Source organism: Leuresthes tenuis, unplaced genomic scaffold (genome assembly GCF_036924035.1).
Source record: "Leuresthes tenuis unplaced genomic scaffold, fLeuTen1.0.hap1 SCAF_19, whole genome shotgun sequence".
Taxonomy (NCBI): domain Eukaryota; kingdom Metazoa; phylum Chordata; class Actinopteri; order Atheriniformes; family Atherinopsidae; genus Leuresthes; species Leuresthes tenuis.
Genome location: NW_027325373.1, coordinates 15,165,842 through 15,226,098, shown reverse-complemented (window position 1 = coordinate 15,226,098; position 60,257 = coordinate 15,165,842). Strand labels below are relative to the sequence as shown.

Sequence of the window (60,257 nt, the reverse complement as noted above, 5' to 3'; positions counted from 1 at the left end):
CTGCATGCCATCTATTTGTCTTTTTTCTTTTTTTCCTTTAACTTCAGAGCTCTTCTCTGAATGGCCTGAAAGTGCAATATAACATCACCAAATACATTAGTGCTCAGCATTTAAAAGCTATAGCTACTGATCCAGCCGGTGGGGACTGTTCCCAACTTGACCGACTGAAGGAAAGTTTCTATAATCGTCTCATTCGTAAAAGATTTCTTTTAGCTTTTTTTCTGATTAGCTTGTGATTAAACTACAAGGTACCAGGAGCCTCTGCTTCACGGGTGGGTGGTGCAGCGGGATGGGGGGATTGCTCTTCCCTGTTGGGGGCTGCTCGGGTGTACCCATGGGCGCTGGGTCTTGATATGGCTAATGTGTGCTTTGTTGTGGTTTGGAATGTTAGGAAGGTGAATTAGCCCCAAGCTTTGGAGGCCCTTCCGGGAGGCATTTTAATTCAATTCCATTCAAATTTAAATTAAAAAAAATAAAAAAAATTAACAAAAGTGCTGCAAACAAATTAAAATTTTTCTTGTGTGTCACTTTTTTTCAAATATATCTAGTCAAGACATATTAAATTCAGATCAAATATCAAAGAAGTGCCTCACCTCAGATGGCCATGGACATTCCAGGCTATCATACTAAGTACTTTTTTTTAGATGTAGTGCTTTGGGCATAGCTAGACATCAGTAAATCAATATTAGTCTAATATTGACAATGACTGCAGCCAAGTTAATGAACAGAAAAAGGAGTTCAACAATTAATAATTAGGAAACGTGTCACATAAAGAATAAAGTATCAGCATATATATGCTGAAATGCTACCTATGTAGAACTGACTGCTACCACGAGTGACTGAAATCAATTCACACAATTTATTGACGCCGTACAAAAAAGAAGTGCAGCTGGATGTTTCAAGACTTCATCGAAATAAATGTGTTTTTGTTCAAACTTTTTTAGAAAGGTGTCGGTTCAGCTGTGTGGAGTGCAAAAGTCACAACTCCAAGCTATCCATAAATGAGAGTTATTTGTGCTCTGGAGACACTGAATGTCCAAACCAGAATGTGATGATGCTGAACTGACTCAAGATGGATGGGAGACGCACAGTGAGCACACAGGGTGGCTTTTATAGCCTGCTGGTCTCCAAGCCTAGTTTAAAGGATAAACTGCACTGGCAGACAACTCTCCAATTTATCAGCAAGTGTTCCACTTAAGATGCAGAGGACAGTCTGCATTTGCTAGCACATTTTATTTTTCAAATTCACTGAATATAACGTGATATATACACAATGACTACAACAACCAACTGATGTTTTTTACTGTTTTATTCTGTATTAAGATGGAGAATGGTTTGTTACTACTTCTTTCCTTTAACACTTTTTTTTAAGTCACAGAACACTTGTCTGTAATTACATCACTAATGTGACGTAAAAACATTGAATGTATTTTTTCAGAGCCCAAAGATGCCGTATGTTTGTAGGTTTTCTTGTTTGAACGCTTTGCAGTCTTTTCAAACATTGATCATTTTATTTCTATGTAACTATCCCACTACTTTAAAGATAATTACATCACATTTACCAACTAACTACCAACTAACTCTGTAAGAAGGTGATGAAGATAAAGTGGAACACAATGTTAAAGATCAAATCTGGTGCTCCCAATCAGCAGTTAGAGAAAAGAAGATTTGAAAATAGGTGCAAATATTGCATTGTATATAAATATTATCACACTGAGAGACTAGAACCACAGTGTGTGCGTATGTTAAAACATCCATCCAGCTAATAAATGGATTTATGTAGAGCCTCTCTCAGCTGACATTGGGCTGAAAGCAAAGTACACCCTGGACAGGTTGCCAGTCCATCACAAGGCTGCCACAGAGAGACACGCAATTATTCACAAGCACACTCACACCTACCAATATAACGTCACCAATAAGTCAAAGCTGCATGTCTTTGAACTGTGTGAAAGAAAAAAAAAGCTGTACTCTGAGAAAATGATCTGGAAACAAAGCTTTTCTGAGTTTGAGCTTTTGAAAACTGACTCAGAAGCTAAAAATAAAAGCATCTCCCCGCTTGGATTGCAAAAAAAATATAAATTCTCTGTCACACACGAAGTCTCAACACACAGCCTTTCTGTCTGGATGAAACAGTGCATTGAGACTGACGTCATCAGCAGTGACGGCAGAGCTCAGTCTGCAGGAACAGGCAGTAATCATTGTTAGCTGATGGCAGCAGCTGTAGCGTGCATTCAATTAGATGTCACTTTAAACACATTTAGTTCAGAATTCAGTTGTTAGTGTAGGATATAACAGTTTATAAAGAAGACTAATTTAGAATTTCCCTTACGAAGTAGCATTATCAAAAGAGATTTTACCAATTAAATGATGGCAAACATTTTATGTTGAAAACTTGCCACCTGTTTAAATCACACCATTCTATGTATTGACGTAGTTTTACATTATTGCACAATGATGTTTATATGCGGTCACATCATCACTATTTCATTCAACACAACATTTAAATCATTTTAATTACATAAAGTTAGTAAATAAAGTTATTTCCCCCTAAGTTCAAACTACATCACACTGTTGACAAGAAATTGACTTGCCCCACTCAGTGCTAAAATAAGTATTCAAATAATCTACAAAAGTAAAAATGATAATGCATGGAACATATTTGCACTGAAAGTGTTGCTATGGTAACAACATCACATCACAGTAAAAGACACTTTAATCAACAAATTTACTTGAGTACCAAAAGCAGAAACCCGGCTTACAGAATTAAATTACTGATGATTAAACAAATGTGAGGTCAATGGGGTTTTGATTTTATCATATCTTATAAGACAATTATATAATAGCTGACAATTTGCACGTCATTTGCACAGCAACTTTAGCTGTGAGATGTAGGAGAAGGGGGAGCTGAGAAATGCCTCTAAGGAGTATAGTCCTGCTTTAAAATAAAGTTTAAAGTATGCTATAAACAGATTAAAATACTTGTGCAATTCTTAATTTTAAAAAAAGTTGTTTTTTTTAAATGTGATATTTATATTTCTTGTTATGTTCTCATGTAGTGACAGAAAATTACATTTGCATTCATAAATGCACCACATATCATGAAACTGGGTAAGTTATATCATCAGAATACAAAGATAAAGAGCAGCCAGTCGTTTTGGGCTGCTGTTTTTCTACTGCATCAGAGAGCTGCTGGCAACATTTAATAACAACAGCAGAATAGTGGTGGATTACATTTGATCTGAGGAACTGACGTCTGCATCGTTTTTCAGGCATGAATGAACAGAATCTGCTCTGGCAATCCATCACATGTGAAGGGAATGCAAATTTAACCTCATATGCTAATGAAAGGTCACATTCATTTTGATAATCCACTAAGTCAAATATTTGCACCTATGTTGACTTTGACTGGTAAGTCTTGTCTGTTGAATATGTTTTACACCTCTTTCTTGATCCGATACACTACATGTGTTTAATGGCAGGTGTGTTGTAGTGCTCAGAGACCAAAAACTTTATGTGCAACATTCCATGCACGGCTCTCTTGTAATTATAATGGCTGGAAATAGTAAATATTATTTCTAGTTTTGTTCACTATAAGCATAATGAGCTACTTATTGTCATGCAGATAGCAGTGACATTATGTATGCAAAATTATATTCATGACGCCTAATAAGAAAGCGTGAAATGGGGATGTGAGCACTTTGTACCTGCCAGTCATATTTCACACTGGCTACTGTGTGTGAATGACTGTGAGTGAAGGAACACAGTGTTTATGCATTTTGGGCACAAATCCTGGTAATTCAGAGAACTAATCTAGTCTATTGGAGGGCAAAGGGACATTAAAGGTTCCCCTCTGATGTGGAGCCATGTCCCTGTCCATGGACATGTGACACCTAAAGCCTCCTGCCTGACAGTAAATAATCCTCCCGTCGTTAAAGCCAGACAGATTAGAGCAAATCCCTTATGAATTGACTTTTTGCTATAGTTTCCATAACCTAACTAATGGCAATGTTATGACTCTCCCATCATTTTCTCTTTTCTCTTTATTATCAGCACAAGAATGGCAACAGACTGTAATTATGCTGAGGCCACAACATACAGAGCAGAGTCAGGAGTACATAACACTGAGGGGGGGGGGGGGGGGGAGGAGGTGATATTCTGGGTTGAAATCACCGGAAATCTGATAGATTGATGGGGCATGCACAGATGTACAAAATATGTATTTGTAATTTAATGGATTAAGGAGCAGGCGATCTCTGCAGCCTGTTAAATCTAAGCTGCAGAATCCTGAACCGTCTGTTAGACAAAATAAGCTTTTTTTTTACTAAATATAATTTGAAAGGAATTAGTTATCCTGACGTGGTCCTGCTAGGACCACTGTTGATGCATCTGTTTCTTTTTTTAATTTAATTTAAAAAACATTATTATTGATATTTTTTCTACTTTAACATTACTATTTTGGGATGTTTTTGGTTTATGTGAGATCATTCAATAATATCTTCCCATTATCTTCCAGTTGCACTGGAATCTGTAGATTAAAGCAGTGTCAAAAGAAAGATGTGTAAGGATACAGAGATAATGAGTTGCGTATGACGATGTGATGTCACACTGTGAGATTTTATTAAAACTAAAGTAATTTTCCCACACCCGTGTCCTGGAGAGGTCAGACCTCACACTGAGGTCATCACAGAGGGAAAGAAAGAGAGTCAAGAAGCTGTACCATTCTTTTCGGGAGCATGAAGCTTGATTGTCTGTAAATTAAAAAAACAAAAAATACGTAAATAAATAAAGTAATAAAGAGTAAACAGAAACAGTTTCGATTTTCATTTTGAGAAACCCTCGGTATTCACATTCATTATTACATGTCAAAAATGTCTTAAACTGTCATGCTTCACTTCTTAGAGACAGATTACATTTGTCTTCATTCACATATCGCACAGTTTAGTCAGTACCTTGCATGACGGATGTCAGATGAAATCCAAACCTAAACTGGCTTTAGATTTTGAGCAAAATACTTCTTATGTTTCTTTCTTTCTATTGTATGAGGTTAGTGATGTCATTACTGTTTTAAATAATATATTATTGAGGATTATTTCATAAGTAAGCACTAGGTTCTTAGAGGTGCTTTTATTCCTATGTTCCAGGAACTCTCTGAGCCAGACAGCCAAAATTGAAATTTAAAGTCCTACTCCCGCAGTTATTAATTCCCTAAAGAAAAATATGTTTTCCCAGAAATTGTATATTTCAAAGTGCCCCTAAAATAGATGAGACTACATCTCTTTCGTCAATCAGTGGATGGGGATCTATGAATATGTTAATCTGGCACTGTTCACATCTTCACTGAGCTGCAGAACGGTACCAGCAGATGACCCCGTCTCCATTATGATATACAATGGTCAAGACTAATACTGAGGTAATTCAGCTTTTCTTGTTTGAATCGGAGAGCAATTCGTAAGAAGATGAAGCTAAATTATACAAGTTTGCATTCAAGTGAAAGTAGAATGCTAATGTATTCGCTTTCTATTACTTTCTTTCATTTTCAACCATATGTGGATATGAACTCCTTGCCAGTCAGCCACCCCAGAACTGCAGACCCACTTATTTTATTTAATTTCTCTCCTTTATTAGAGGGTATAGGACTTAGCTGTTAAGTCCCATCCAACAAGTGGTGACGGTGGGTCTTGCATTCCTCAACATGGAACATATGAGCTGCCTGACCTCACTTTAAAGAGAACATAGGCGGTACTCTACAGATTCAAAGCTGAAATTTCCAGGTAGTGTCGATGTCTGTTAATAGTAACTGGGCATGTGTATCCCTCCCTTATAAAACAATTGATACATATGTGGATACCTGGGGTAATATGTTTTCACTTCATTTTTTTTTATTTTATTACAAGTCTAGCCCACAATTGTCAGTGAAATACCAGAATTTCACCTACCAATGTATGTGCATCCTTTAATGTTAAATTCAGATTCCAAATCACATCAGTTCACCTTTGCACTCCTTGTATCACATGAAAACATCTTATGGACATGTGGATAGTGTTAAAAACTTGAGTTCTATGGGAGATCTTTAACAGATCTATTGAGTATACTGAATTGTTGACTTTTAATGTATTCGTGATATATTTCAAATGGTGTCTATAACAGAAAATAAATCTCCAAAATAGAAAACAAAGGAAAGAAACATTGTGGTGAAATTTCATGAAAGCTGCACTCGGGAAAGCCTCTAAGCGCAAAATATGGGCATGTCAAAACAATATGTTCATAAAGCCATCTGTGTGACCTGATATCACTCTTGTGTAGCAGGGCTTGCCCTTGTTGCCCTGACAGAAGCTGTGTGATTATTAAATGGTTTACCGTTTCATCATGAAGAAGCATTACATCACAGAATGAATATGTACAGATGTGGTATAAAGTGGCCAACCAGACGCTCATAATCAGCCTGAAGTAATAATGTGGTAGGCACACTTACTGGCCATGTGGCTGTTACGCAGTCCATCAAACCACATCAGCAAAGCCAAGTCATGAATGCAAATTTTAAATACGTATAAGTAGAAGCTCAAAGGTGCTTTAGTTAATACACAAAGCTCATCAGCACTCACTGTGTATTTTCACTATATTTCTATTCTGGGAAATGTCTATATATCTGTTTGCTTCATTTAACCATAAAGATACATTAAAAAATGATGTCTGATAAGACATGTTTGGCACTTGATGTCGTTGTAACTGATGGATCTCCTGATTATTGTCTGCTGTAGCCTGCAGGTCAGAGATTTGCAAATCCAGTAAAGAGCTGCACTGATTTCTATTGGAATCTATTACAGTTAAGGTTTGTGGGTTTTCATGTTCATTGGGTTTTAATTCATGAGTTTTTGGTATTGAAGTTCATTATTTCCCTTTTGGTTTTCCATGTTACGTACCCTTCAGTTAGCTAACTTAAGTGTGGTGATTATCATGCATTTATTACCATAAATAATTATCATCATTGCTTTGGTTTTTGTTCTTTCCTCTGGTTTAGTTATTCTTGGTGCCTTGGTTTAGTCTGTGTTTTGGTTCAGTTCTGGTATTTTGTTTGGGTTTTGTTATTTGTATATCGCTGTAAGTATTCTGTCCCCTGTTTTAGATTGTGTTCTTAGTTTCTGTCATGAGAGTTTATATTCTGTCTGTGTCTTGTTTTGTTTCTTGCTTTTGTCCTTAGTTTAGTTTCATCATGTGTTGGTATTCATGTTCATGTTTTACTTGAGTTTGTATATTATGTTTAGTCTCTAGTTACCTATAGTCCTCGGTTTAGTTTTGATTACTCTTTTCTTGTCATTACTCCTTGATGTGCTCAGTTGTCTTGGTCTCATTCCTTGGGCTGTATTCACACCTGTTTCACCTCAATCGCTCACCTGTTACTTTACTTAACAAACTTGCCAGTATTTATAGCTCTCCGGTTTCCTCTGTCATCTGCCATTCTGTAGTCGTCTCTTCCCTCTGGTTGTATTTGCTTTTTGTTCAGTTTAGGATTTCAACTTAGTTTGTTTAATAAAGTTTTAAACTGTTTTTACTTTGCTTCGCTGAACTCCTTGAACTTTAGCAAAACAGGTATATTTGCGTGAGGCATCTAGGTGGTAAAAGAGCTACATTAAATTCTTGAGTGTACTTTGTTGTTTAGTGATTGTTTGGGGGAAATTAACATATCCTCCCATGCTGATGGATCGAATCAGTTGATATCCAACTGAAGCCAGAGGTGGTTTGTGATGAGTTCATCATTCAAATACCAGGGGATAACCAACAAACAGAAATTCTTAAAAGAAAAAAACTATTGTACATTTATTAGCTGGGATTTTGCTCTGGAGCTTCTGTTGGTTCAAAAGTTTCAGCTCTGACCTCAGCTCAGTGTACCACTATCTAATACACACTCTATACATTATGCATCCAAGCATGCCATGATGAATTATGGACCTGACACATGGTAATCATTGATCAGCTTTGTGCTCAAGGTTGGTGTTTGTGGTAAGACCAATTGAGTCTTGAATTAATTCAAAGTGAGCTCTTTAATCTCTCCTGGTTTGAGTGTCTTGTGTCCATTCTGTTCCCAGAGGTTGCTCCAAAAGGTTTCTCTCAGCATCCAGACATTCAAGGAGGAGATATATTTCATGATCAGTGTTCCACCATCTAATTTCTACCCTGTAGCATCGCAGTGGTTTATAATCCTTCTTTTTACATACAGTAAATCAACTCAAGTAATTCCATTATATTTCAAGTACTTTCTTAACCTATCTATAAATTACATCAAATAAATGTTTTTGTCATATAAAAAAAAGCCTCCACTCTGCTGGTTTTTCACTTTGTCAGCTCTTTGGTCTTGAGAGTTTAATAGTGATTGTTACTCAGCAGTTGTCAGTTGACATTATCCCAGTGACACAGACAGATGTCTGTCTAGTTTTTCTCTGAGCCGACTCTACTGCAAGCTGACCTTTCTGTGGATTCTGCACATTTCGAAATTAAACCCCTCCAGTCATTAACATTGAGACATACGTCTTTGTCTGCTTTAACTCTTTCTCAGTTTCAGATCTTTATCACGAGAAATTCTACATGCAGTAATGCAGCAATCATACAAATTAGATACTCCCTCCACTCCCTTATTTGCCCAGTATATTTGGTTTGCACCACAATTAAATAAATATAACAGTCAGGAAGACATCCATCAGTGAAATGGGTTGTAAAATAGGTTGTAAATGGTATTTGAAGGTCTAAAAGGTTGCTCAATGAGAAAAAAGTAACAAAAGAGATCAACTGTGTAAATATATAACGACAGTGTAGTCTGCATTTTAGGGGTGCATGTTTTAAAACAACTTCGGTGAATAGTTGAACACATGACTTACAATAAGGCTGTGTCTAAAAGGGGGATTTGTAGTATACCAGCCGTACATGGTCAAACTGCAGATTTAGTGTATGAGTTCTCGGGCTATTTAAGGTACACTCTCTGGTACTGTAATAAAGTGCTACAGGGGTTATTGAGTGCTACAGATCTCACCGCAGACCCTGAGGAGGAGAGGGGTGGAATGGAATTGAATGGGTCACTGCATGTCCTAAAATGATTACCGGTAGTTGGAATTGAGGTGTAGGTTAATAGATGAAAAAGAAGCTGCCGTGTCTGTTATTTTGACCAAAGCAGGTCAGAAATGTCAGTAAGATCATAGGAAATTGTGTTAGCTTGTGCATAACATGGGCATAAATTCAGTTTATTTGGCAATCATGTACTTCTTGTCAGAACCTGGCTGTTGCACCACACACAGTGAAACCCAACCAACAACAGTCTGGTGATAGAGTCAGGACGTCATGCTTGAAGTGGGTACTGTTGCCTCCTGAGAAATGCAGAAATGAAGACTAAGCTGCAAAGAGCAGGCAGCTTCTTGAATGTCAAACGTGTGGGATCTTGTGCAGCAAGTCTTCAGAAACAACACTCTTACTGTCCACAAGTCCATTAGATCTATAATGAGACTGTGTAAAATCTTTTGATGACAGTCTTTACAGAAATTATGTTCTTTACTGTCAACATTAAAAATCACTTAACCCAGTGATTTGAACTAAAGCAAGTAAATCTGAATGTATAATTAATCTTACAATGAGTTTTTTTTATCTTGATCATTTTTTTTTTGCACATTGGGTAAAGATAATCGTTTATATTCCACAGATCACAATTTAGAAGATAATGCTGTAAGAGAAACACCCTTGCACCCTTACTCCATCTGTGTCACAAGTCAAACTATAATTGAATTTTGATAAAAGGAATTTTTTTTGCTGACCCACAGAAAGTCCTTCCTGCATTATTCTCCCGGCTACTGATTTACTGCAACTTTCTCTCTACTGCTCTCATACTTGCCCTTTGAACAATATGCTGCATCTAGACTTTGTGAGGTTCAGGATGCAGTATGAAAGTAAATCACCTCTATAGTTTTCTTGGACTAGTCAATATTTGCTGTTGTATTATCTATCCTGTATTAGTTGTGGTTTAGCAAATGCTGTGAAAGACTGAGCAAATCATTTCTCATCCTGTCACCTCCTGGTATGCTCCACTCCCCTCTCTTTCTTCTCTCTGTCTCTTTCCATCACGTTCTGAATTTCAAGTTTGTCACTACCATCCCCTGTCCTTGAGACTGTCTCCCCGTAAATTAAACAAACTGAGTGACAGCAGGTAAGCTACTTCAACCACTTCATATAATTCATATGGTATCAGTCCTGTGGTTGACCAACACTATTTGCTAATCAACTTTTCTGTGTCAGGGCTACTGAAGAGTGCATTCAGAACAAGACAATAGAGTGAGATATTAATCAACTGATCTTATTTCACTTTGTATTGATGCTGTTGTGTAATAAAATGCTGCCTTTGCTAATTAGAGAGGGAAGGAAACCCCTTCCAGAAATCAGTCAGATATATGTTTCAGTTCATAGGTTTTACATATCAGTATATTAAAAAGATAAAAAATAAATATCAGTTCTAAACCAGGTCTTAAAATTAGGTAAATGCAACCTATGAACTGAAACGGTACATAACATTTCACACAACGTCATTATTTATTTGTCAAAAACTATGAGAAAATGCAGAAGCATTTTATGAAAAACTAAGTGCATCCATAGGAATTAGGGGATAGGTAGCAGTCAGGTGCTCCTAATTGAATGCACTTGATTGAGGTGTCCAAAGAAAGTCTGAGTACCTTTATATAAACAGTTGTGGCAGCTTGCTCCACTTGAGGATTCAGGTGTTTGTACAATGCCGAGGAGGGAAAACATCAGCAAGGATCTTAGAGAAGCAATTATTGCTGTCCATCAATCTGAAAAGGGTTACAAGACCAAACCATTTGAAGTCCATCATTCTACAGTGAGAAGGGTTATTCACATGTGGAAGACATTAAAGAAAGTAAGAAAGTCTTCCCAGGAGTGGTCATCCCAGTAAGTTCATTCCAAGGTCAGACAATGCTCAGAAATTGCAAAAGAACCTAGACTATCTCAGACTTTACAGGACTCAGTTAGCATGGAAAATGTTAAAGTTCATGACAGTACAATTTGAAAAAGCATGAGCAAGAGTGGCTTTTTGAAAGGGCTACCAGCAGAAAGACATTTCTCTCTAAAAAGAACACGGCATTTAAAAATAACTGAAAGACATCTGTAACAGTGCCTTATGAGCAGATAAGACTTGAGCAGAGATGTTTGGCCACAATGCACAGCACCACCTGTGGTGAAAACTAAACACAACATATCAGCACAAACACCTCATACCAACTGTCAAGCACGGTGGTGGAGAGGTGATTATTTGCACCTGCAGTTTTGCAGTCACAGGAACTGGGCACCTCCGTTAATTGTGTTGACGATGAACTTCTCTGTATATCTGACAGCCATCGTTTTTTGCATTATGCAGTTCATCACCTGAACAATTACTGTCCAATACAGAACATTATGCCACATAAAAAAGCAGCTCTGAGGGTCACTGTTGCCCTATCAAATGTATGAGAATGTGTGTGTGTGTATATGTGTTTGTGGACAACATATATGTGTGAGAGGGGGGGGTGGCTGGAGAGGGAGAGAAAGAGCAAAGTGGCCACGACTACAGTGATGAGGATGAATAAGACTCATCCATATTTATGAGATATTTACCATCTCTGTCTTCCAGCAGTGACCTGAAAGTTAATGTTTAATGCATCTTTATAAAGGCTTGAGGTCCTCAGGTGCTCTGAACAGTACCAGGAGTGTGAGAAGAGTTTGATATTCAATGTTTCAATTCAGTGGCAGGAAATCCATATTTTACATACATAACACTGGTACTTTTGAGCATTCTCAAACAGCAAAAAGAAAGAAAGTGGGTGTAACACAAAACAAAAAAAAAACATCATGTAATGCATAAAACATCGATGGAGAACCATGTGTGAAGTGTGAAAATAGTTTCACATAGTTGTTTATGAGCATCGAGTAAGCAGCGGGTTAGTTGTGTCATGCTGTGTACCTTTTTCATGATTAAAGTAATGATTAGCTTTGTGGCCTGCAGTAAAATGAGTGCCTTTGTTGTTGGAATGGTAAAAGCCACATGAGATGTAAGTGTTTGCCTATTGCAGAGGAAGAATTGACAAATAATGTGTGTAATCCAGAGGATTTTACGCTGGCAATACACAGATCCAGATTAATTTGCCTCCAACTGATTTTGCTCCAAATTGTTTCTTGTCATTACACCACACACACAAAAAACAAACAAAAAAAACTATTCAATCGCCAGAGGTTTGTCAAAAAGGAAAGCTCATTTGAAAGCTTTTGGACTCTAGTGCTTTAGTCCACCTTTTAAAATGTACATAATGCATGTTAACTTGATGGTTCATTAGGATGAGTTAATGCTCCCTTCATCAGATCTCATCATCTCATCAAAAGCAATGTAATATAAATTAATGATTTAGGTAGGAGTAGGAAAAAGAAAAAGAAGCTGTGTGTCACAACATTTGGAGCTTCTTCAGTACAAAATCCAATTATGTTGTGCCGTCTTCTTCAGCCAAAGGGAAAATCTTGGTATTAAATTGTATAAAGGCTATTATGGCAAACAACAACACTGTGGCTGGAGAATATGGCAAGAGAGAATTGACAAATACATACAGATCATTTTAGTTTTTTTTTATCAAGTCCAATTAATTTCATGGACTGAATAGTCTCTGTGATAACTACTTTCAGACTAATCATTTTTCCTCGTCTGTGTCCTGTTAGATTCAGTGCCATATGTGTAAAACTTGGATGCAAATCAGGACCCAGCACAAAAACATCCTTAACCCATAACGTACTGCACACAGTACGGAAATGCAACAAAGTTTTTGCAGCTGCAATGCACACCTGACAGCTAACGTGTATACATTACATTACATTACATAACTATTCCCTCAGGTGAGGTAACAATCTGTAACAATCACACAACTCTGACTTGACATTAACCACAAACATTTTTTGATTTTCAGTTGCTATAGCAGTGAATTTTGGTCAGTATAGCCTATTAATTTCTATCATTTTCGCATTTGTCTTTCTTTTGAAAAAACAGAGAGCATCTTTGATATCACAACAGAAAATAACATTTCAGTGTCAACATCTTGTCTCCTCAAGGTAATCTTACTTATCTCATGACTTTCCAAAAAAAAAAAAAAAACTTTGAACCAGTACTAAAATATCAGTTTGGTTTGTGGATGAAATGAGGTACAGTTTAGGCTACCTGTAAGTTGCCCTCAAAATTTATCCAAAATCCTACACATAAGTGAGCCCTTTGGCCCCTGGGAAACCATATCAGAGGCAGGCTTCTATGTATTAGGGTAATATAAGGAGAGCAGATCAAACATTTCCATTGGAGCAAATATATCTGGACGCTGATTTGTACATATAGGCCTATATTGATATCACACAGGATACACGTAATTGCATTTGGTAAAAATCTGAGGTTGTGCACTTGAAAGTGGTCCCTACTTCTGATTATGAGCATCTGAAGGCTGTAACACAGCTGGATAGAACCATTCACTGTAAGATCCACAGCAAGTCTGAGCTATGGTCACCACCTACACAGTCAGCAGGACTTTCTGTTTACTGCTCCACCAACTGTTGCCACCATACTGACATTTAAAATTCATGACTAACCAATCAGTGACATTTCTCAAGGCCAAATCAATAAAAACAAGAAAACTGTGAAGGCTTGGGCTGGCTGCGAACTATGATTGACAACTTGGCGGGTGCCCATGAAACACAATCAGCGAACAATCTCTCAGACAGGTCAGCTGAGCAGGGTAATAGTGATCTGCATGAGATGTCGGACTGAGTGGCGAATTATTAGGCTGCTGCCAAATACCTGATAAGGAAAGATGTAATTCAGTAGATGCTGTTAAGTGCAACCCTGTCAAAAGATTTTGCAGGTAATTATATTATCGAGTGTTTGTGAGTGTTATTGATGAAAGCTGTCAGTCACTGTGCTGTAGCTGCCAAGGTTTCCACAAGCTCCAGGCTTTCAGCAGTTCAGTGAGGTCTTTTTCTTTTATGAATGTTTCTCACACAAACATTTGATGACAGAAGAAGAAAGAACCAGCCAAAATAGTTATGTGTTTCATGAGCTAATAGCCTAAAGGGAAAGCTAGAATAGACATGCACTCCCATCAGCGTGCCGTTTGATAGAAGGGAGAGCTTAGCACTTAGAAAATCCAGACTAATGGAAAGTTGCTGTGATAGTTGTTTGACTTGTTTACACCCAAAGGAGTTTGCAAACATGACTTGTGTCCTTACTATTGTACGCTAACAGACTATATTACACCATCCAAAAAGTAGGCAGATAAACTGAAACAATGTAAAAGTAAGACCTGCTGAGACATAGTTATGTTTATCTCATACCATCACAGATAGGATTGCATTAATTCCTAAAGACATTTCTTTCACTCACTCAGATTTAAAATGGTTATGCATTTATTGTGCAAAACAAAGTTTGTTTTGAGGTACTGGGGAGTAAAAAAAAGTGCAATCCCTTTGTGCCCCCAGAGTGCTAAAGACTACAAGCCTGCAAATGAAAAATAAATCTGGGTTTGGAAAAAGTGAGCTTCCTAGACTCTCAAATCAGTAGCTTTGGTTGATGTTAAAGCAAGATTTTGACAAATAAGATGCTTGTAAAAAAATAAAAAAATAAGTTTTATTTTTGACAAAAAATAAACCTGACCGTCAATAATATTATGGACTAAATTAATGGCACACTTGAATGTCAAGTTGATCGTTTCAAATATGTAGAGGGTGAATTTTGAAGCTTTGGTTCTTAGAAATCATTGCCATAAGGGGGCAGCTTTAAGGTGTTTCTGCTCCAATTCAAGATGAATTTCTTCATTTATGAGCTACAACTGGCAACTGCGCCACAACTGGCGCAAAAAGATCTTCTCATAAACACGCCACCGTTCTTCTTTGGTATTTCACTCATTCCAAACAGAGGAGGCATAGCACTGCGTCAAAGTGTGCTGACATGCAGCAAGAGGGCATCGTGGAATCGGTTGAGAAAAGTTCTAGCTACAACATCAATTATAATAATTACAAGACAAGCTTTGGCTTTTTAAGCCTTGATGAAAGTTGCGAGTTCAGCATCAAATTTGAGTCCTGAAGCTGAAAAAATTATTTGCTTCTGAACACGGTTTCTTTGTGGGAGGGATTGGAGGCAAAGGTAATGTTTGCCTGCCTGGATGCCAGCCATTGTTGATTACTGTGTTTTCACTAACTTCTGCTGGTCTCTATGCTGTTTACCACCACAGCATGCTTTTGCTTCATCAGTTATTGCTTCCTCTTCTTATTCTGTCGGTTCTTGGGAGACTAGACACTACGATGACTCATTTCCAGTTTAGTGTTTTCAATGTGATACTACAGTAAAATGCAGTCTATCCTCAAAGGATCTGAACTGTAAATCTAGCTGTGTAGTACATAGATGTGTTTCTATATAACATCATGGGTATTACTTTTTTCCGTTGATATTTGCAGTTGAATTTTTAATATTTCAGACATGTTAAAATTTATGCTAAATAAATATCAACAGGTTTAACCCTCTCACTTTACAAGAAAATGTGTTTGTTTTCAGAACCTTTTCGACAGTGGTATGCTCTAAATGTTCCTGGTAGTTCTTTACAGGCTTCTTGCACCTGTCCCCTGGTAGTGTCCTTTATTATTCCACTGTTATGCATTCAAACTGTTTTTAGTTTGCTGAAAGCTACAAATATTTGCCACGGCAGATTTCAACTCTCTCCTAATGCGGCATTTTCAATGTAATTTAGTTCAGGACTCATTGCCAACAAGTTGAAAACAGCCCATATTTTTCTTTTCAGCTATCGTCTTGTGCAGCTGGACATGTGGGTCAGGTTGTTTTGCCTCAAAGCTAATGGGTATTTCACTCTAACAAATAGGGGCCTTATTTGCTGGGATTGTGGACGACTCTAACAAAAGCTCTCAGCTGACAGACACTTGTTTGACTCCAACAGGAGACTGTTCCTCTCCAAAGGTTTTATTTTTCAACTTGGACATCTCCTTGGTAGCGTTTAATGCCAGCTAAGTTGCTAGCAAACAAGAAATGTCGACAGTGTGCAAATGCCTTTGAAGTGGCAATGCATTTCCCTTGACACTGGTGGGGGGGCAATCATTTCAACAAAGACTCAAGGTGTGCAACACAAATCTAATATCAATTAATCAGTTCCCATTATTATAATCCGATGTGTGATCGTGCACAGTAAACTATTGGCTCAAACTGACTATGCTTGATAATTATGTACACAAATCATCCAAGACTCAAAAAACACATCAACAGCCCAATCATACAATATGCTATGGAAAAGAATTTGCCTGCAAACATAAAGAAAATATGAACATACTAACAATCTCTCCAATAGTGTAGTAAGCAAGAGAATTAATGATTTTCTACAAAATCCCCATCTCCTAAAAACAGCCTCTGCTTTTACTTGACATAGACTGGACAAGACAGAGGGGGAAGTAACCCATCCGGAGGCAACATCCTCACTTTTGTGTTTACAGCTTGCCAAGAATGATCAGTGTGAGAGGTGCACCTCTGCATTGTGTTGATACCAAACTGTACATGCAGGTCAACCTTAAAGCCCCCACACACACACATATTAAAACAGTTCAGGTCGTACAGGAAAAATACCCAGTTTTCTTAAAGGAACATCTGGTGGGGTATTAAAAATCGATGACTGCTACAGCTCTGGAAATTCATATATCCCGAGGCAATGACAAGTAAATTACAGGGGATGTTGATAGCTTCACCGCAAAACAGCATTGCTCTGTGTACTGGTGCATGTTGCCAAAACTGGGCCATAAATTCACTGCAGGGATGATGTCTCATTACAGAACTCATTTAAATGATAAGTCATATTATGAGACCTCTGTTGGTCATGATCACCACAATCCCCAAGAGCTTTTTTGGACATTTATAGCTCATAGACTTTAATGCAGTATTTGTTTTCATAAGCATTTTTTATATTTAGTTTTTTTCTGATTCTTGGGCTAATTAATCAACTTGATTTGTTAATTAATTAAACAATTTTCACTGATTAATCCATCTTCTCCACTGTCTCTATGTACTCACTTTTGAGTGTAAATGTGTTCTTTTCTGATTTTGTGATTTCACTATCTTTTGGCACCTAATTTTCAAATGCAAGTGGCAATGTATCCAATAGGTAGGCTCATTTCACCTTCCAAAGTAAAAGCTCAAGTAGCTCAAGTGGCCCCATTTCCAAAAGAGTTGGGATGCCGAGTTAAATGGAAATTAAAACAGAATGCAATGGTTTGGAAATTTTATTAACCTTTTTTTTTTATTCATAGAAAACACATCAAATGTTCAAAGTGAGACATTTTTTCAATTTTCTTGAATTTGATGGCAGCAACACATCTCAAATTTTGTGACAGCACCATGTTTGCAACTGTGTGGCATCCCTTCTTATATAATCATGAATCATATCTTGTGTTTAATGTTGCGCCAAATTGTTTCAATCAGCAAAAGGCCGGACTGCCGGTAGGCCAGTCAAGACCTTGGACTCTTCTATGATGCCATGACGTGGCCATTACATGGATTCCCAATATAAGATGCAGCAGTAGATGCATTGTCTGGCTTAGGTATGCAAGGTCTTCTCTGAAGAAGACATCATCTGGATGGGAGCATATGTTGCTCTAAATATCTTTGAGCATTGATGGTGCCATTCCAGCCCCAGGCACTACTGCAACTATCAGAGATGCAGACTTTTGAACTGAGCATTCATAATTGCTGGGTGGTCCCTGTCCTCTTTAGTCTGGGCGATGTGACATCAATAATTAAAAAAAAATAAAAAACATTTAATTTGTCTGACCACAGAACAGTTTTCTACTTTGCTTCAGTATATTTTAAAGAGAAGATGGTGGCAATTCTGGATTGTTGTGACTTCTTCGCATGAAAGAGCTTTAAGCTGCATTTGTGGATTTGTAGATAGTGAACCAGGTGAACCATGTTCAGACAATGATTTCTGAATGCCTTTTGGATGCCCATCCAGTATTGATTTTCACTTGTATCCCTTCGACACAGAAATGTCACCAAATTCCTTGAATATTTTTATGATATGATATACTGTGGGTGGTGTAACATTCAAAGTCTTTTTAATTTAATGTAGAGGAACAATATTCTGATATTGCTCTAGAATTTGTAGTTTTTTTACAGATCGCTGCACCTCATTCATCTTTCCTGGTGAGGGACTCTCTAAATGGCTTTCTCATGTTATTGACCTTTTCCCATGTCATCTATTTTTTGCAACGTGTTCTTGCAGCTTTTTCTTTTTAGTAACACTTACATTTCCAGCCTTTTTGCCCCAACTTTTTCATGACGTGTTGCTGCCATCAAATTCAAGATGAAGTCAATGTCTGACATTCACCATCTGCTGTGTTATTTATTTTCTTCTGTGAAGACAGTGTTGGTCAAATGAGATATGCAAATCATTGCATTTAGTTTTTAATTACATTTTACATGGAATCTAAACTTTTTTTAATGAGGGGTGTAAAATGTTTTTTTTATTCAGCCTGTTATATAAGAGATGTTGGGATCAGATGCCTTAGAACAGTATGCATAACAGCACAATTTGCTCAAAATTATTATCTAGTAGAAAAATTCATTTTTTTCTTATTGTTCTAAGTATTGAGTGCGTGCTGAAGAAAACTAATCTTTCTTGTTCTTGTTTTCCTGCATGCGTTGAAACAGTCCGGCCATCTGTTCATCCCTCCACATTTTAGTGCATATTTAAAGCTGCATCTGCCAATAGCCCTGTCAGTATTTCCTTGAAGGTTAAGTAAATCAACTTTACCAGCTTTGCTTATAATTAAAATGATAATTTGAGTTTACTGTTTTTGACATTTCACCTCTCTCTCTCTCTCTCTCTCTCTCTCTCTGTGTCTATTTATCTATCTCTATATCTCACACAAACACACACACATACTAGTTTGTTACAGAGGCATATACGGTGATCTATCTACAAGTGATTGAATCTGATGGGAGGATAAAGATGAAATATTAAAGGATGGATGTGGACTGTACATGTGTTTGTGTGCATGCGTGCCTGAGTGGTAAAATTGAGCCAGGAGAACCAGAGGAGGGGGTGGGGGCCATAATAGCAGGGAGAGTCAGTGAAATGTAGCCATTTCAAGGACACTATACTGAGGTTATATTTACTGATTGCAGCTCCATCTAGGGGACATGTGCAGTGATATGGACTGTGCTTAAAGTAAATCTACTCTTTGTGTAATTGTAAGTTGTTTTTTAGTATGCTTTTGACAGGCTTTAAATCTGTTTATGGCAATCCAGATTTTGATTGTTTTCACAGAGACTCTGTAAGACTGAACACAGCAAATCAAAATATATATATTATGTTTCACTATGAAACTGTGGTTTTGAGGTGTTTTCTATTAAGTTATGCCCTGTTGGCTTAAGATAACAAACCTATTTCTTTTTACATCCATCATGAGACTGCTTTTCCCGAAGTCTCTATCTGGATGTTTGCAGCATCTAAAAACCAAGAATTTCTTGCATAGCATGTCTCTTTCACCTAATGTGACTCACCAGTGAACAGCTGGTGCAAGCAGAGAGCTGAAGTCACAATAACATGTTGAGGGGGAATTGTTCTCATGAGCTGGCAGGATGAAAACCATATAAACCTGCTGCCACAACAGTGGATAGCACAACTATGACCGCTGTGCACCACTGAGCCACTTTGCCTTTGCCTCGCCTCAGGTAACTGCACTTCTCCACACAGGAGCATCCTCCAAAAAGGAGAAAATGCAGGACATAAATGAGAACATATTCTGGTAATAAACAGATGCTTTGTTTCATGAATGACCTCTTTTCATTGTACATATTGCAGATTAGTGACAAATTAAACCAAAAATCCCATGTGGCACTAGAAAGGTTTTAATGTATTATGAATAATGTGAATGATGGATCACCATTCCTCCAAATAATGCTCCATAATTTGTTGGTGAGCGCTGTCCAGCATGTTGGTCCAATATCTCCAATAGGTGTTCCACATGGTTATAATTTAAGAACTCTGAGGGCCATGGCATTAGATTAACATGATCTCTATACTCATCAAATAATTCAGTGATCCCCTATTGCCTTCTGGAAGGAGACATGGACATCAAGAACATGTCCCTTGATATTTTTCATTTCACAGAACAAATTTGTATTGATTTCCAGTAGCATAAGTGGAGGCAAACCATGTCAACAAAATACTCCCCAAAACATACCAGAGCCACTGGATCCTCTCACTGCAAAGTTAAAGGCATGTGCTTTTCCCTTAATTTGTAATTACTTGATTTACCAGGCTGTTTGAATAGTGTATCAGCAAGTTGAATGCCTTTTGTGCAATTTTTTATAAGAGGGACCATGTATTTTCCTGTACCTTTACTTTGTCTTTACTGAAGCATTATACAAGGGGGAAAACTCTTACCACACCAGTTTTGTTTGCAGCACCCTTTTCAACCATGTAAAACATTAGAAAAAGTTCAGAAAAGAAACACTCTCCAGCAGTAGTGCTGATTTTCCAGCTTAACCAAAACAAAAATGCGCCTCCTTCATTTTTACATTTCCATCAGTCAATGTTTTGTCTTTTGGTTAGAGATTGTCCAACTAAATCCCTTTTGTCATCACTGGTCTCAAGTCAATTTCTGTTTCAACCACAGTAAAAAATAAAACTAAATAGACTTTTGCCCCGTGAGAAAAGCAGGAGCAACATGCAACCATCAACATATCCCAAAATGGAAAACGTATAGCCATTACCCATCTGTCTTGTACACTCCATCTGACCTTTTATCCATGTCTGTTACCGTCACGGAACCATTGAATTGATGGGAGGATTTAGAGTTTTATCTTCGTTTTTTGATATTTTAAAGAGTATTACTAAACCATTGTATCCAGTACTGCCTGAGAGGATTTATACTCAGAGAAAACACTTTGTCATAGCAAGCAACATGGTATCCTTTTGTAAAATGTAGCCAAAAAATTGATATTCTCTGTGCAAAGTAGAAAGACAATTATATTAAGAACATGAACTTACATGGAGTGTTAAATACAACTAAAACTATAGTGATGACAAATGAGTAGCTGATATAATGCTGTGTCACCATACCTGACAACGTGTCATTCTGTGCTGAACAGTTTGAGAATGTGAGAGGCAAAGTGACCTTGAGACAACAATCATTCCTCTGAAAAGAGTGTTTTATATAAAAGATGTGTATGTGCATCTGTATCAACAGCTTTTTAGCATTTTCATTTTAATTAAGACATTTGTTCCTAATGCAAAGCCTGTCTGCATGACGACATGAATGTGTCTGTGTGATGCAGGTTGTTAATATTTCTAGTGAGCTCAAACTTGCTGTGGCTCTCCCTCCGTCTCTCTGGGCATGTGCAGAGAAGCACTGCAGTGCTGCACTCTGAAGGCAGAGAAAGACAAGAGAGAGAGGAGTTTTGACAGTGGGGCGCTCATTTCCTGCAACATTCTCATTGTAATCCCATGTGTGCGAAAGCATTTAGGGGATAAAAGACTACATTTGTGTATAGTCCACTGCATGGTGAAAAACCCATTAAGCATGGAGAGGTTCGTGTCAATGTGAGCAACTCACAAGATACTGAATCACTTTTCATGGCACATGTTGGATTACACAGCTTGCCAATGTGTGGTTTTAAGAGTATATTTGGCCAATGAACTGGGTCTATTTGGTGTCATGCAACCCCTGAATGACCACATCTGATGAAATCATTTCTACTTTTTGCCAGTCCAACTCAGCTCTCTTGCAGAGATCTCAGTGGTAGCACCTTAATCAAGAGAAACAAATCAAGTCCACTCAAGGACAGTATTAGTCTTTCCAACAGCCCTGGTTTCTTCCCATTGGAAAACTCTGCCTACAGCATCCTTTCCCTTTAATTGTTTTTCTGTCTTATTTAATTTGGGATCCATTTGCCCTCCAATCGTGTAGATTATTTCCCTTGCAAAGACATTAAAGGACTTTTCCTTTTTTAGCAAGAGAGTAATGGTCCAAACAATCCATTAAGGTCAAGAAACAGCTGACTCAGATCAACAACACCACCCGAATTAGTCTTAAATTGACAACAAGAAATAAATAGTAGGGGCACTGAGTTAGTCCACTAACTGTTAGTCAGTTCATAGGTTGGCAGCCCGATTGACACACAGTCAAATAGAGTTTGGAATCATTAAATAAATTATAACAGCAATGGTAAACAGGTTTTTTTTAAATCAACAACGGGAAACTACAAGGTAAAACACTTGCTCAAAAGCAAGAGTAAACAACAGTAACAATGATAACTTAGAAGTAGTGCAGAGTAAAGGCCTCCTTTGTTGTTCTCTGATGTTTTTGTTTTTTTTTAAACTCATGACATGGCCAATGAGTCACAGATAATTAATTTATTCTCTGAGGTAGAAGATGTAAGTTAGTTTGTTAGCCCTGTGGCTTTGATGCAGTATCAGGCTGCAACATTAATTGGGTACTTGTGCCGTTGCAGGCATGATTTTTCTCTGCCTCTCGGGCTGCTGAGGCATCAAAACAGGTGGAACGTAAATGGCACAGCGTGTGCACCTCAGAGTCGTGACGCACCCTGGTATTTCTAAAAGCTGTCATCCATTTTGTGGGCAATGATGACGATAGTGGCTAAAGGGGGAGGTGGGGGTGAGATCTCTTGACTAAAAGGGCCATCAAGTGGTCAGAAACTGAACTGCACCCTCAAACCAGCACAGGAACAGGTAGAAGAAGTCCTGTCTTAATGAAGGCAGCAGACCGGTGAAACACTGCTTTCCCTTGAACTGAAATGGTCACACTTGAGTAGGCTTTTTGAGGCAGGCTCAAGGTGTCATTTTCTGCTAAATGATACTAGAATAAGTTCAATTCCCAGTCTTCAATAAGAAGGAAAAAGAATCATTGTAATTTGAAATATTCTATTACCTGAATAGACACTCTGGTTAATGTAGTGTCAGTAATGTTCTGAATTAAATCTAATCATACGTCACCAGAGAGAAAAGCGGCCACAGTAGATGTAAGTGATATCACAGTCTTCTAGTTTCATGTGGATATTCTTTCCAGATTCCAGTGCTATCCAACACCTTGTAATGACACACGGGTACCCTGAGAAACCCAAGAACTCTGGAGTTCTGCTGGTGAACACTGCTGGTGTTCTAATCAGACCTGCAGGCCACACTGAGGTCAAGGTAATTCTGAAATAAGGTCAGTAGTATTCTCGTGTAGGGTTTCTCAGCCACTCTCTTAGACCACTTGACCCAAAGAATAGACTAGAAAGGTGAGTTAGCAGAGCATGAAAGCTACAACTTGGCTCCTGCTGATCATTACGTTCCTTGATGCCTTATAATGACCTGTCCAAATGAGTGAGGCTATTCTACCAGGCAGCCCTTAGATAAATGTACTAATGAGCAGTGCTTTAATTCACAAGCTGACCAAATAAGCAGTTACATTTGGACATTTTATAATGAAATGCATGGTGTGCTTCTAGGATTCAGGCTATAAATAGATCATATTTGTCCTGCAGGGCGGATTTTTTTTTCTTAGAAGCTCAGTTAATTCACAAACTCTGCCATTCTGTTTCAGCATGCTGCTTGGCTTTGTTTGTGATGGCTTAGCTGATGAAAATCCCTGGTGGCCTGACACAGTAAATTAAGGCAATAATTAGCTTCATACTTTGAAACATTTCAAAAACCACCTCTATTTAAATGACTGCCTCCTGGTTTCTGCAATTACTGCATCTGATAATGTTGATTGACTATTAGTTTTAGATTTAGTTGATCTAATCAAATACTATCATCTTGTTTCACTAAATAGTCTGCCAGTGTATTCAAAATGCTCTTTTAAGTTTGTTTAGTTGACATAAACCTGATCAGACATCACAAGCTGAATGCAAATGCAAGGAAGATTATTCTGGACTGTTTATGGTTTAAACAAATCACAACAAACATCATTTTCATTACTTAACCTCGAAAGGTTTTTGGAAATCAAATCAGTGCATGAATAATGAATATATACCTAACTTCAAATGTTGTTTCTAAAAACATTCACCGAAAATATCAGATTTCTTTTAAAGAGCCTGAAGATGCGGCTCTACATCTTTTCTTGCACTATCTCTTCCGCCAGTATGTAACATTTAACATGCGGCAATCAAATCTAAAGTGAAGAGGACATTCTTAATGTTCTGACTTACGAAATCTAAGCTGGTCTCTTTTTAATCAAGAGTGTGAGCACGATTTGATTGCATTCAATGGACTGTGGCCCCACAGCATGGGTAAAGTCAAGTGCTGCTGTAGAGCCTCACTCTTCAAAACAATGACAAGAACATGCGCAAAAGATACAAACAGGTTACAAGAACATAAGAAAAAGTTCTGTAAAGTTTAACAAAACCTGTTCACTGATTCTGCAGGCTGTTTATGCTAGATTTCATAAAGTGGGAGGAATTTGAAAATGAACTTGTTAAATGTCCCTTCTTAAAATGAATTAAGTCTAATGCAATAGTTGTGTGGATTATTAAAAAAATCAAAAGGCCCTTGGACAAAAATATCACCATGCCTTATTCAAGACCATTTTGATCTTTTTTTTTTTTGTCCTATTTTGATCTTCTCACATCTAATTCTGTCATCAATTTGCTACATTTTGTGTCTTATCAAGGGTGTTCTGTGTGTCATTGTGGTCATATCCATCTTATTAAGCTTGTTTACTGTGCCTTTATGGCAATGTTGCAACTCAAATAGTAATTGTTTTGTGTCACAATTCGGTCACCTTATGTCTCATGTGGGCTACTGTAGGTCTCTTCATTTCACATCTATTTTACATTTTACATCCCATGGTTGTTTTGTGTCTCTCTGTGGTTCCTTTGCATCTCTTTCTTGTTGCTTTTTGAATTTTGCATCTCACTTTGTGAATTTTTTTTATATCCTTTTTGGATAAAAAACAAAAAAACCCTGGGCTTGTGCTCAAAAAGTCTATTCAGTAAACTGTCCATGAATGGCTGTGTAACAAGTCTCATCTTCAAGGAGGATATAGTGATGATTCACGTTATTGGCCGTTTTGGAGTGCTGCTGATTTGAACAGAGATGTATAGGGAAGTGCTTTAGCTTCTTAAATATAAATTATTACAATTCTAGCTACACCTATTAAATTGCAGTTTATTAGCTTCACAAACAGCAGGTTCTGACTTTTCTCCTTCCTTTAATCTGCATTCTTTTTAGAGTATTTTAGGTAATGTACTTACTGTTAACACATATAGCCTAGGTGTAATTTTATTGAAAGTCGCGCGGCGGCAGCAAAGATTATGACGCTAATGGCGTGTTACCACGACGAGCGCGTTTGTGCACGCGTGCACGTGGTAGTATTTCCTATTAATTTTTAACATCTCACCGAGAATCGATCGTAAAGCTGGATGTTTGTTTGGGTGTTTGCAAACTTTTCACCTCATAAATCCATTTAATGACTGAGGTTGCGGGGGGTTAAAGGCAGTGTAAGTTAATGTTAAGCAACGTTTCATGGTGACAGCACAAGAATGAAGTAACATACGTTGTTTGTCGGTAGTTAGTCACCAGAAGTTGGTGAATGGGAGGGTCTGTCTGTGCGCTTCACCACTTTACGCACTGAGGCTGGAGCAGAGAGGAGGTATTCGCCTCAAGTGTGGACTGTCGACTGGAGCCAGGTGACTGGACCGACGTCATGCTGCTGAAACCCAACAGGAGTCCTCTTCTGCTCACCGTCACCTGCATGTGCTTCTCAGGAGGTTTGCTGTGGTCCTACCAGGAGGAGGATGCCAGTGAAGGGTAAAATTATAACACGTGTGAACACTACTAACAATTGAATTGACCGTTGATCAAATACTGAACATGCTTAAAAAAAATCTGCCTTTCTGCAGTGAGAAGTGCTCTGAAAATAACATTTCCACCACAAAGTACCCCTGCGTGAAGTCGACCGGAGAAGTTACGACGTGTTACAGGTACAGAGTGATTTATGTGCGTAGATGATGTTCAAGTTGTATCTCTGTGAGAGTAAAACGTTTGTAATTTTGTCAAGCGGTGAAGCTGCATTTAGTCAGTTTGCGCATGAAAATAGCACATCATGTCAAGCTGGACCTGTCAGTTTTTCAGTCATTCTTATTGAGAAGTTCCTGGTTTACAAATAAGAAACATTTTACAGAAATGATATGACTTTGTAAACATGGACATAGTTAAACAAATTAATCTAGTCTACATGGCTGGAAATAAATCTTCTAGAAAGTCGAATGTTTTAACTAAAACAAGAGCTACTGCAACATGGCCATTCCTCGCAGTGCTCTTTGATTATATGCCCTTGAGAATAATTTGTCTAATTTTGTTTTGGGCAGCTGATAAACTGTTCTAGAATGCAATGCTTCATTTACAGGAATGCTGTGTTTCATACTGATGTCATGTGCGCTGTAGCTCTGGAAAGTTGAATTGTACAACTTATTTAGTGAACTTATTTCAAACAAGTTGTCAAAGAAAAAGATTTGGTATAAATTAAAATCTCTATGTTGTATTGAGGCTAAAAAAGATATTATTGAGATCTAAATAAATGACAGATTGTTGGAAATCTCCTCTGAGAAGTCTTCCAAGTGTAGACTTTGAAAAGTTTTGTTTTTGCATTGCCTAACAAACTTCTGGCCATGGTTCAGTGACATCCCTTTTGATCTTCAAATCTCAAACACTCTCTTAACATAATGATGTTGGTTTATGGTTTTTGGCTGCTGCCGCAGTCTTTTTTTTTTTTTTTCCCACAATGTTTATTTAAAGAAGAAAAACTGCTTCAGCTAAGAGCCAAGATAATGTGTCCTGGGTGCATTTCAGTTCACCTGCACAGTGTAAGCTGCTGGTGACTTCCCATCAGTCCTGACTGGTCAGCAGAGGCACCAAACACTGTTAAAGATGCCTTGACTTTGATAGTATGATTGTGAATTTTGCACCCTGCACTTTTCTCTTAAAGCACATACCACTGCCATTTTGCCTTGGCATGGTTAAAAAGGGAACCAAGTGTAATTTAAGTTGGCAAGATTCAGCTGCCAGAGCAAAATATAGGCTTATGGCATTCGTTAGTTGCTCTGGGGAATATCAGAGCACATCTTGGAACATGTTGTTGTTACAGTAGTAAACAGATTTTTTTTTTTTTTTTACAAATTGTTCCTGCAACATGATTTAAAAAAAAAAAAGTTGCTCAATGGGCAGTAGTTCACCATAAACATGATGTGAGAAGTTCCTCCAAAGAATGACAACAGGACAAAGGTTTGTTATCAGCTTTTGGTGAAGCAATCAATGAGCAGTTTATTTAATGAGATTATCTCCCAGAATGTTTGTGTTTGGTGGCTTTGGTTTTTACCAGACAGCAAAACGGCCACGTTGTGAGTGTTGTGTTGTGCATCTATGTGCTCAGCTCAATACTCATTCTGGAAGTATTTATCATGTTGTGAAAGGAAGCAGAGGAGGTACAAGAACCCTGGACAGCATTTGTCATATGCCCATATATCTCTCAGTGCCAACACACGCGCTGTCTTCTCTCACTTTCTGTCTGTGTTGTTTTAAGCAGAGACTGTCATGTGTGGTTTCTTCTGTTTTAAAGGCCTGCTGTATCAAGATTCTGCAGGCTTCAGGCTTGTTCCCTATATTTGAAGTTTTATACAGTTAAATGTGCTTGGCTCTTAGGAGGATGTGAAAAACTATGCAATATTTTTTTTCTTCCAAAACTTTTACTTAAATCACAAATGCCTGGGATTGCAACATAATGCTTTGCTTAAACCAGAGACTGGTTTGATTAAAATGATGAGTCGTTGGTCCCTCTTTGGCAATCGCTTCAGTGCTGAGGTTTTTGCAATGATTCGTCTAGAGATCAGGTTATGATCAGTGTTGCTGGTGTTACAGCTTATCTGTGTAAAGATTTTTGATTTTATTTTGGTCTGCTGGTAATTGCTGGCCATGGTAGATATATCCTTTTTCCTTATAGAATATTTTTTTTTCCCAAACCACGCTCCTGCTCCATGAACCTGTCACCTTCTATGTTCAGACCCTTCTCTTATTGGTCTGTGGATTACTGAGCAAGCTGGAAGAATAAGTAAATCTCAGATTTTATGGCCATCTGCACTTAGCTTAGCATTTATCCACTTAACTTGATAACCATTGTTTTTGTAGGAAAAAACCCTTGAGGAAAATATATCTCATACTAGCTGTTGTATGAGAGCAAATCTTTTGTATTTCATGCTCAGTTTTAGGCTGGATCTCAGGTCTCTGAAATTTCCAAGATGAGAGCCAGATCCAATGTGCTAACCATCATAGGATCGAGACACATTAATAATCTTTGTTTATAACTTTTCTTGGGTGAAACGGCGATTACATTTGGCTTGATTTATTGTGTATACTATGTTGCCCTTACCTACCCTGTAAAGGAAATGCATTTCTGGAGAAGAACCAGAACACAGGCAGCGTTGAGTCTTGCCGCACTGCAGCTGTAACAGTTACATATAATTGATGTGTGGCCTGTGTAATTGTTTCTTTGTTATTTTTCCAAACAATTCTGGAGGTACTAAGCATTTTTGTTTTGCCCTCCACTCTCTCTTCTTCTTTGCACTCTTCCACTCAGGGGAAACTGGTTTACACAGTAAACACTTAGGATAACATTTCATTGGCCCCCAGTGAGACGTGATAATCATGACACATGTTCTCTGCTGATCGAACCAGTTTTGTTTGTACCAATCCATTGTAATAAAATGCCATGAAATGTTTTCAGTAGTGTTTCCTACAAGTCTTCTTTTTTACGTTTTCTATTGACATGACGTACTTTAGAAATATTTTACATTTACTGCAGAAATAGTAGTAGATTTATGTTTTAGCTCCCTCATGCATTCAAACAGACAACTTGTTGCTCAGTTCCAGTGAAATGATCACTCCAGTGTGATTTTTCAACTCGTCTATGAGGACTAAAGGCTCCCTTGCTTCTTGTGTTTTCAAATCTGTTTTTCACATTAGATTTAAATTTATTCTGCACCTTCGGAGTAATCCTGTCAGACTTCTGTTTGTTGCCCCAATTCAAATATCTTTCAGCACAAGGAAATACACATGGGAGTTCTTTGTTGCTATTTTGTCATCCCTCCAGTGATCACAACTCCATGAAAGATATATTGTGGTACTTTTTAGGGAGTTGAGCAGACTCCACTTAGATCGTGTTTTTGCTCTTTTGGGCTACTACATCTCTGATGCTACCATAAATGTTCTGGACTGAGAGCTGGAGCGGGTCAGATTTATGGACACCATGTGTGGTACCTTACAGGAGAATTTCTTGTTGGGGAAAGAAATTGCAGTTCATGCCATGACTTGCCCTGTCAGTCCAGTCTCAGTATTCTTGAAATGCAGTAGTGTCGAAATCCAGTGTTAAAAATGGCGATTATGGTAATGGACGCTATGGCATTTGTTTTATGTAGGGCAGCATCAACATCATACGATTCTCGTACGTTTTTGTGTGAGACTCCTATGCCGCGTTATGGACCAATGTAACTCTTTGATATGACGAGATCAGGCTGGCCGTGCACAAAGAATCCACTGTTGTGAGCTAGTTATTCAAAAGGTTGAGTCCTTTAAGTTGATTTCACATTTCTTTCATAATTTTTAATGTTCTCTCTCTATATATATATATATATATGCTTTTATTACTTACAAACTCAGTCATTAAGGAGGGCAAGTTTGTAGACTTGGTCAGTGTACTTGTTAAGTCTTGTCTACATCCACCCCCTCCTCTAAGTAATGGAGCGCTACAACACACTGATGCATGTGCTTGTGCTGCTGTTCGATTGGTTCCACTCGGGATTTCCAAAAGTACAGGCGGTATTTGAAAATAAGCATTTACATTTGTTTAAAACACCATTTGTGTTCAGGAATGACAGCATTATGAACTGTTGCGGTGTAGTATTTGAAAGGCAAGAATGTATCATGATAAAGTAAATAAGTTGTCTGGGGAAAGAGCATGAAATAAGTCCAAGCTGTTTCTCAACAGCCCTTTCGAGTGAAACAGAGTTTACTGGAATTAATCTAATAGATGCAGAATGAGATATCTGCTGAGAACTACGCCATCAAAAATGCCTTAAATCATTTACAACACCTGTTGCAGTTTCCCAGCATTGTGATGGTATTGAGTAAAAAGAGTTGCTGGTGTTAATTGCATAACCATACCAACAACTTTTATGTTAAAATGCAGTAAACTTTTACCTTCCCTGAGTGTGCAGTTCATGTGTTCAGGGAGAGGCACAACTCTATCACCATGGTCAGACATATCTAATAATCACAGACCACATTCATGAAGTGATGCAGTGTCCTGTCAAGAACTGGACATCGACATCTGCTTTCCATCAATTCCATCAGAAAGAGGATATGAAGCCTGTTAACTGAAGTAGAATGTGGCTGCACAGAGCGTGCTGTGGATTCAAGGAGTTGACATGAACATTTGGTTTTGCTCTTCAGTGACAGCTCCCACACAGTTAAACATTAAAAGGATGTAAATGCTGAGAGGCAGAGGTCAACTGCCATGCTAAGCGATCCTAGACCTGTCTGATTTAAATCCTGCTGTGTAGTGGCAAGAATGAAGATGCCCCGTGAAATGCTGTATATTTTTTTTTATATATTTGATTTGGTTTTCTTCTTTGGTTGACTAAATTTGCCATCAACTTTACTTTCGATATTCTGATGCGTTTACCTACTTGTATTTTATTTTGTGATCAGTTCCTCCAAATGGATCATGATGATTGTTTGTCTATGTTGTTTAAGACAGTTTTATCTTTTAAAATGGCTCAGCACAGGCTGGGTTTGTGTGAGTATGTAGAGAGGCATCTTGGTTTGGGTTTAAATGATTACTTTAATTTGTAGTGACAAAGTATCAATTTCAAAGGTCCTTGACTTTAACCACATGGGTTATCAGCTTGGTTAAAGGCAGGGACTGATCATGGTTATAGTTAAAAGAAACCACTGTTGACTCTCAATGGGGAAACTGTGATCAAACTGTTGCTTTCTGTGGCAATCTTACATTTTTTTAACCCCTTCTCACAAGCTTTATCACTCCAACATTCACCGAAAGAACTGATACTGTTGTATTTGTTGAAAGGACAGTCTCCCCAACCTGTGCATTCCTCTCAGTGCACACATAGACTGTATGAGAGCCCAATAACTGACCCTTGTTACCGCCAACTTTATTTCTGTAGCTTCTTCCACAAAGATCAAATGCTCTTGCTATTTTTCTTCTTTGAGTCATTTCATAGAAAACATTCATCTTCCTCTGTGCATGTGATTAAAGAAGAGAGCTTGATGCTTTCACTTTTTGTATATGGGGAATCTTGAACACCTTAAAACAATGTTAAATTTGTTATGTTTATTGTATTTTATCACCTGTATGTGCCACTAATGGTAGATCAGTTGTAGGGAGTTGAGCTATGGATTGGATTTTTGATGCCATTGAATGCTTGTTTTCTTATAACTGTGCCATTTGTCCTCTAAAGAGCAAATAGTAACATTGAGGCCATTAGGTGCTTTGTTCTCTTTTCTGGTTACTTTTGCTCATGATTTCTCTTTTTCTGCCCCTGTGCATGTCTCACTTTTATACATCCACTCGCACAGATGGGATTACTCACACCTGCATGAGCAATTTATACAGGATCCCTTTGAAATGTCTGTACTAAATATGGTCATTATTTGTGTTGTGACTAACAGTTTTTTTTTTTTTTTTAAATATTTAACGAATGATTAAGCAAACAATGAACTTCCTGTTGTGTTTTTGGTCCTAAATGATGCTGCAAAGCTCTTCCAAAGTACTTTAACATGTAAAATGAAAGTTCACAGGCCTCATGAACGCCTGTATTTTTTTATATACCCCAAACACTTGTGGAAAGTAAAAAGGATTTGACTTATTCAATAGAGCAGAATTCATAGCTCATACATCCTGTGCCACAGGTCCAGGAGGTCCTGTCTTTTCTTATCAATATTCTAAAAGTAGTGATGGGAGTATGTTTCCATGGGAGGTGGAGGCTGTTCTCTAGTTTAATTTACACCCATTGTTTTTTTGTTTTTTTCCAAAGGGGGTTATTTTACAAAACTTATTTTTATCTTTATGTACTTGATTGTATTTCCGATTCGATGGGAACAAACTGTTTAGATAGCACTGAGTTAGATAAAGTGGAGTATAAATTATCATGATCAAAGCAGGGGAGGACATGTTAGCATTAAGGAACATTCTTTTGTGACAGATGTGGAGCACAAGTAAACACCCTCTCTCTTCTATTTCCTATCTCTTTGATTCATTGCATTTCATGTATTTAAGTGTTATGCCAGAAACATAGGTGTTAATAAATTTACCAAGTCATATATTTCATTCTTAATGTCTTTAACAACAACATCCATTGAACTCACATAATGGTTCACTAAGTGCTCCCATAAAATGTGGCATGACAAGCTTCTTTTTTTCTTTCCTTGCCATTGTTCTTTCTTTTATTTTTGTTGAATAATTTGAAACATATTTTTCTTTTTTCTCAGACTTCCAGATTCTGATCAGACTGATTTCAGCATCACTACGCAGTGTAATCTGTGTTCTGTTTCCATTTAAAGGAAGGCTGTGATATAAAACATGCCTTCACCACAGACACTATGACCTTAAAAGTTCTCTCTTGCTTTATTTTGTCTCCTAAAACCTGGAGTTGTTCTATTGCTAGGCTGACTTTGACCTGCCTGTTGTAAAATGTACACGTACTTCAACATTATACTGTCCAACATTGGGTTTAAAGCATGTAGAGGACATGTTTAAAATACTCTACATGTTATCCAGCAGCGGAGGCACAAACATCTTCATAGTTTTTGTGCTCTATGTACAGTTTATGAGTGCCAGCTGAATATATTTTTCAGGATATGCCCTCAATTGCTTTTCACACCTATTGCATATATAGTAACATTAGTGAGACAATTTGTCACTGTTTTCATTGACGAATGATCCGCCTTTAATATGTTATAAAAACATGAAATGGTAGTATGTCATACATTAAATGATTTGTCAGATCGGTCTGATCATTTTAAGGCCATATGTGGCCTGTTTCACATTCAACCTAACTGTTTAATGTCACAGGCACTTTTCCTTCTGTAAACCATGACTCAACAAGTTTTTTTTTTGTTTTTTTTTTCTATTCTTTGGTTTCTTGAAAGACCGCTCTTGTTTCTGTTGGCAGATGTTCATTCAGCCATCAAGTTCTTTCCGTGGAGAACTGTTGTGTGGTCACGTTTTGGTCATGCTGTGGTTTTGCAGTGGTTAAGCGATGCAGTGATAAGTGTTCTACAGGCTGTGTTTTTCTCTTTTTCCCCTTCATGCCTCTTCTCAGTTTATCCAAGACTGTGCTCTAGTTACATTGAAGATGTTTTTTATTTGTATCTACCTAGAAAAAAGGTGTATTGACATTAAGAATTAAAGTATAACAATATTTGGGTTAAAACAATATTTCTGCACCCATTTCAGCAAAACAGGAACTTCATGACAAGTTCATTACCTAATCGTTTTTACACTGCTAACGTTGAGCCACTTAAAGCCTTAATTTATTCTCCCATTAGTGAAAATAATTAGCAGCTGATTTATAAGTTCTGAAGGACAGCAGTTATAGCCGAAGGAGAAGTTCTGCCTGCACCACGTACGCTCATTTATATACCAGTTATTAGAAATTGTAAACAGATGTAGCATTCAATGGTCCTAGCACATTGTGGAAGAGGGATTCATGTTTGGTGGTTTTCCTGCCGAGCAGATGTTTCCCCCTCCTTTGAGAATTCTGCTCATTGGCCGCTGAATTTCAATATTTGTGAGTTAAAATTCAGTCTAATGATATTCACCGCTACCATCAGTATGTTAGTCCACCTGTCAAGTCTATTATGTTGTAGTCATGGAGCTACTTTGTGCCAGTCTGCTTAAATCACTCTTGACATATATCTTCACCCTCCTGTCTGCATTCAAGGAAATTTGCACAATCTATTTGTAAGGAAATGTGCAAATTAAGAAGTGTTACTCTAAATTATGAGTTAACTACTGTTGACAAATTTTTATGCGCAGGCCCTATGACACAATATAAGATTTCACTACTGCATTTAAGTAAAACCGCAAAGCCTCAATTGGACAAACATACCGCACAGTTAGATCACTCACTTACACCACATGAGAACATATGAAATATATAAAAGCAGAAACTCTGCATGTAATGGTCGATTGCACTGCCTGAAGACAAAGCATGTATTACATAAACCACATTTAAACCATATTTGATCACTCAGTGACAGTCTGGCATCATTTTGCATAATGAGTAACTAACAAAAGGGACATTGTGTTTCTTAAAACGCAAACCAAAGCAAAACGGTCAGAAGTGCCAAGATTGTATTTTGTCACGGCCGTTCTTCGGTAAATTTAATACCGACTTGATGTTGCGTTATCAAAAAAATGCCAATATGATGATATGTCGCTGGTATGATGTTTGTCATATTGGTGCAGCATCTTGAAATACTGACACACCAATTATGATCAAAGTTTCATAACAAAATAAAATTGAGGCCAACAGAAATGTCATTATTTGTACAGGTATTAGGTCAGAATGTGCTGCTCAAATTCCTAATGCTGCTCAGATTTAGTCTCTGGAAAATAATGGCCCAAACGTTTGTAGCCATTCAATAATTGGACATTTCACCGTAGAACAGAATGATCGTGGACAAAACAAGAAGATATGTGGAACACTGCCACAGGCATGGCTGAAAGCAGGAAACGTAGAGGCAGGATTCCATCACATGCAGCTTCTTATATGAATTTTAGGAAGGGTGTAATTATTAAAGCTTTTTAATCTGCACACCTCTCTTTTTCTGGGGGCCTCAAATGTTATTTAGCAGAACAACAAAACTACAAATATATTGTTAATACTTTCTGATGCATTGCTGCAGCTGCCTTCAGGGGATTCTTTGATCAGGTTGAGATCAAGGATTATCTCACCTATTACAGAATATTACACTTGGAAAGGTTTTCACAGTTTTCCTCACCTTTTATGAAGCACCAGTCACCACTCCTACCTTTCTAACACTTTATTTGATTATCCAAAGTGAGATTGCTTACAAGACAATTCTAGTCCTTGTGTAAAATAACAATACTCAGTCCTGGCTTGACATTTGAAATATAGAGTGATTGGGGACTACATTTAAATCTCTTTTTAGTTTTATTTCTTTATAGTTTTTTTTTTTTTTTTTTAAATAAAATTTGTGACACATTTGACCAACTCTGCTAAGAAGAAAAGCACATCTGCTTTTTCCATCAAAATCTTTAAAGGAGTATTGTCAACCGGGTGAGTTGAAAGACATTCCCTTTTTGTGGCAAATAATCTATCATAAACTTCTGTTGATTTTAGTTCACATTTCACGTGGCCAGTTCTTCAGGGGGACCTTTTTTATGCATGTTTTCATCTTGTTTTTTTTACATAATTTACTTAGAATGGCTTGCGGTGTTTATTTTTCCCTGCGGTTTTTTCCACACCATTACCGTGATTGGCTGTAAAACCTGTGAATAATAGCAAAGGAATCTAATTACTGATAATCCCCTCAAGATTCTTTGAAGTGGAAGTTGCATGCTTTTACAGTAACCTCCTTTTTGGACAGGGAATGGTAATACCCGGCCTTTGTCCAAAAGAATGGTTTGAATTACAAGCACATGGAAGAGCAGATGATGGCTTACTGTAACAGCCCACTGACATCGTTGTTCTGAATGATTTCCTGAGGTGTCGGTTTCAAACACATCTGACGCAGCTTGCACTTGTCCTTAGCTTTTAAAGTACGCATCGATATAAATGATGATGAGAGTTTCTCAACTTAGAATGTGGCACAAAAGGAGGTAAATTTGAATACGACAAGATTTAGGATATTTAATGGTTTAGTAGATGGGATCAGAGTCAAATCAGATTTGTTTGAAATGGGGACCCCAACTGTGGAAAAGAAACACAAACAGTTAAAGGCTTCTGTTATAGACTGCTTGTAGTATTTTGGCTCTGGAGTCTCACTTAAAAAAACAGTTTGGATTCTGTTACAGATGCCAGCACAGCAGGAGTGCTGCACATAACCAGTGTAGCTACTGACAGCAGATAGATTTCAGAGCTTATATGGAGAAAATATATTTTTCAAGCTCTACTTTCTAGCCACACAAACAGCAGCCATTGTTCAGTTGCCATTTTATCTTATTCCCTGTGGCTGAATACAGTTAAGGCCGGCTAAACACTACTTTTAATTTGGTCTGTTAATATAAGCTTACTGTTGTAAACTTGCTGGTAAATTCAGTCATTATTAAAGAGTCCTACAGAGGAGAAGAACATAGATTCTGGGAATGTTCTAGGGGGGTCGGGGGAAGAGTTGTTTTAAAAGAGTAAAGGTCCAGCTTTTGGAAAATGTGCATTTTGCTTTATTGCAGAGAGTTAGACAAGAAGATCAGTTTGCATTTATAGTGCTTGGTATGAACATTGAACATTTTGGCAAACAGTCTGGTTGTGTGGATGTATGAGTTTTTTTATATTTTGTCTGTGTGTTGACTAAACATGCCATGAAAGTTGTTTCCATTTTACTTTCCACGTCTGTAAACTAAAAAGTTGAAGATTGATGCCCCTTTCATAAATACATAAAAGTGGTACCAATCTTCTCACTGTACTTCCAGACAGAAAGCAAATGAGAGTACTTCTCAGAGTGTTGAACTTTAGCTCTAACAGATGAGTAACCACAATGACAGGGTTTCATAGAACTAGCAGCAATAAATTGTGTTGCTCCACAGTCAGACAGCACATTTTTCTACTTTTGTTTCCATTTGCCAGGCCTGTCTGTTTCCATTGTGTCACAAGAGACAAAATGAAAACAAAAGGGCAAGAATAAAATGCAGAGTTTTAAATTAGTGACATTAAATTGAGCGACAAATTCACACAACTTAAAACCAGGCTGCTTTTTTTGTTTTAAATGAAGTGCTTTGCTATGGGTTTTTCCAGATCTGTATATCTGTCACATGCTATGTGTTCTGAGTTCAAAAGGCCATTATCCAATAGTTTAATGTACCATGTTGGTAATCAAATGGGGCACCATTATTTTTGAGAACTGTAGCGTATGTAGTCACCCTTGATGTAGACATGTACAGCATCAGAGAGAACAGTTTATTTTTAATTGAAGAGCATGGACTTTACTCAAAAAGAAGATATCCCAGTCTGACCTGACTTTTTCTTCCACTTTCTCTTTTTTTTTTTTTTTTTTTTTTTTTTTTTTTTTTTTTTTTTTTTTTTACTTGCTGACCACTATCATCTCAATGAGGATTTTTCAGAATTATTGCTTTTTGATGCTTTAGTTTTAACTCCATCACCGTAGTTGCTCGGGGCATAGAAAGAGATTCAGTAATTGGTGGATTAACAATCATCTGGATCGCAGCAACATGTTAAGCAGTGCTTAGAAAACTGATTGTTTCTGTCAATTAAATAGTTTTTCTATCAATTTTATTTGTATATATTAATCTATGCGTTTCTTTAATTTACCTATTTACTTTTGGTCTGTGACGTACAACCCCATTTCCAAAAAAGTTGTGACTTTTGATGTAAAATGTGAATGAAAACAGAATCTCATAGTCAAACATAGAAACATATATAAAATGATAAAACTGAAATATTTTACCATTTCATGAAAGATATCACCTCATCTTGAATTTAATGGCAAATGTTTATAAAATGTTAGGACAGGGGCAGCAAAGTGCTAGAAGAGTATGTGGTACTAAAAAGAAACAGCTGGATTTCAGGAACACTTCCAGAAATCTTCTGTTCACTGTTCACTCACTGCACAGTGTTCCATCCACAAATGTAGGTTGAAGCTCATGCAAAGAAAAAGCTATATGTGAACATGATTCAAAAGCGCTGCTGTCTTCTCCGGGCCAAAGCTCATTTAAAAAAGATTAGATCAATTTAAAAAACTGTTCTGTGGTCAGATAATTAATTAATTTATTTTTAAATCACGTACACTGTTTCGTCTGGATTAACGCGGCAAGGGATCATTTAGTTATCAGCGCCCAGTTCAAAAGCCTGCGTCTCTGATGGTATGAGGGTGCATTAGTGTTGATGAAACTGGTCATTTTCACATCTGGAAAGGCAACATCAATGCTTAGATGTGTATACAGGTTTTAAAGCAACATATGTTCCCTTCCAGATGTAGTCTTAAATCAGTGGAGTGATGTCAGACTGATGCTGGAGGCAGAGTGTAATATGTTGACTTTTCTGGGTGTCATCAGGCAGTTCAAGTTGTTTTTAGCACATTTTCAATCAGAGGGCTACATGTAATTTAAAAGATTCTATTTGCAATGAAGAGGCCAAAGATAATTGTTACATCTCTAATGGACCTTTCAGCTTTATAAACTCACTGTTTCTGTGTTCTGGATTCCAGTGAGTTTAGATCTAAATTTTATCAATGCAAGCATTTAAAACTAATGGAGAAGCTTTAGGGAACACATGACCTGTAGAAGTATATATACTTTAGAGGTTATATTGGTCTATGTAAGATAAACTGATCTGCAGTAATCTTTTTTGCACTTCTGTAAACTTAGAAAGAGTCGTATTACAATTAATTTATTTAGTTTATTTAGTAGTCAGAAGCTGTCGAACAGCAGTTATTTTTTTCCATTAAATGTTTCTTTGGTCTCCAGATTTGTTTGACCTTAACATAACTTAACATAACAGCTATTGTCTTTAATAGCGAGCCACCACCAAACAGTTATCAATTCTTGAACTTTTTTTGTCATCTACAAAAAAAATTGTCTGGAATTGCTTTGGAATTACTGACAATAATTAAACAAAATGTGGAATAGCTGAAGTAACAGCAGCACATTTAATAGATGAATGTTGAGTGTGTTCAATGAAAGTCTGCCACTGAACAAAAATAATGGCTCCAGCTATCTGATTTGCTTGTTTTCAATGTATATTTAGCTGAATTGATTATCTTTCCAAAACTACTTAGAGTCCGGAGGTTTGGAAAAACAGATGGGTATCCAGGCATTCAGATACTCACTGTACTTTTTTTTTGTAATGTCAGGAGATTGTTTCTTTGGATGCAGCACCAACAGACATAACTTTCCCTCTTCATGCACTGTAGTTATGTCTAACTTTGGAATCACTAATGTGTTGCTTAACTTTGGCTCTTGTTTGTCTTGACAACCAATGTGTGCAAACAGAAATGCGAGTCATTCGGACATGCTGGAATTTTTTTCTAAATGCCATTATATGAATCCCTTGAACAAACCACAAGGCTTTACAAACTGCGGTGCACTGCTGTTCATTTGTTTATATTACACCATCGTGACCCCAAAGCTGCAGGGGGGGGGGTCTGATGTTTTTTATCTGTGTCTGTGTGTGAGCATGGCTTACAAAGTTTGCCTGCACTCGTTTCTTTGCATTCGAGTCAAGAATCTGTGATGATTATAGACAGGAGAGATGCTTCTCTTTGTTTAACCTGCAATCTCACTTCCTGTTTTCAAAACTGACTTCCTTGTGCCCTTCGGATTTATTTGCAGTGATGGTATTCATCGGCTATCCTGATATATTTTGGTACGAAGGGGTTAAATTGTGAGCTTTAAACAACATATGGGCTACACAATACTCATTTGGAATGCAAGACATAATAAACCACTGCAATCATTGATTATTGTGTTTTTTTTTTAGAAAATCTACTGATTATATTAATGGTTATTCAATTACTTGTTTGGGCCTTTAAAAATATTTTAAATGTCTTATTTAGTTTGACCAACCCCCCCATGGAGGTTTTGTTTAGGAGAAGGAGATATTCCCTCCTCTGGGTGAATGACCACAGTTTGCAGATGAGTACATATTTCCATTCTCTCTCTAACTGTGTTCTGCGATATTCTATCCAGAAAGTATCAGCAGTACAGAAAGGCCAGAGCAGCTGCTAATCTGTTACTTTGCCATCAAAATAGAGCTCAAGTGAAAAGGTCAAGCACACTGTGTTTCTGGTCTAGAATACTAGAAAAAAAATAATACAAGAAATCACTCTCTTTAGATCTGTCAAAACAGAGCAGAGACCTAAAGGATTTTTATACAGGCACGACCAAAAACGTCTAAGAATTTTTTTTATGTCTGTAATGATCATGTAGCTTATTAGAGAAAGTTCAATGTAGTAACAATGTGGTCCAAAGACTGACACTAAGGCATTCCTTAGGACCACAGTCTGCAATAGTTTGCATCAGCAACATTGATATTCACAATGCCTGCTGTAATCTTTCATGTCTTTTTTCACCTGACCACTAACTTGCCAGAATTCTAACTCTCCTCGTGACACCGCAGGAAATTTCTCTTTTCTCTGGTTTTCGTCAAGATAAGTGTTGCACATGTTAATGGCACATCAGTGTCAGCTGCACGACATCATAAATCTATCTGTGTATCCGTGACGCGCTTGGATTTTCTACACAGTAAGAGTTTACCAGTTGTTTATTATTAAGTTCAATTTATCATATAAACACTTGGAATGCATTGCTTTTAAACAGCAGGATGAGCTTTGATTCATTTCTGGTGATATTTGAAGGTGGCGCTTGAAAATTGGAGCCTGCAGCTGAGGCGGTTCAGGGTCAGACTGAGTTTGAGCATTTTTCTTGCAAGTAGAAAGTACTGCAAACAGACTGAGTAGGCTGTATTAACAGATAAGTTTGAGCTGTGTTGTGTAGTTTTATGAATTGTTTTGTTTTGGATATAAGCTCTAGGGTTTTGGATTTAAAATTAGATGGAGAGCACATCTGGACAAGCTGGAGGAACTGGAGAGGGCTACGGTCCAGAAAAGAGACTGAAGATTTAAGAAAAAAAACTTTTTTTTTGGGCAGAGTTGCGTCTGATGAGAAAATGTCTGATTTAACAGATGGTCTTGTGCAAACATACTTTACAGGTTGTGACGACCTTTCAGGTTTTGCTCAATAGTTATGTAAAGATCATACCAGAATCTTGTGTAAATGTAAATAGGAGTCTATGTTGTCTTTACAATAGAGACGTCCAGAGAATTCGTGGAACACGCTGTGCCATCTTTTAAGTACAATTTTGTAGAATGAAGCTAGAAGTGAAAAGTGAGTATGAACTGTTGAACGTCTTTGTAAGGAAGCTGTGGAATGTAATAAAAGGCCCAAAACAGAGCTGATGGAACATAAAAAGCTACATTAGTGCCAGCCATAAACGTTAGTTTCTTTATACAAAAATTGTACAGTAGCTATGTTTTCTTTACACCATCTCCTACACAGTTGCAGCCTAAGTTTTGATCAGTCAGCATGTCGACAAGCTACATATGTCTTCTTTTGTGTTCCTATGTGATGGCTTCCACTTTTCACATCTCATCTCATGTTCATTTGGCCACAAACACTTTGTGGATGGTTGAATAATCCGCAGACCATGCAACAGATTATTTTTTCTGGACTCGTCCTGAATGTTCTCAGTTGTCATTGGGCTTTTCTCCTTCCCTTGAACTGTTTTCAAATGTGCTGTCACCCATGATTGGTTGGGGTTAAAAGTGCATGGATAAATCTACATGCTAAACAGCTACATGGTTAGATATTTACAAAAGAAAATTTTTAGGTCTCAATTCCTGTAATTTCTGAGAAACACTTCCTGATAGTAAACCACAGCCTCCTATATTTTGAACATGTGTACAAACCTATCTATTTCATGCTTTCTGGTGAGACGAGACTGATTTTTAAAGGAGAGAAAGGGCCACAGTCTAAGCTCTTCAACGATGGTTTCCTAGCATTTTTCCTGGAAGCTTCCACTGGTATCAACTTGCTGCCAAGCCTGTAAAGGCACTAACACACCCACGCACACCAAAAGAAGTATCTCAAAAATTATTGGCATACCTTTCCAGAACAATAAGTCACATTTTGACTTTCATTAAAAAAAAAAAATACTGAAAAAAAAACCCAACTAACAACCATCTTGAGCTGGAATACCTATGGCCAGTGATGAGATTTAAAGTCGGAAATTCTCATATTTATTCATTTGTTTTCCATTGTTTATGGCGCTGAAAGGTACCCGATGCTGAATGTGATAATAACTTGGTTATACTTGATTCAAGACCTTGAATCAGCTTGTATGTCTTATTAATAGAGTAAATGTATCTTTTAGGAATTCAGATTCAATCAAAGTCCATCAGTCAGCTGCTAGTACAGTGTTTTAGATGCTCTTGTTAGGGAATTATTTTATATCCTGTAGCTCAATAAAACACACAACCAATCTTCATCCTCGATAAATCACACAACCCTCTTGTGTAACAGCAGCACTTCATCTTTCTACAGGCTTTTGATTATCCACTAAATATGTGTTATGATTTTTTGCATCCTGTGGAGTAAAAGCCTTAGGAACTCCATGTGATCTTCGGCACCCTCCCTTAGGGAGGGAGGCATGGACTCCAGGTTGTGAGCCACTGACACTGGCTTTGGAGTCGAAAATTAATTGCTGTCAGTCAAAGGTTTTGACTTAGAACTTCTTTGAAATGAATGGGTAGATGTTTCCAAACTTTTGACTGGTACTGAGCTGGATATTATCACGTGACCACTGCACTTGCCATAGTGTTTCCACATACTCGTTTATATGAAATATAAAGGAGGGAAAGACCAACAAACCCTCAAACATACGATGAGCTTTTCCAAACTAATCCTAATTTCGGATGTTTTTCAGAAAAACATTTCTCAAATGTTCACACTTTCTTTGTCAGACTAGATGTCATTTTGCTTCTTTGTGTGTATTGAATCAGGTAAAACTGCTTATTTTGAAACCTATGTAGGCATTCTAGCACTGTGAATGTATATTGATTTTTATGCAAAAATATGAAGTAAGCAGATCCCATTGAACTCCTCAGATTGCTTGATTTGTTCAGCCAGCTCTGCAGCACACAAATATACTTGTTAATTTGAACACAAAACATAGAAATCCAGCATTACAAACTTAAATGTTTATTTTATGTCCCACTCTTTTCAGTATAATGAAGTTGTGTCCTCTCCACTTTGTAAACCATGTGCTCGTATGGAATGCAGGCATGTTATTGTATATCACTGGCAGCAATGCTAGACAAATAAGCCTCCACGCAGACTGCATGTTTTGTCTCACAGCTGCGTGTTACTACTCTTCAGTTTTGTATTTGTTAGAGAGCGCAGCATGCTTGGTTGTGATGAAGAGCATGGCCAGGGTGAAGGTGTTTACACAGAATGTGGGTCTTCTTCATCCTTGTGTATTCTTTGCTTTAAATTCATTTTCATTTTTCAGCTTTAACTCATGTGTCAGTGTGAATTAGTGCATTTTAATACAAGACTAAGCTGGAGCACCATGTTGGTTCAGAGGAGAGCCTCTGTTTATAAGGTGATTAGAGTGCTTATGCTTCAACCCGGGTGACTAAGGTCAGACTAGTTTATGTCTAGATTTCAAGGGGCCCTTGTAAAATGATACGTGTCACTGGCTAAATGAAATGACCTTTAGGTGAAAAAAGGCACAGGTGGCAAAACAAACAGATTGTCTGTGATGTCTTGATCGCTGAACAAGTGCAGTGCTCTGTGTCTGAAAGTAGATGTCAATCACAACATGCCGGTGTTTTGTGTGCGGGTATGTGACCCAGCAAACTCTGCTCATTGGTATTCTTGTTGAAAAAGTGTCATGAATGCATTTGGGAAATCTTTCACCCCTTGTTTTTTCACTCATGAATATGAATGGAATCCACATGTGTTTTGAATTTGTTTTCCGATTTGCATCAAGTACATGAGCAAACAACCAGCTTGCAGAGGATTGTATTCTGAGCTGTTCTTGTGTAAGGTTTTTGAGGCTCTGTGCATCATATCTCAGTGGGATTTTGTTTTGTATACTATCATGAAGGGATTTTTCTGTTATTGCCCAAGCCTAATCTTTGACCGTGATCTATCTGAGCGGGTCGCTACGAAGAGTGATGTCGATCTGAGCAGTTTCTGCTGCTCGAATACTGAGAGGAGCTGATTTGGTCTGTTAAATAGCTTTTCTTCAATCAATAGCAGATATTGATTTGGACAGCTGTTTAAATGTAAACATAGCTGTTTGAAGAGAAGCGCACTCTCTTCTATTTCAGCATTAGTGAGTCCATGCGCATTCATTATATACACTTAATGGAAGTTCTTAAACCATCATTATTATTATTATTATTATTAGAAAAAATATATAATTCTATCCCAGCTGACTTCAACAGTTCAAATTCCATCTGTTTTTGTACTGCAGACTCTAATGTGCTATTTGTTCAGCATTTTAATATATTGAAAGCGCCAAATCACACATTATACTGTCAGCCCAGTAATGTTATTTTCATATATCAACAGTTAATTTCTCTGACCTTTAATCGACCAATTTTCCACCTCCAGAACATAAATCCTGATAGAAATTAATTAATTGAATTGCTTTAATGCACTGACCTTCACTCAGTTATTCGTCACCAACTGATGTAATTTCCATCTAATTTCTCCCTTAATCTTCATATACATGCATGTCAAAATACTGTATAAAAGGTTGACAAAGGGACAATAAAAGAAATCAGCTATTTGAAATTAAATCAGTTAGTATAAATGGAAAATGCAAGATAATGTTATTGTATTTAAAAACTCCTTTAATCTGCAATGTAACAGATACATTTAGACTTGTTTGTGTAATGATATAATGTGGAATATCACAGTAAAGCAGAAGATCATAGAGCTAATGAACATTTCCCAAAGTGCTAATTTAATAAAGAAACAGTCCAGCGAAAGCGAACAGATTTGGATCCAATTTCCATGGGATGCTCTTGCCTCTTTCATGATCTTTTGGAGATGGACAAAGATGTTTATTTTCTGTTCATCTCCCAACTAACCCTGTTTATTTAGCTAAGAGGTTATTTGCTATAAGTGCATTCTGTCCTCTTTGGGTTGTTTTTGCGAAATGAAGATTGTGTCACACAGGAAACCATCTCAAATCGACTCGTTTTCTTGGTGTTCAAGTTACAGCCTAGACATGCATTGTTTATGCATGTAAAATTTCTTCTGTATCAGTCATCATAAAGGTCCAGTGTGTAGAATGCAGTCTATTGGTACCACCTAACTCACTCTCCACTTTTCTTTGGCCACGAAAAAGCACAAAGCCCGTGGTTTTCTCCCTTGCAATAATTCTTATTTTCATTTGCTTCTAAGTAATGTCTGCTAAATTTAAATGAAATTTTGTAATATTTCATGCGTGATATAGCTTTTACAAACTACCGCACAGTACAAAGTCAAACCTATTGAAGAATATATTTAGAATAGTGAGAGTGTGTTCTGCCTATCTGCGTGGTTTTGTTTGCTTATTCTTGCCATGTATGCGTGGGTTCTCTGCGGGTGTTCCAGCTTCCTCCCACTGTCCAAAAACATGCATGTTAGGTTAATTGGTGTCTTAATTGATCATAGGGGTGAGTGTGAGCGTGGCTGTCTGTCTCTATGTGGCCCTGTGAGGCACTGACGACCTATCCAGGGTGTACCTGCTACTCACCCAAAGACTAACATGGTACATGGTTTTCTGTATCTGCATACTACATGTCGTACACATACTACATTTGGAGTCAGTGACCCCTAAGCTTCCCATGCATGGTTATTTAATTGGTCTACATTATCGCTCATTATTGGACCCTTGCAGACAGATGAGATGACATGAAATTTTTGTCACACAGGCCATGTGGCTGAGACACGGAAACTTTCAATAAACCACTTTCTTCAGACGGCATATAAAGCATTGTTGGATATAAATAGCTTAGCAATCCAACGCACTTAATATAGATTTCACAAACAATAAAAAATTCGACTAAACACTGTCCAAAATGCCAATAGTAATCATGGAAAGAAAATGCAAATTAGGTTAGAATGTTAGATGTTAGGTTTCTGACAACAGTCCACTGAGTCAGACATGACTGCTTCCTGCTACTCTCTACCATTGCAGCACCTTCTGTGTGGCATTGTGAGCTCTATTATAGTAGCTTATACATCTCTGATGTGCTGATACTAGTAGATCTGAAGTCTCTTTTTGATAAATATTATACTCATTGCCTACTTATAGTAAGACGTAATTGTCAGTTTAGTCTTTAGATAACTTTCGTTCATTTCAGTTGATGACTTGAAATAAGAGAAGAATTAAATTAGGTCCCCTTTAAAGTAATCCTACTCAAAGAGCTTGTGGACACACAGGCACTTCATGTAAACATGCAATTTGGACTAACACATTATTAGAGTTAATCATTGTAAGTCAGCAATGGCAGAAAAATTGCCTATTTTAATAGTAATGACAAAGTTACTCGGCTATTTGCTAAGATGCTCTCTTAATGTGCTGAGTTACTCAAATGAAATCACACAACATCCCAACATATTTGCTCAGAAATAACCTGATTGCGCAAACATACTCATTGAAGGTCTCTTGAGAGATCATTTTTCTCTCTACATAATAACTACTGTTTTGATGTCAGCAAAAACATTGAAATGTGATTGTTGGGAGGTTAGTTGCCTTCTGGGAAAGCCGCAAGAGCCACGAGGAAAGTCCTTGTGGCTCCGTTTTAGGTAGTAAATATTCTGCAGTGTGTGTGAATAAGTATGTGGTTTCGGTATATCCTGTACTCATCAAAATGACTGTAAAAACAGTTGACTGTAAGATATGGACACTATGGAATTAGAATGTGATTTACTTTGTTTTACTGGGATTATATATACATGATTGTGAAACCCATTTCCATTTTTGAATGGGTCATTTGCTTCATAAATAAGATTGGGGAATTACAAGTGGAAAATCTCTCTGTAATGAGATGAAAAGCAGAAGTGAAGACATTCTTCTTGTCAAAATGACTTTAATATTGAGTCATTCCGTTCCAACTCTGTAATGGTCTTTTAAAGGAGAGAGCTTAGAGATCTATCTGTGGTTTGTCAGCTTAAGTGCCCACAGATAACATATATTGCTTCTCTTATTTTTCCTAAACAGTCATTCCATTAAATTACACTCATTATCCAATTATTTCCTTTCAAATATCCTCATGTCCATCTGTTTCTACGGAGATGTAGTTGTTAGTACCCTGACTCTTCCTTTAGACCCACCATGTGGCTAACATGTGTTTCCCCCCTTAAATTGAAAAAGTAACTTTTTTTTTTTCCAACAAAATGCATAATCAAACACTGACGTTCCCATTAGCCCTATGGTATGTTCAGGGCTAATGCACAAATGTTAAAAAGCTAAATCAAATAAACCTATGAGGTCACTTGTTGACATTGTTAGCATTTAGACTCACAATTCCATTAGCATACCGAAGACTTTTGTCTTCAGTATGCTAATGTGCCAGTAGATATATTTCGCCATCGTTTCTGAATGCCAATAAGCAGGACAGACAAAACAACACATTGAAAGGGCCCATTATTTAAACTGATGCTGAATAAAAGCTGTATAGCATTAAAGTGTAATCAAAGGGTGTGTGTCTGAATTGCCATGACTTCATGGTGGATTGTGTTGTCATCTCCTGTTTGAAATCAACACCTGGTAGCACTTTTCCCTAGAAAAGAGCTAAATGTGAGTAAGTAATGAATATCTCATGATGACATGACTCATGGAAATATTTCCATTTGGGGTGGAATACAGTAAATGAAATATGGAATGAAATAATGAATGTAAGATACATGGGGAGTCATTATGTTGCTTCAGTTTTTTCTCCCAAAGTTGTTTTCACTTATTTACCCCCATTTTAAAAACACTGAAATATTCAATTTTATAGAAAAGGAATTTGAAAATGAATTGAAAGCATTCAAGAGAGAAAGAAAGCTTTTGGTACAAGGAGTAGATGATAAATTAAGTTAAATGTTGGATCAGAACAGATGGATTCTGAAGGGAGATTTTTAGACTAAATGCAATACACAAAACAGATTCAGCTCAGTGGGGGGGTTCTAACTGTAATTCATAGTGTCATCAGACATGAATGAACGGGCAGAGCCAGCAAAGATACTTACAGACAGCAGCTTGTATCTGTGCATTTGCAGTCTGGTCTTCAAGTCTTGTTTACAAAAAAACACAACTTTAGAAATAGTAAGAATGTAACACACTTTTTCTAACGTGTCAAACATCAGCTTGTGAATGTTAAAAGGATTGTGAATTTGTCTTTTCATTTTTTACAGAAAGAAATGTTGCAATGGCTTCAAGTTTGTGTTGGGCCAGTGCATTCCTGAAGGTAGAAAAAAAATAGTTTTGGATGTCACTTATTCTAATTGTTTGTGATTGTTTTGGATGTCCTGCCCTAAGTGTTTCAAAGGTTTCTATTTCATTAATATAAGATCAAATGTAACTTTCTTTTTGTTGGCATTTTAAGAATGTGTTTTCTTTTTACTCACTGACATATATATTTTTTTTCTTTTGCAGACTATGATGTGTGCAGTGGCGCCCCCTGTGAGCAGCAGTGTACGGACCATTTTGGTCGAGTGGTATGCACCTGTTACCCTGGCTATCGCTACGACCGTGAGCGTCACAGAAACCGAGAGAAGCCCTACTGCCTGGGTGAGACCGGGCACAACACAAAAGTGCAATAATTAAAATGAGGACATGCCTAACAATCCAAGATTTATATTGGGCTATAGTGTCAATCTGAGTTGTACCAGATTGCAGTTTAGTATTTCCTTTTTTTTTTTTTTTTTTTTTTTTAGAAGAGACCTGTTCTATTTGTTTTATTTAGGAAAAAAAGGTAGAAATTGCGCTAGATCAACTATTTTACAGTCTATATTGGCTTGTTTTTTTTTTTTATTATTCCAACAACAGAGTTTGGCAAAAGCTTTTAACTGCTGCAGTCAGATGGATACATCCACAGCGTAATGGTGGACCCAGATCAATTAATTCAATTTCTTTTCTTTTTAAATAATACTTGCATGCTGCAGTAGATACATTTAGGTGATTGTACACCTTCTGGTGTAAGTCTAACTTTTAATGCATGTTCACAATTACTGTGTGTTTAATTTGAGGTTGACCTTTATTTTGATTCTCATTTCTGTTTTGCTGTGCGAGTTCTCCGACTGTTTTTACCCTTTGAACGTTCATCAGTGACTTTGGTTCACCGTGTGTTGATAAAAGAGTTTATAGGCACCGTATGGAAGTAGAACTTTTTCTATCCAACAGTTCTCTTTATTTTTGCAGTATGGACCTACATTTGTGTTGCAAAGTGAAATTTCCTTCAGCCAATGAAACTATGACAATATGTTTAATAAACTAAAAGAAATACTTTTTCATGATAGGAAAGCTTATCGACAGGAAGTTTCTCAAGTCATTCACTGGGCTTGGAAATTGTTTACTTAAAGAATTAAGATCTTTTTTAATCTCTTAAAGATGCACTTATTCTGTAGATTTAGAAAAGAAATGTAAACTACAATTTGAAAATATTTTAACATGATCTCTATTTTCCGTTATTTTTAAATGCGATTAAATTTGCAGTATGCGTACCTTTTGTGTACCTCACATGTTTTGATCTTAAACTTCGTTTTTTATTTGTTTGCTATCTACTTTTTCACTGCAACATGAAGACATTGATGAATGTGCAGACAAAAACAGGAGCGCATGCTCTCAGATCTGCATCAACTCTGTGGGGAGCTACAGGTGTGACTGTGAGAAAGGCTATTTCCTGGAAGAAGATGGGAAAACATGCACCAAGGGAGAGAGAGGTGAGCGTAGACATTTTCTCTTTATTCAAGGGAACATCTTAAAGTGATGTGGAGCTGACTGCACATTGTTATTGTTGTGTTTGTGTGTGCGTGCATGTGTGTGTGTGTGTGTGTTAGAGACAAAGAGATTGAAAAAGAAGGGGATGGGGGGGTAAGCTGCACTACAAACACAGACACCTGGAAGTCATTAGACATCTCTGCCTGTTGTGTATGTCAGAACAGTTCAGGCACCCGAACGTACTGCTGCCCCTATGACTCCTGGTCTTCTCTGATTTGCTGGTTACACGTGAAGAAAACATAAATGGTCGAGTCGATAAAAACATCTTTTCTTTTGCCCCAGATTCAGTTGCCAGTGAAGCAGTGAGGGGCTGCAGATTTGCTACTTCCTCCCATGAGGATATCTTCTGTTACCTACTATAACATTTCAGTAGAGGCAGGAGAGTGAAAGACTGTGGTGCATATGATCATGCTTCTCCCCTGTGGCCTGCTGCTTTGTAATATAGAAAGGAAAATAGTGTCCAGACATTTTCACCCATCCATTAAAACTATGTACATGTAGAGCAGGGCCCACTCTCCTACAGGCAGGCCTGGTTTAAAAAAAAAAGAAAGAAAAAAAAAAAGCCAGAGGTGCTAGCCTAAGTTTAGTGACTAAATCAGTGTTTTTTTTAACTGGTTTGTGTTGGTAGCAAAAGACCAATGAAGGGAAAAAGGGTGAATAATCTGAAAAAAAGTTTCATGTTCTAGCTATCGGGGATAGTGGTTTGCTTTTATTTCTTAAATTCCCGAAAGACTGATTCATTTCTGAGACCACCCGCTTAAGTCATGCTTAGTAAGTCACCAACCACTGGATCCCTGCAAATTACAGTAGAAGGTTATCCATTTTTGTTTTTCATTCAAATCCAGAGGATATGGATAAGAAAAGGTGAATAAAAACTGTAAAAAGATGCACTGCAGAAAAAGAAAACTTCCACTAATGTGCAAAAAAAATAATTATTTCAAAGAAAACTTCCACTAAGGTGCAAAAAAATAATTGTTTAAAAGAAAACTTCACGCTTGTATCCAAGATTTTAAACTTTGGACATAGCCTCTGATTAAAATGACAAGACTCGCCAACTGTTTCTAATCTGACCCATCAAACTGTGAACTCACATGACTGACTGGCATCTGTCCAGATGAGATGTATAACTCCAGAGATTGTTTTTTTTTTTTGTCCTTCTCAAGGTTTGTTTCCAGTTAGGACAGCTATTTCTTCTACTGACTACCTAAGCACTAACAACAGAGCCTACAGCGGCACCATTTGGCACCACTATCCAGCCTTTATTCATTTTGGCTGATTGAAATGTGTCAGCCCATTTTTGAGCATTTTTTTTTTTCCTTGCTAGTAAATGGAAACCTAGCTAATGAACTTGATGAGTCACTTTTTGGGGCCACACAGTTACCACAAACTCATCAAACATTTGAATTTTGAGAAAAGCAGTGAAAATTTGAGTTTTCTGAACTTTTTCCAGTAACTCACGTGATGTTAATATTTTCCCATTTCCCAGCAGTTCATCTCTTTGAAAAGTGTGATAATGTCATGAACGCTGGAACTTGCTCAGCGACTTGTGAGGATTTCCTTCAGATCAAGATGTCTGTCCTGCAGCTTAAACAGAAGGTAAAACAGAAAACGCATACATTTCTGTCTTCTAGTTTACTTCAAATGGGCCATGCAGGAAAATATTGTTGCTCATTAAACACACTTTATTCAGCTAAATGTCAATATTCCCAGAACTATTCTTTTCCTTAATAACTGCCTAGTACCCTTGCTTTATCTCTAAGGAGTCTATACGTGAGCAGGTCAATTTTTTTACAACTCTCATGAGATATATTAATGCGTTTTATTTCCCTAATAAAAAAGAAACTAATGAAAATGTTTCCTGTGTAGAGCCGGTCGATTTCTTTGCCCATACATAAGAATTGGTGTGAAGTTTATGTAAAACTCTGCAGTGGAGCTCCATTGACCTTAGTGAAAATTGCAGGAGCACGAGTCCGTCAGCAGTGGCGCTTATCGCCCCTCGACTGCAACACATGATCTAGAACTTCAAGCTGTGTGGTCGAGGTGCTCCCAGACCTATACTCTATATATACAATATGATGCAGCATATATTAGGAAAACAACCTGAAAATATTTTTCTTGCTCCCTCTTAACTTTAAGGTTTAAACTCTATATATGCTCAAATATTTCTATCATTGAAATGTTCAAATATAAAAAGTTTTTAGACCCTCTAGTTCAAATGCTTGTTCCAAAGGTCGCAGGATGCAGTCTTGTATAATTCTTACTAATCAGCAGGTGAACCACAGCCTCGTTTAGCGTGTTTGTGTGTAGAAATATGCATGAATGCTGAATCACGAATTAGGTTCTTGTAGCACAGCAAGCCAAATCCACATGTTTCCTGCGGGCATTGCCAAAACCACGTGAAGTTACCCAGATCAAAGATGACTTAACCCAAGGATACCACACACCATACAGAGCGGGAACTCTCTTGGTCATGCTGAATAATGGAGGCTGGCCTCTATCTGGTTTGGTTACAGTTCATGTGGTGCAGACTGAATATAAGCTTTCATCTTTGGAAGGGTGTATGATTTTAAGAATAGTTTTTCTTGATATTGGCTCTCTGGTGTGTAATTTTCCTGTCCTGTTTGACGGTGCCTACTTCATGAATGATTTTATGTAAAAACATTTAGGAACCATACTGATGATGAAATGTTGTGGCTTCTTAGTTTTCTATTTATCCGTCTATTCATTCAATCATTTTTCTCAGCAGTCTTCTTCCTGTCTTTTGGGGGTTTTTTTCACACTTTTTCTAAGATGGCCTTGCTGTCAAATAGTGCTGATGTCCCTATGCAGATGACAAGCGAGAAAATCCTGACATCACCTATATATTTACCAGGGCCCCCAGGTTCTCCTGGACCTCCAGGTAAGACACAGAAAGTAAGAAATAATAATAAAGGGACCTGCATTCAGCCTTTATGTTAATGCCGCACAGAGCTGTCCTTATTCGCAGCTGTACTGTGAACGCTAATCTTAACATGCTAATAAGGTGACAGTCATTAAGCTAACATAGTAATATTCAGCAGACACAATGTTCACCTTCTTATTTTAGCATTTTGTTGTGATGATAGTCTGCATTAAAATATAGCCAAGGCTGCTGGTTTTGCTGATATGTATTTGATCATAAATCAAAGTATTATGCAATCATTATAACTCATGATATGATGATGGTACAAGATGGAAATTTTAAGGCAGCACAAAGGTCATCACACGGGTATCTGAGCTGCGTTTGTAATGTGTTCATCATGCTGCTGCCCCTTGAGAAGTTGATGAGATTATGCCACCATTTTCTATGGGTCAATCCATAAACAGTGGTCTTTTGTGTGTTTTACTTTTACTTTAGTTGTTTCTAATATCAGGCATTCATTAATTTAGGAGATCCAGGTTCAGAGGGCCCTCCTGGACTCTTAGGGCCCCCTGGTGCACCTGGTCCCAGGGGCTTGATGGGACCCATTGGACCCACACCAGACCTATACCACATAAAACGTGGCCCTCGAGGACCTGTGGTCAGTTAAGTTATATCTGTTACAGTAAATCACTATGTTTTAAACCCACCTTTTGAACATTATTACTCTGGTCATATGTCCACCTTAAATGAAACAAATGTCTTTCCTGAGCTTTTATAAAGAATCCAATTTGATATTTTCATCTCTTGCTGTGTTTGCGTAGCTTTCTTGAAGTGGTGTCAGAAATTTGCATACACTCATCACGGGCATGGTTGTCGTGGCAATATGTCGCTCCTATTTGGTTCTTTTTCTGAGGCAGGATTGTAGAACATGAGTCTTTGAAGGCCCAATTTACAGTACAACCTTTAAGAAACCACTGGGTGTTGCACAAGAGCTGAAGAATCTCGTTCCAAAAGAAATTGTTTATTAATTTGAAGTTCACTTGATCCATACTGCCACTTACAGAATACATGAGACTCAACATTATCTGCTGCTGCATTAAGGTTTGACATATCATACATTAAATCTTTAATAGACAAAGCCCGTGAATAAGACGTACAAGTTGTAGTTTCTGGTAGTTTTTGTAGCTTCTCGCAGAACTCTGATTGGATATTTGATATTTTTACTGAAGAACTCCCTCCTGCTTCTTATTTACTCCATCCCCTTTGGCAATCTGCCATTTCCACTGGCAGCAAAACTGCCCCAGATGATGCTACCACCACCATGATTAACAGTAGGTAGAGTGTTATTGGCGCTGACTTAATGTTTGTCTGCTCTGACAACAAAACATCACCTCATGTGCTCAGCTAGAAACTTTAGTCAAGCTTGAAGGTGTTTCGTTCCAGGAGATTCTTTCTTGCATGGCAGCTGTCCAGTAACTATGAAAAATCAGTTGTACAATACTATAATAAAACCTAACATTGCCATGACCTTCATGTCCATGATGAGTTTAGATCTGTAACTGTAAATCAAGCAGGATTATGCGAGTTGGACTGTGATCTTTAAATACTTTTCTCTTACACATCTATCTTAGCCTCTGTTTCTGGTTGGTTAAGCTGCACAGTTCTGATTTGAGTCAGTGGGTCAAATGGCTAGATTAGATAAGAAAAGAAGCAAGACTTGGAAATTCTTCTTTTGCTTAAGTCTATGTGGCAGATTTTTATGAGGTTCTGGGATTTGCTCACCAAAATAATTCAAATAATTTAGTATTGCTGCGTCGTAAGAGAGGTCCCAGGAGAGAAAGAAAATACACACTCTTAAAGCCCCTCATTTTTGCTAGGTGAAAAGGGATGACACATGGTAATAGTAAAAACAGCAGAGAGGACTGAATCCATTCGCAGCTTTAGTTGTTTTCTTTGGCTTGATGAGGTTTTATGCAATACTCAGTCTTGCCTGCGAATGTAAACCCTCTGTGTTGAGGTATGGGATCTGAATCAAGAATGTGCAAGATGTGGCCATTGAGCCATAGATCTGCTTTTTAAAGCTCTTCTATTTATGCAGTCTCATTATTGATTAATCAGACCATCAACACCTGTAATCGGTCATATCACATGCTGCAGGAAGCCAAACCATAAAGTTAGGAACAATGTGACAGTGTTTTCACAGAAGAAGGGCATCTGTTGTTTTGCAAGTTTGAATGCATGTCTACTTTCATACTCACAGTTTGTTAATACAGTTAATCAATGCATATGCAAGAGTGGTTGAACTAATGATGTAAGGAGGGAATCTTGTCCTCTCTTCACATAAAAACTTGACATAAAAAAAATTCTAGGTTCACAGTTTGGTTATGAGGTCACGTGTTTGACTGCTTGTCTGTGTTTTAGAAATCCTGAACCTGTGACTCAGAGGCTTTGTACTGATCTGAATATTGGCACTACTCCCTATGCAATGTGTTTACGTGTCTTTGAAGATGATTATCCCATGACTGAGATCAAAGCAGCCTCCGCCATTGATCTAAAGTCCCCCAGGAAAGACCTGGATCCTGGCACATCTTACTTAATCTCATAATGGAACATGATTAAGATAACAATTTTGTATTCAGACAGAGTTTGAGTCATTTTTTTGTGGAAAATTGACAATATACAAGAATGCATTATTCTTTGTGTATTGGCAAGCTACATGTCTGAGCCACAGTAACAACTAGAAACCAGAAAAACTCCTCGGATATGCTTGAAAAATTAAATATATGTGAACCACATGTTTTTTTTGTTTTTTTTTTACTTAACAGGGACCTCCTGGATCACCAGGAAAGGATGGTCTGAAGGTGAGATCTGATGTTATTTTGTCATCTGATATTGTCATTTCTGTGTATTTCAAAATCTAACTTTCCTGTAACAAGTAGCAATTCTACTAAGTAAAGCTGTCCAACAACCCCCCCCTCCTAAGGCAGCATGAGGCAGGAGATGATTTACTCTTGGCTTGGTGCTTCATATTTCAATGTCAACTAGATTAGCCGTTAGACTGACCATGTCAGTCAAAAAAATTCTAATTATAATAGAAATTTTAAAATAGGCTCCAGCCCCCCCCCCGCGGCCCGACCGACGGATTAAGCGGGTATAGAAAATGGATGGATGGAAATTCTCTATAGCGTCATTGTTTCTCAGCTTCTCCAGAATGCTACTGGGTGTAAAACACAAGGCAGGTGCCAGTATGAATGAATTCTCATTAGAATGCTGCACAAGCAGAGTTTATTCCCAGTGATAGGATTACTTAACAGCAAGATATAACAAGATAATGAAGCAAAACTTTGTTTTTCTCACCTGCAAAGATGTCTTCAGTGACATGAGTTGGCACTGGCCTACTTTGAAACATCAGCTGCTTGTCAGTAGCAAAATTATGACAGAAATATGGCAGATAGTAATAAGTGGCAAGCCATTAACTTCTTCCCGACCTCCAGGTTGAAGACTTGAAGCTGAAAGGAGGCAGAAACAAGTTTTTCAAAGAATACATTTTCTCTGCTTTTCCTCCTAGAGACGCCTGAGGCAAAGTGTTGGGGAAAAAAAGGTTCCAGCAGATCGTTAAGTCGAAGATTAGGGAGACACACTGGTGATTCAATTCCTGTTGCAATGACAGCTGTTCTTCAATTTTCACTTTTTTTTTCATTCGACCAAATTTGTTGGTACCTGCTCTTTCGTCCTTGTGATATCCATAGAAAGAAAATCACAAAGCAGCTAAGGTAAAAAAAATAATAATTTAAAAGATTAGGCATCTCTGTGGCTTGCAGATGGCGATTTTGGCCTTGTCAGGTTCCTGCATTGTGTTTGCTCACAGTTGCTGCTGAGTTTGACAATGATCTGCTCTCCTTCAGATGGGGAGTAAAGACTTTAACCAAATGAACGAGGTGTTAAGGTTTAAATTAAGCAAATGTATGTACGTCATTTGTGACTATGACAGTTGATAGTCTACGTCTTGTCAGTTTCTTTATTTGACCTTTGTTTGTGTTAAGAACAGCAGGTCAGTGTTGCAGTGAGTAAGGTTTGGTTTCTTTACTTTGAATGGAAAGCTGAACCTTCCCGATCCTGCAACATGTCAGAATCAGTTTAGACTGAGATCAGCCACTTCAGGCAGCTAATCCACAGCAACCTTTCAAACATAATCAGACCTGAAAGTGACCTGGAAAAGATGGAGTGTGGTTTGGATGGTAAGTACTAATCTAGAAATCGTGAAGACACTCCTTTTTAAACTTCTGATAAGAAAGCACGAGGTGTAAAAGCTCAAAAGATTCTCATCTTGCATCGACTGTTGAATCTCGTGCTCAGAACATTGTTTGCATAGTTTTTTAATTGAACGTATGGAAAGACTTAGGTGCATCTTCCTTATTGACTTTTTGTTCAAGTGGGATGTTTGTGTGGATAGATCAGAGGGTGATGGTAATCTCTCTTACTGAGTAACAAATCCAAACCAGCTGCCAAAACACTCACAGCCTCAATGTGACCTTGAGCCTGTCGAACAACCACAGCAGCCAGATTGGTTGGGGCTACTGTAAGTTAACATGCTAATCTTATACCAAAGAAGTGTCAAATACAGGATGTGGTTACTCAGGCATATTTCTACTCTTTAGGACTTAAACCTATTTGCTGCCTTATTGGAATCACATTAGAAGATCAATACAAAGTAAACTATCCAATGACTCTATTGCTCTAATTAGAGGTTTTCATACACTCACCATTGGCATGAATAGAATTATTTTTCTTGAATTTAAAAACAATGTTATGGACCTTCTGAAATTAACGCATATACACACACCTGAATACATCATTAACTCACCCTGAAAATTCCAAAACGTCCTTTGCCACTTTGGTCTCAAAAATGACCTCAGTTCAGATGATCAGAAACAACAGTTGAGACACAGACTGAGTAGGTATGGACAGTTGGTTTGGAGGAGTAAAAGGTGGATCATTTAACACCACGGGCAATGCACTGTATTTAATTCTTAATCATGGTGGTGGTGGTAGCATCATGCTTTGTGGCTGTTTAGCTGCCAGTGGAACTTGTAGACTGAATAACGAAGAGAGAGGACTTCCTCAGGACTCATGACACTCAGCTTAACCCAAAACACTCAGAAAGATGGTGAAAGGTGCTCTTTTTAGAAAAAAGAAGCCATATAAATGAATCGAATAATCTTAAATAGGAATGGAAATGTACACTTTGTCTGGTAAAACTCTGCCCCCTTGTGGAGAAAATATTTGCTGAGCAAAGTTTCAAAATCCACCTTCAAAAGTTGCAATCAGTCGGGTCTTCCACTGGACAAGAACTGCTTAAAGTCTTAACCTTATTCTGTCAAAAATATGTGGACCATGCTTGAAACTCAGTTCTGTGTCGAGATAGTTGCAAATTGAACCAATGCTGCCGAGGAGAGTGGTCACATATCAGACCAGAATTCTGCCAGCTTTGTTTGTTGAACATATCATTTGGTCAACGTGCAATTTGCTAATTCAACGTATGTGTTGTATGTTTAATGTTTAGCCTGTCTCGATTTTAGAAAATCCACAATATAGATTAAAACTTCTGCATCAAATTCTTGAGGGATTTTTTTTTTCTTTCTGTTATTGAAGATTAATGCTGTAAAACCATTCTTCCCCAGAAAACTGTGGCACACTGTGGCAAAATGATATGCTTGCTTTCTCCTATTTTTAATCCTTGAGGCTTTGGTGGTTGGGTACATCCTGAACTTCCTTCTCTCTCGCTGTTGCTCTGGCTCCGTGAAACGTTCCCTGAGCAGATTATTATGAATTCTTCTCATGTCTTTCCTCTCCACTGTAATTCATCTAAACTAAATATTTGCTTTGTTTCCTCAGGGGGACAGAGGAGCTCCTGGGCCTGTCGGACCACCAGTAAGACTATCTATCTATACTAAGGCTATCTATACTGATGCCACACTATTGTTATGTTACTATTATCCAGAACAGTACAGTTAAACTAAAGCAGGGCTTAAAACACGCTACAGGGAACTGTGGAAATTAAACAATTTAGCAGATGATGTGCACGCTTACAGAGTAAAACCCCTAAATAAACACTAATGGTGTTAACATTAACAAATCATGAGAAAATGCTCAGTAGCCAGTGGCCAGTCTTCATCAGCCTGAATTTTGTTGTGATTAAGTAAATACAGAGATGTGGGGGAATGTAATCTTATTGTTAGGTGCAGGGATTTATTTCTTTAAAGGGAGAGTAAAATTCTGTAAATTATAAATTATAACTTTTATTTTTTTGTTCGTACTTGACTCCTAGGGCCCCCCAGGCTCCTTTGATTTCCTGCTACTTCTGATGGCAGACATTCGCAACGACATCGCTGACCTGCAAAGCAAGGTGTACGGTCGACCGGTGAACTCTCCAGAGGAGGACTTTCCTCTGGCTCCAGACAGCTGGAAAGACACCCAGGACAGCTTGGACACAGGCTCGGGGGAGGACTTCAAGGAACCTCCACCTCAAACAGGCAGAGGATCCAAGAGGAGCAGGAAGAGGAAACCAGCAAGAGAGAGAACAGACTGAGTGAGAGGGCTGGTTTTACATACTTTATGTCAGGTGTAAATATTGAAGTGTTTTTCCTTTTTCTATTTAACTGATATTTGAAAATGATGAACTGTATGCTGTTTTATCATAGATGTTTATTTTTGTATGATAGAAAAGGAATAGTGTGTATGTATTTGAACAAATGTGAGTAGAATTTCATAGTGCATGTTTTTTTTTTTAATTGTATATATTCAGAAACACGTTGTTCCTCCTTGGCACATTAAATATGTTTCTCAAAGTTTTCTTTTCCTCCTTTCTTTTATTGACACTTCATTATTTATTTCAAATGAATTGTATAACAAAGCGAGCCACTCGATATGTCAGCGTGGCATCAGTTGACATTTATACATAAATTCAGAAGAGTTATTAAAGCAGCATTATTGTTGCATTGCTGTGAGTCTGTGTGCAGTCTTCATCTATAAAGCACATTATTGCAGTTTTCATTGTCATGGCAGCAGATAAATAACTCAAAGAGTTATATTTGTATTGCTCCCTATATTTTCTTATCTTTTTTGTAATTACTGATGCACAGATATTGATCATTAACATTTGTTGGTAGAGCGGTAAATTAGACTGTCATTTTGTATTATGTAAAGTGCTTTTGTTTATTGATTAATCATCTGAAATGCCAGAAAAACCATGAAAAATGCAGTATACATTAGTTTTCTGCAACGTGATGTCTGAGCACATGTCCAAATCCCCCGAAAGATGCTCGGTTTACAAACATATTTACATTTATGTGTGACAAACTGAAAATGAAAATTGGAACCACAGAATGGACAGCTTTTTTTCATTATGTTTGCAAATCTAAAATAGTTTTTTTTCTTAATTCCACAACCAATCATGCCAGCTAATGTGAGCAGTTGACGCACTTTATGAAGATACAGCACTTATTTTGAATTATG

General features: G+C 37.6%; 1 protein-coding gene across 2 annotated transcripts; it reads left to right on the top strand.

Annotated features, from left to right (window-relative positions):
* Positions 1-25,552: 25,552 nt before the first annotated feature.
* Positions 25,553-59,590, top strand: ccbe1 (collagen and calcium binding EGF domains 1). Of its 2 annotated transcripts, none has more exons than XM_072372239.1 (11): positions 25,553-25,856; positions 25,949-26,029; positions 48,277-48,329; positions 48,518-48,652; positions 49,666-49,803; positions 51,351-51,457; positions 52,652-52,760; positions 53,270-53,400; positions 55,568-55,603; positions 58,638-58,673; positions 59,071-59,590. In XM_072372239.1, exons 1-11 carry the CDS (start codon positions 25,753-25,755, stop codon positions 59,329-59,331), a joined length of 1,191 nt encoding a protein of 396 aa, XP_072228340.1. In that variant the 5' UTR covers positions 25,553-25,752; the 3' UTR covers positions 59,332-59,590. The 2 variants fall into 2 exon arrangements, with proteins under 2 accessions (XP_072228340.1, XP_072228339.1); XM_072372238.1 differs by having other exon boundaries at positions 51,348-51,457.
* The last annotated feature ends 667 nt before the right edge of the window (positions 59,591-60,257 follow it).

Bases quoted from the DNA above. Each gene is read 5' to 3' on its own strand.
- ccbe1 (XM_072372238.1), top strand. From the start codon at position 25,753: ATGCTGCTGAAACCCAACAGGAGTCCTCTTCTGCTCACCGTCACCTGC. The intron at 26,030-48,276 runs GTACAGAGTGAT...CATTTTTTACAG, and splicing joins GAAGTTACGACGTGTTACAG to AAAGAAATGTTGCAATGGCT. The intron at 51,458-52,651 runs GTAAAACAGAAA...ACTTTTTCTAAG, and splicing joins TCCTGCAGCTTAAACAGAAG to ATGGCCTTGCTGTCAAATAG.